General features: G+C 43.6%; 1 protein-coding gene across 2 annotated transcripts; it reads left to right on the forward strand.

Annotated features, from left to right (window-relative positions):
• Nucleotides 1-26,377: 26,377 nt before the first annotated feature.
• Nucleotides 26,378-58,310, forward strand: LOC133283350 (E3 ubiquitin-protein ligase SIAH1). 2 transcript variants are annotated; one of them, XM_061480041.1, is made up of 2 exons: nucleotides 26,378-26,618; nucleotides 56,918-58,310. In XM_061480041.1, the coding sequence occupies exon 2, from the start codon at nucleotides 56,920-56,922 to the stop codon at nucleotides 57,766-57,768; it is 849 nt and encodes a 282-aa protein (XP_061336025.1). In that variant the 5' UTR covers nucleotides 26,378-26,618; nucleotides 56,918-56,919; the 3' UTR covers nucleotides 57,769-58,310. The 2 variants fall into 2 exon arrangements, with proteins under 2 accessions (XP_061336025.1, XP_061336024.1); XM_061480040.1 differs by lacking the exon at nucleotides 26,378-26,618 and adding an exon at nucleotides 41,650-41,701.
• Nucleotides 58,311-72,089: the final 13,779 nt, after the last annotated feature.

Genomic DNA, 72,089 nt, shown 5'->3' on the forward strand with positions numbered 1-72,089 from the left:
GCCTTGAGAAACAAAGTTTCTGGCAACACGGCACCCCAGAGAGAACTGAGTCAGACAATGGGACTCATTTCCGGAATGACCTTATTTCAGTCAGACAGATTGTTCACTCTCTCCCAGTGAGTGGTGGCGGGCTGAGAGCAATTGAGGAGCCCCCCCAGGGCTCTCCCCTTCCCTGCTCCTGGAGGAACAGGGAGGAGGATCAAAAGAGTGCAACTCCCACGGGTTGAGACAAGAACAGTCCAGCAACCAATGTACAACACAAATCACCACCGCTACCACCAACGACAACAATGATAAGAGAAAATAACAAGGGAAGAGAACATAATACCACCGGCCAAGAAACGAGTCCCACCCAGAAGCCTGTGTCCTTCCGGGTAACTCCCAGTTACCCCCCACCCCGGGCATGATGTGCTGTGGTATGGAATACCTCCTTGGCTAGCCTGGGTCAGACGCCCCATCTCTGCTTCCTCACGGCTTCCCCTCCTCCCTGGCAGAGCATGAGCCTCACAAAGTCCTTGGTTAGGATAAACATCACTTAGCAACAACCGAAAACATCAGTACCACTGTTCCCAGGCTGGAAGTCAAAACACAGCACTGCACCAGCTACCACGAAGGAGAAACATGACTGCTACTGCTGAACCCAGGACACCTACCATGAACAAGCCTGTGGAAAAATCAAATGGTACAATGAGCTCTTAAAAACTACACTGAGAGCAATAGGTGGTGGGACTTTCAAACATTGGGATACACATTTACCAAAAGCCACCTGGTTGTTCAACACCAGAGGATCTGCCAACAGGGATGGCCCAGCCCAGTCAGAACTTTTACATAACGTAGAAGGGGATAAAGTTCCTATGGTGCACATAAAGAATTTGCTGGGCAAGACAGTCTGGGTTATTCCTGCTTCAGGTAAAGGCAAACACACTCGTGGGATTGCTTTTGCTCAGGGACCAGGATATATGTACCTCGAGGGGATTTGATTTTAGGGGAAAACAGCCAGTGAACTCAATTATATGCTTTTGCCTGTTATGTAGCACTTCTATAGTAAAGCTACTAGATGTCTTCAGGTCACCAGTGACTGGCCCTGAATTCCCTCTGACCATCATCCCAACAAAGAATGAACTTTGATGAAACCAGATGTGCACAGCAGTGACCAGATGAGTTCTGCAGTGTCATCAGCAGGCAATCATCCAACACTGCACAGTCTCTCCTGCTCTGAGATGCTGTTACAAGAGATGGAGCCCGACATTATGGACCGGATGAACTCAGCAGCTTTATAGAGATTGGTGCATGCACTAAGGAATGATATCTCTGTGTGTGTGTATGTATATATATATATGACAAAGAGTGTTGGTATATTGAAAACTGTGTGATCTGAGCATGATGTGAATGGTATGGAATAAGGGGTGGATACTGTCCTGGGTTCAGCAGTGGCAGTCATTTTTCTCCTTTTTAATAGCTGGTGCAGTGCTGTGGTTTTGACTTTCAACCTGAGAACAATGCTGGTAGCACCGGATGTTTTTAGTTGTTGCTAAGTGATGTCTCTGACCAAAGACTTTTCTGAATCTCATGCTCTGCCAGGGAGGAGGGGAAGCCAGGAAGAAGCAGAGACAGGACACCTGACCCAAACTAACCTGAGAGGTATTCCATACCACAGCATGTCATGCCCAATATATAAACTGGGAGCAGTTTACCCAGAAGAGCTATATCACTGCTCGGGTCGGGCTGGGTATCCGTCGGTGGGTGTTGAGCGGTTGTATTCTCTTCCCTTATTTCCCTTATCATTATCATTATTGGTGGTAGCAGTAGCGTTTTTGTGTTATAACTTCGTTATTGGACTGTTCTTATCTCAACCCCTGGGAGTTACATTCTTTTGATTCTCCTCCCCATCCCTCTGGGAGCAGTGGGAGGAACGAGGGGGGAGTGAGCAAACAGCTGCATGGTTCGACTTTGATTCGATTTTGGAGCAGGAGGATGGATTAGATGACCTCTTAATGTGTCTTTGAAACCTTATAACTCTCATTTCCTACAGTAATGAAAATTGTCCCAGCCAGCCTCCTCTACTAACTTTTGAATCCATGGGCTAATTTCTCCCCATTTTGAGGAGGAATAAGTCTCAGTGACACTTAAGTTTATGTAGCTTTCTCAGAAAGTGTGATGATGGGTAGTGGAAGAAAACTGAATAAGTGGCCCTACTGAGGGAAGGAGGGAAATGTGAACTCTTTGGTCTGTCAGCTGGAGAGTGCACACTGAAGATGTGAACTGGTTCATGGTGCAGTGTGTGTGTGCCCACAGTTGGGAAGCAGCTGCACTGGGTGCTCCCTCTGGGGCAGCGGCTACAGGCCAGGAGCACATTGGGGTGCTACAAAGGGTTAAGGCATGTGGGCAAGCTGGAGGCATTTCAAGAGGTGAGGCTGGCAGGAGCACAGGAGTGATCTGGGAGTTTCCTGTGGTGAGAAGAGAGAGAAAAATCCATTAGAAACTAGGCTTAATTACTTTCACTGCTCAAGAAACTAGTTTCTATTCACGGAAAGGCAAATAAGTAGTAATACTGACCATCTAGCAATGGGCTGATCTGAATAGGATTGTGAGAATCCAGCAGCTTGCACCTTTTTTTTTTATAGCTAAAAGTTAGTGCATGTTTGCAGGATCAAGGCCTTAACCACAGAGATACTCTGCATGAAACCATAGACACTACTGTATCCGATAATCAATCTGGTTCTTGTATCTAAAAATATTAACTGCTACTTATAGAAGTTTTTTCCTTCTTGTCTATAGGAGACTGCCTTTTTTGAAGTCATTACTGACCAGACTTCCATATGTTTAAAAACACATCAAATGATTTGCCCTACTCTGTACTAAAATCACAGGTGGCAAAAAAAAACACCCCTCTTAATATTGATAACTATCCAGGATGAAAATAATACATCATCATAATGTATTTCTTTAAGTATTCAATAAGTCAACCCAGCTATGGGTTGGGAGTCATTGCCAACAAGGAGCATGTACTGCTCCTCATGAATAGTTTAAGTTCAATAGCCACTGCATAGCTACAAGGTGTGTAGTGAGACAAGGAGGCACAAAAGTACAAAATGTAATCACTTCTAAGTAATGTTAAGTTTGACGGCTTTGTAATGGAAAATAACTGCGGTGCTTGAAGGTAGTTGACATAGTTTCAGGCCCTCAGGACCTCAGTACAAAAGGTGTGAGAAAAGCAGAATAGAAGGACAGGACCTGGGGATGGGGAGTATCTGGGACGAGCAGATGTCCAGGATGAGAGCAGTTAAACTAACTGATAAGTAGAAGGCCAGGATGATTGCTATGTCTGTAATGTTAATTAAGCTTGTTGGGAAAAGTAAACGACCCTTAAAAGACCACCACATTTTTGTATGCATGCTGGAAACTTTTTGGAAAATGATGTAATATGCTCAGTGACCATATAAGGATGACCTGTATAGCAATTCAGGGACACACGTTAGGAGGAGCTATCCCCCGTGTCTCCCGGCGCCGCAATAAAGAATACCTGCTTGTCAACTTGAAACTGTTGGCGAGATTGTTCCTGGAATTTTCTCTGAATCAATTTGGCACCCCAGATGGGACCCTCTCTGCTCGGCTGCAGGACCCGCTGAGGACAGGGCTCCCTAGGGCCCGCAGGAGTTTTTCCCGGAGGGACCCCTCGACTCATTCAGATCACTGCGGGAGCAGAAAAGGACCATCTCATAAAAGGTATTCTTTTATATAGTCTGTAAGATGCAGGGGGCATCTCGGTTTGGTAAATTCGTTTGGTAAGCATACGCATGGTGTGGAAGCCTTCCGTAAATCGAGATAGGAAATCTCGTGGGTAAAGGCGTATACCCGGCTGCTAGCGTCCGTTTGGTATACACCCACAAGAAGCAGGGGGCATCTTGTGGTTTGGGTCCAACAAGACGCAGTGGGCATCTTGCACTAATGGTTTTACGTTTTATTGGTATATACGCACAAAAAGCAGAGGGCATCTTGTGGTTTGGCTCCGACAAGATGCAGTGGGCGTCTTGCACTAAAGGTTTTACATTTTATTGGTATATACGCACAAGAAGCAGAGGGCATCTTGTGGTTTGGGTCCCACAAGACGCAGTGGGCGTCTTGCACTAAAGGTTTTACGATTTATTGGTATATACGCACAAGAAGCAGAGGGCATCTTGTGGTTTGAGTCCTGCAAGACGCAGTGGGTGTCTTGTAGAAAAGGTTTTGGATTTTACTGGTATATGACTTATGATGTGGCTTGTTATACTTATGATTTTGGCCTTGTGATTTTCGTATTGGTGACAGACTTTTATGTTCTTGTGATTTTGGTGTTGGTGACAGACTTTTATAACTGTTGTTAGTTTGATACAGTGTTAGTCTCTGTCTCGAGTTGATGCACAGATTAACTCCACAAATCGTTAAAATTGTAAAGTAGGTATGCTTTTTATTCAGCGCTGAGACACATGGGGATAATTCCTCAAAGCCATGCGTACTTCAGTGTTGTTTCCCTCTACATTTATTCTCTAAAGTTATATATATTCATAAGGTTGCACAATACGCCTATACATATTCATGTCCTATCCCCGCTTCGTATTATAATGAGTTAGAAAGTCCTTTGCACCTGCGCAGTGCCCCCTCTGGTCATTGGCAGGGGTCTCAAGATGAAGTAACTGAGTCTTCCTCCTGTGGGTAGGGGTCTTCAAGATGAAGTAAATGAGTCTTTCTCTTCTTGAACTTTTCACCTTTTAGTCTTCACATATGGCCTTAGGGTTTGGTCGGTGTCCCAGCCATAAACCATCTGCTTCTCTCCCTTATCAGTAGATTCAGGGGTCTGCTTTTCCTTATCAATAGCTGCTTATCAGTAGAATCAGGCATCTGCTTTTCCTTGTCAATAGAACCGGGTGTCTGCTTTTCCTTATCAATGCTTAGAGCCTTTGTTCTGCTTAGTAGGCATGATAGGTACAGACAATACTTTTGTTTAAGCAACCGAATTCCTCTAACCCCCTTGTACAACCCCCCTGTACAACCCCCTGTACATTGGTTAACCCTGTATCAATCCCCCCTTTTTCTATAAAATGAGTAAATTCTTTTACTATATTATTTATGACGGAGCTATCCATGTTCCTTCTATCGATTTATGAAGTGATTTTGATATACATTGTATTATGCCAGGTACAATCATTAAAATGAGCAGTCCTATAGCTAAGATTAGAAGGTCTTGTTTAAGTGTTTCCTTGAACCCTCCAGTAACTCCTAGGTTATTTAGCCATTCATCCATTCCACCTCCAAGAATTCTAAGCTCCTGCATATTTTCCTGCAATTTTCGCAGCTTAGCATTGTCGTGATTTAAACCCAGTCAGGTAACTCGTTCGCTCACTTCCAGTGAGTGGTGCCGAGCTGACAACAATCGAGGTCCGTGTCCGTCTCCCCCCCCCCCCGCACCGGGGCTCTCCCCTTCCCCGCTCCCGGAGGAACGGGGAGGAGGATCGAGAGAGTGCAACTCCTACGGGTTGAGACAAGAACAGTCCAGCAACAAATCACCACCGCTACTATCAGCTAAAACAAAGATAAGGGAAAATAACAAGGGAAGAGAATACGATACCACCGGCCAAGAAAGCGAGTTCCACCAGGAAGGCCCTGTCCTTCCGGGTAACTCCCAGTTACCCCCCACCCCGGGCATGACGTGCTGTGGTATGGAATACCTCCCCGGCTAGCCCGGGTCAGGCGCCTCGTCTCTGCTTCCTCACAGCTTCCCCTCCTCCCTGGCAGAGCATGAGCCTCACAGAGTCCTTGGTCAGGGTAAACATCACTTAGCAACAACCGACAACATCGGCTTCACCAACACTGTTCTCAAACTAGAAGTCAAAACACAGCACTGCACCAGTTAACACAAAGGAAAAAACATGACTGCTACTGCTGAACCCAGGACATTATCCACCCCTTATTCCATACCATTCACGTCGTGCTCAGATCCCACATTTTCAATACACCATTGCTCTCCCACATATATACATCCATATACATACAGACCAAGAGGAAAAAATCATTTTCTTAGTGCATGGACCAATCCCTATAATGCTGCCGAGTCCATTCGGTCCATGATGTTCCAAGTTCATTCTCTGTTGGGATGATGGCTGGAGGGAAGTCAGGGCCAGTCGCTGGTGACCTGGAGACATCTAGTTGATGGGCTATAAAAGCATTACACAGCAGGCAACAGCATACAATTGAGTTCACTGGCTGTTTTCCCCTAAAATCAAATCCCCTTGAGGTATACATCGGACTTCCCCATCTTCCCGCATTACCCACCAAGTATATCCAGGTCCCTGAGCAAAAGCAATCCCACGAGTGGGGTTGCCTTTACCTGAAGCAGGAATAACCCAGACTGTCTTCCCCAGCAAATTCTTCATATGCACCACGGGAACTTTGTCCCCCTCTACAATATGTAAAAGTTCTGACTGGGCTGGGCCAGACCTGTTGGCAGATCCTCTGGTGTTGACCAACCAGGTGGCCTTTGGTAAATGTGTATCCCAATGCTTGAAAGTTCCCCCACCCATCGCTCTCAGTGTAGTTTTTAACAGCCCATTGTACCGTTCGATTTTCCCAGAGGCTGGTGCATGGTAGGGGATGTGATATACCCACTCAATGCCATGCTCTTTGGCCCAAATATCTATAAGGTTATTCCGGAAATGAGTCCCATTGTCTGACTCAATTCTCTCTGGGGTGCCGTGTCGCCACAAAATCTGTTTCTCAAGGCCCAGGATAGTGTTCCGGGCAGTGGCATGGGGCACAGCGTATGTTTCCAGCCACCCGGTGGTTGCTTCCACCATGGTAAGCACATGGCGCTTGCCTTGGCGGGTTGGTGGCAGTGTGATATAGTCAATCTGCCAGGCCTCCCCATATTTATACTTCAACCATCGTCCTCCATACCAAAGAGGCTTTAACCGCTTGGCTTGTTTAATTGCAGCACATGTTTCACACTCATGAATAACCTGGGCAATAGTGTCCATTGTTAAGTCCACCCCTCGGTCACGGGCCCATCTATATGTTGCATCTCTGCCCTGATGGCCTGAAGTGTCATGGGCCCACCAGGCCAAAAATAATTCACCTTTATGTTGCCAATCTAAGTCCATCTGAGCCACTTCAATCTTAGCCGCTTTATCCACTTGTTGGTTGTTCTGGTGTTCCTCAGTGGCCCGACTCTTGGGTACATGGGCATCTACATGACGTACCTTCACCACCAGGTTCTGCACCCTGGCAGCAATATCTTTCCACAGTGCAGCAGCCCAGATGGGTTTACCTCTGCGTTGCCAGTTGCTCTGCTTCCATTGCTTCAACCACCCCCACAGGGCATTTGCCACCATCCATGAGTCAGTATAGAGATAAAGTACTGGCCACTTTTCTCGTTCAGCAATGTCCAGGGCCAGCTGGATGGCTTTCACCTCGGCAAACTGACTCGATTCACCCTCTCCTTCAGCAGTTTCTGCAACTTGTCGTCCAGGACTCCATACAGCTGCCTTCCATCTCCGATGCTTTCCCACAATACGGCAAGAGCCATCAGTAAACAAGGCATACTGCTTTTCACTTTCTGACAGTTTATTATATGGTGGGGCCTCTTCAGCGCGCACCACCTCCTCCTCCTTTGGTGACATTCCGAAATCTTTGCCCTCTGGCCAGTCCATGATGACTTCTAGAATGCCTGGACGACTGGGATTTCCTATTCGAGTTCGTTGTGTAATTAGTGCAGCCCATTTACTCCATGTAGCATCAGTTGCATGATGTGTAGAGGAGACCCTGCCTTTGAACATCCAGCCCAGCACGGGCACCCGGGGTGCCAGGAGGAGCTGTGCTTCAGTGCCAATCACTTTCGAAGCAGCTCGAACCCCTTCATAGGCTGCCAGTATCTCTTTCTCAGTTGGGGTATAGCTGGCCTCAGATCCTTTGTATCCCCGACTCCAAAAGCCGAGGGGTAGACCTCGAGTCTCCCCTGGAGCTTTCTGCCAGAGGCTCCAGGTAGGACCGTTCTCCCCAGCTTCAGTGTACAGCACATTTTTTACATCTGGCCCGGTCCGGACTGGTCCAAGGGCTACTGCATGAACTGTCTCGCGTTTAATTTGCTCAAAAGCTTGTTGCTGCTCAGGGCCCCATTTAAAATCATTCTTCTTCCGGGTCACATGATAGAGAGGGCTTACAATCGAATTGTAATTTGGGATGTGCATTCTCCAGAACCCCACTGCACCCAAGAAAGCTTGCGTTTCTTTCTTATTAGTTGGTGGAGACATTGCTGTTATCTTGTTGATCACATCTGTGGGGATCTGTCTACGTCCATCTTGCCATTTTATTCCCAAAAATTGAATCTCCTGTGCAGGTCCCTTGACCTTACTCCGTTTTATGGCAAAACCGGCTTTCAGCAGGATTTGGATTATTTTCCTCCCTTTCTCAAAGACTTCTTCCGCTGTATCGCCCCACACAATAATGTCATCAATGTATTGCAGGTGTTCTGGAGCTTGCCCCTGTTCCAGGGCAGTCTGGATCAGTCCATGGCAAATGGTAGGGCTGTGTTTCCACCCCTGGGGCAGTCGGTTCCAAGTGAACTGGACACCCCTCCAAGTAAAAGCAAACTGGGGCCTGCACTCTGCTGCCAAAGGAATTGAGAAAAATGCATTGGCAATATCAATCGTGGCATACCACTTGGCTGCCTTTGACTCTAGTTCATACTGAAGTTCTAGCATGTCCGGTACGGCAGCACTCAATGGTGGTGTGACTTCATTCAGGCCACGATAGTCTACTGTTAGTCTCCATTCTCCATTAGACTTTCGCACTGGCCATATGGGGCTATTGAAGGGTGAGCGGGTCCTGCTGATCACCCCCTGACTCTCCAGTCTACGGATCAGCTGATGGATGGGAATCAGGGAGTCTCGGTTGGTGCGATATTGCCGCCGGTGCACTGTTGTGGTCGCGATTGGCACTTGTTGTTCTTCAATTTTCAGCAACCCCACAGCAGAGGGATCTTCTGAGAGACCAGGCAAGGTGGACAGCTGCTCAATTTCCTCAGTCTCCAAAGCAGCAATACCAAAAGCCCACCGGTACCCTTTTGGGTCTTTGAAGTACCCTCTCTTGAGGTAGTCTATGCCGAGAATGCATGGAGCCTCTGGACCAGTCACAATAGGGTGCTTTTGCCATTCCCTCCCAGTCAGGCTTATTTCAGCCTCCAGCACAGTCAACTCTTGGGATCCTCCTGTTACTCCAGAAATATAGATGGCTTCCACCCCTTGACAGCTTGATGACATCAGGGTACACTGTGCACCGGTATCTACTAGAGCCTTATACTTCTGTGGGACTGATGTGCCAGGCCATCTGATCCACACAGTCCAGTAAATCCGATTATCCCCTACCTCCACCTGGCTGGAGGCAGGGCCCCTCTAATGGTCGTCACAGCATTGGACACTTAAGTCGTGTTGAAAGGGATTATTCTTCATTATCACAGGAGCTGGAGTAAAATCAGCTCTTCCACTCCATCTGGGAAACTGCTCACCAGAGACTGAAGCCGTAGCTCTCATGGGACGATCAGTCTTGGCCCTTGCTCCCCTCTTCAGTTCACTCACCCGTTCCTCCAAAGCTGAAGTAGGTTTTCCATCCCACTTTGTCATGTCTTCTCCGTGATCCAGCAGGTAAAACCATAGGGTACCCCGTGGCGTATACCTTCTGTATCTCCTCTCTTGAACAATAGGACGCCTTTTGTTAATAGCTGAGACGTGTGTTGGTACACGTGAGGAGCTGGATAAATCAGATACATTGTCCCTCAATTTTTCGAGGTCCTGGGACAGTTTTTTCACAGCTGAGATGATGGAAGGGGTGAGGTTGTCTTCGAACTCTCGGAGTTTATGAACCATTTCATCCACTGTTAGTGGTACTATGTCATTCCAGGTCACTGTTGCCAATGAATGGGCATATGATGACGGTGCATTCCGTGTAAGTTTTCGCCACATGGGTCGTGTACATTCAACTTCATCTGGATCTATAGGTGTATCCCCGTTATTCGGCTTGATGTGATAGAGCATCTCTACGATGGCCAATTCCATCATGCGTGTTAGCATGGTGATTCCCATCACCATCAGCAAACAAGTCTCAACAGCATTAAAAGGCCATTCAAAAAATTCAAAACTCTCAAATGTAAATGGTCTGGGGGGACGACTAGGAGGGTAAAAGGATGTCTCCTTCACAGGTTGAGCACCTGAGAAGGAGAAAAAAGATGTGTAATTGCTAAGCACCTCCATCATATACCTCCCAAAGTATAAAGGTGGTGACCACACTGGGAACATAAGCCAGATCAGTTTCATGATCAATGATTCTATTGTATTACAAGTCATTACCATAAAGTACAATGGGATAAAAACCTTAGCCCAAGCCCCACACTTAATAAACACTAACACAGTGAATACCGGCTCTACGTAAGATATGATATACTGAAACTGTGAGATCAAGAGGAAAAACCTTGAGAGCCAATAAATCAGCATTGTGACGAGTGACTATCAATCCAGTCAGATCTGTTCTTATCTCAACCCCTCGAGCCCCACGTTGGGCGCCAAAAAGAACTGTCGTGGTTTAAACCCAGTCAGGTAACTCGTTCGCTCACTTCCAGTGAGTGGTGCCGAGCTGACAACAATCGAGGTCCGTGTCCGTCTCCCCCCCCCCCCCGCACCGGGGCTCTCCCCTTCCCCGCTCCTGGAGGAACGGGGAGGAAGATCGAGAGAGTGCAACTCCTACGGGTTGAGACAAGAACAGTCCAGCAACAAATCACCACCGCTACTATCAGCTAAAACAATGATAAGGGAAAATAACAAGGGAAGAGAATACGATACCACCGGCCAAGAAAGCGAGTTCCACCAGGAAGCCCCTGTCCTTCCGGGTAACTCCCAGTTACCCCCCACCCCGGGCATGACGTGCTGTGGTATGGAATACCTCCCCAGCTAGCCCGGGTCAGGCGCCCCGTCTCTGCTTCCTCACAGCTTCCCCTCCTCCCTGGCAGAGCATGAGCCTCACAGAGTCCTTGGTCAGGGTAAACATCACTTAGCAACAACTGAAAACATCGGCTTCACCAACACTGTTCTCAAACTAGAAGTCAAAACACAGCACTGCACCAGTTAACACAAAGGAAAAAACATGACTGCTACTGCTGAACCCAGGACAAGCATGAATTTGATTCAGAATGGTCAGATAAGTTCATGCAGCACATACTTTTGAAATCCCCACAACCATCCTATAACAATCTTTGTTACCTCCCGGGCTTGTGCGCTTCTAGTTGGAAAGGCTTCTGGGCAACCTGAAAAGGTGTCTGTTAGTATTAACAAATGTCTATACTTCCTTTTTCTGTCCTTTTGCAAATTCTTTTGCAACATATTTTCATCCAGAGTCTTTTTTGAAATAGTTTCTTGTTTCTATTTGATATTTAAATTTCTTTTCTTTTTTTTCAATTTTCGTCATTTATCATAGATCGTTTACAATTCCAGGAAGAAAATTTTGTTATACCACGAGTAATCAATATTAAAACAATTAATAGTAATATTCCTGCAACCAGTTGCCTTAACCAGGAGAGATCAGGTAACCATGAAGTTAACTTCTATGGTTCAGGAAGGCCCTGATCTTCTCCTGATTTAGGCAACTGTGCACACACACAACAGTCACTACAATTAACAACTTTAGTAACATTCTGCATTAATTTCAGGTATAAGTATTAGTCCTAAGCTGGTATGTCAGTCATCACATCCTGAAGGTTCAATCCGCCGCGTCTTCTCTGGTTCTTTCTTTATTCTTGCAAGCAGGTTGTTCCTTCATCTTCACTGCTGTAAAGGTGGCCAATATTGTCTGATACAGTCCTCCTGTAGAGGATCTCCTGAAAAATTCTTAACATAAACCCAGTCCCTGGATCTAAAAGGGTGAGTCGGGTAATCCATGCCTGTCACTCTTGTCCTCAGTATTCTCTTTTCTAATTGTTTTCCCAGATTGACCAGAAATTTTAGGAGATAAACTTCTTCCACTTCCAGAAGACTTTCTCCTTTAAACTGGGACTGATATGGTCTTCCATATAAAATTTTACATGGGATAGCCTCTTTTATCGACCAAGGTTTAGTTCAAATTCTCAATAGAGCCAGTAGTCAAGCTTTGTATCAATATCTTGCCATATTTTACTAATCTGTTGTTTGATCACCTTTTCTACTTGCCCACTGGCCTGAGGCCTGTAAGGAACATCTAGTTGCCAATCAATTTCTAATTTTGGCTAATTTCTTGTAACTATTTTGCACTAAAGGGCGAGCCTCAGTCAGAAGAAAGAGCCTCTGGTACTCCAAAACCTACAAGGGAATGCTTCTGGCCACCCTAAAAAAGTATTCATTAACACCAACAAATATTGGTAAAAATTTATTTGCCTAATTGAACTATGATATATAGATTCCTTCCTTCAATTTGTTCATCTAAGTATTTATACAAAGACTTTCTACCCCAATGAGTTTTGTTATGTTTCTCCTGAACTAGCTTCCAGAGTTGGTTATAGGGGATTATAATTCGCCCATCAAGTATCTGAACCCAATCTTCTTTATTTTCCTCTCCTCCTTTGAGATCTTCAATAAATTTTCTATCCTCCTTTGAATATCTAGATTTAGATTTCTCAATTTTTAGTTTGCTGTCAGGGATTAAGGGAATGAGTTTAGATTGTTAAAATCAGCCAAATTTCACCTTGTTGATATCTCTGACAATGCATAAGAGCAACTTCCTCAGGTAGCTGAACAGCTTTCAGTAGTCGTAGTATGTTTATACTGTTTCTCCTGTGTGTTCAAAGGTTCTCGTTCTTTCCAGATGGCACCATGTGCATGGACCGCACCAAATGAATATTTAGAATCAGTCCAAATATTTATCCTTTTGTCTTTAGCCAATTCCAGGGCACGTTCCAGGTTTCTTTCAAATCTGGTCGGCTTGAATAAACAGTTTCATGACCACAATTTCTATATTATCGTGTTGCACAAGGGTGGCTTGGTATTTTAAAAACAAAACATTAAGGAGATAACCAGTGGGCTTTGTTGCAGAATGACTCTAAGAGCAGGACCATAGAGCCCTGGAGAACTGTGCGAGCAAGGCAGGGAGTGGCCCCCACAGGTAACCGGACACTGAACGTGGGAGGAGAATGTGGAGGAAGCTGTGTGGGGCTAACCAATACTGTTGTGCCAAGGAGGAGTGGCTGAATACCACTCCTATATATATGTTTCAATTTTAGGATTATTCTTGAGACAGAGCTGACATTGTCACTAATTGAACTATGGTATATAGATTCCTTCCTGCAATTTGTTCATCTAAGTATTTATACAAGGAGTTGCTACCCCAATGAGTTTTGTTATGTTTCTCCTGAACTAGCTTCCAGAGTTGGTTATAGGGGATTACAATTCACCCATCAGGTATCTGAACCCAATCTTCTTTGTTTTCCTCTCCTTTGAGATCTCCAATCAATTTTCTATCTCCTTTGAATATCTAGTTTTAGATTTCTCAACTGTTAATTTGCCGTCAGGGATTAAGGGAATGAGTTTAGATTGTTCAGCTTCTCCTTTGGCTTCAGAATCGGCCAAATTTCACCTTGTTGATGCCCTTGACAACACATAATAGCTACTTCCTCAGGTAGCTGAACAGCTTTCAGTAGTCATAGAATTTCTGTAGCATGTTTAATCTGTTTCTCCTGTGTGTTCAATGGTCCTCATTCTTTCCAGATGGCACCATGTGCATGGACCACACCAAATGCATATTTAGATCAGTCCAAATATTTATCCTTCTTTCTTTAGCAAATTCCAGGGCACGTTCCAGAGGTTTCTTTCAATTCCGGATGACTTGAATTTACAGTTTCATATAGTGGCCAAGCAGTCATGTGTTAATAGTTCTGTTGGTTGTTCCTGCAAAAGGATGCTGGATTGGCAACATTAGTGACCACAATTTCTATATCATCTTGTTCCACAAGGGTGGTCTGGTATTTTAAAAAACATTAAGGAGATAACCAGTGGGCTTCTTTCCTTTCCAGGAATGCTGATACAAGATGGGACACTACTACAGTAATTTTTGTCCCAAGGTAAATATGAGGGCCTCTTCAATATTCATGACAACTGCTGCCACAGCCCTGAGGCATCTGGGCCATCCTTTGCTCGCTTCATTCAGCTGTTTTGAAAAATACACCACTGCCCTCTTATAGGGTCCTAGTTTCTGAGTAAGGACCACCAAAGATATTCCCTATTCTTCATAGGAATACAGCCAAAAGGATTTAGTTACATCCAGAAGTCAGAGCTGCAGCTCTCATTAGCTCTGCTTTTAAATTTTTAAAGCCCTCCTCTGCTGAATCAGTCCATTCCAAAGAGAGAGGGGTTTCTTTTAACAGTTCATATAGGGGTCTTACCAGAACACCATAATCATGCATCCAAAGTCTGCATCATCCAGTCATTCCCAGGAACGTCTGGACCTCTCTGATGGTTGACAGTCGAGGAGTTTGACAAATGGCTTCTTTTCTAGCTGTTCCTAGGTAGGAAACTCGGGTTTGGATTAGTTGGGCCTTTTGTCTGGTTACCCAATAACCATTCAGTCCCAGAAAATTCAATAATTCCACCATTCACTGGACACATTCTTCCTTTGTTTCTGTGTCCATTAATAGGTCATCCACATATTGTAACAGAGTCCCCGTCTGAGTGGGTGGTTTCCATGATCCTCGTTCCAGTGATAACTGGTTTCCAAAAATTGTTGGACTGTTTTAAACCCTTAGGTAATACTGTCCAAGTTAATTGAGTTTTCCTTACTGTGTCAGGATGTTCCCATTCAAAAGCAAATAAATTCTGGTTTTCTTTGGACAATGGTAAGCAAGAGTCCTTTAAATCCAAGACGGCAAACCATTTCTGATTCAATTTAGTCAATAAGGTATACGGATTAGCTATTACTGAATATCCTCTATAAATTTGTTGATTCCTGAGATCTTGAACTAATCTGTAACTTTTCTTTAATGGCAAGATAGGAGTATTATATTCTAATTCACATTCAATTAAAAATTTATATTTGAAAATTTATCAATGATTTTTTAATTCCCTTTTCCGCCCCCCCCCCCCCCCCTTTTTCTTTCTACTTTAACAGGCAAAGCATTTTTTGCCTTACCTGGAACTTCAGATGCCCATACTCCCAGATATACCTGGATTAAGGATTTCTTTTATTTCAGGGAGGTCCTCCTGTTCGCTTTTCTGTTGAATTAAAGATAAAGTCAAAACTGCAATTAATTGATTTTGAATTCTTAATTCCATTTTGCCTTCTTTAAATGCTGATTCTTGCCCTAAGAAAGATTTCGGAGAATTTAGCATGCATAAAAATTTTATGCATTCCTATTTGTTTTTCCAATTTGTACTTTAAGGATTTCAGAAAGAATGCCTCTTTGTTCCTTTTTCCTTTTTTTTTTTTTTCTTTTCTGTTCCTTGGTGGCCAGTAGCTCCCACATCTGTAACAAATTCTTTTCCCTCTGAATTAACGCCGAATAAGTTGCTCCTGTATCCACTAAAATTCCACTTTATTCCCTCTAGTCCCTATTTTCAATTTAACCAGTGGATCTGCTAGGGTAGATTCCCCAGGTCCCTTGTCAGTCTAGTTCCAATTCAGCCACCGGAGCCATCCCATGGCATTCTCCCCGCCAGGGCAGTCTCACTTCCAATGTCCAAAACTCCCCACAGCAGACACACACCGATTCGGTCCTATAGGAGAACCCACTCCCCCTCCGCCCGACATCCCTCCACCTCTGCCTCCCCAGCACTCATCCCGTGCTCAAACACAGGAGCTGCGTGAGCTCCCCTCCTTTCCCCCTTGATTTTCCTTAACTTTAAGCATTTTTCCGCAGTTTCACAATCTGAGCATCTCTCCAGCTCAGCTTTCAAGTTTTTTTTCTGTCCTTTTCCAAAGACAAAATTAAGGGATCTGTTGGAGCTATTTTAATTTCGCATTCCGTCTATCACTTGGGGCGGTTTCTTAAAGTGAAAAACATATCTGCATACATTACTTCATCCCATTTTCCTTGCCCCCTCAAAACCAACAATAATTGTAACAATGTATCATAGTTTAAAGTTTCATTTTTAGGCTATTTTTCCTGTTCTTCCGAAGTGTACAAAGGCCATCATTGGTTACAATATTTTACCAACGTTTTCTTATTTACCGAGCCCCCAGGAAACCCAGTTCTTTCCAATGTGCAAAAATGCACTCTAAAGGACTCTTTCAAGATCTCTCCACTCTGCTGATTTCCCAGTATCAGTCTCGCATTCATACACACACTTGGGATCCCACAGACACACTCCACACAGCTACAGCACTCTGATACAGGGTTAACCAATGTACGGGGGGTTGTACAGGGGGGTTGTACAAGGGGGTTAGAGGAATTCTTCCCTTGCTTAAACAAAAGTATTGTCTGTACCTATCATGCCTACTAAGCAGAACAAAGGCACTAACCATTGATAAGGAAAAGCAGACACCTGGTTCGATTGACAAGGAAAAGCAGAGGCCTTATTCTACTGATAAGCAGCTATTGATAAGGAAAAGCAGACGCCTGAAGGGGGAGAAGCAGATGGTTTATGGCTGGGACACCGACCAAACCCTAAGGCCATATGTGAAGACTAAAAGGTGAAAAGTTCAAGAAGAGAAAGACTCATTTACTTCATCTTGAAGACCCCTACCCACAGGAGGAAGACTCAGTTACTTCATCTTGAGACCCCTGCCCATGACCAGAGGGGGCACTATGCAGGCGCAAAGGACTTTCTAACTCATTATAATACGAAGCGGGGATAGGACATGAATATGTATAGGCGTATTGTGCAACCTTATGAATATATATAACTTTAGAGAATAAATGTAGAGGGAAACAACACTGAGGTACGCATGACTTTGAGGAATTATCCCCGTGCGTCTCAGCGCTGAATTAAAAGCATACCTACTTTACAATTTTAACGAGTTGTGGAGTTAATCCGCGCATCAATTTGGCGAGCCAGGCAGGAGATCTCTGTTCGGCTGCAGGATTGGGTGAGGGGCGGACATCCTAGGCGCCCCAGGCCGCTTGCCTGGAGAAGCTCTGCTCCTTGTCCGCTCACTGCGAGGACAGACAACAACCTGTGCCGGCTGCGGAGAAACGGTATGCTTGAAACTTAGGGGTCCTGTAAGGCATACGCGTGGCCCGGGGCTGCTGGTAAGGTGCGCAGAGACGTCTGGCGCACAGCGTAGTTCCCTTGGCAGGTAGGGCTTGCAAGCAGGGGACTCGCTGACCGGTAGAGCGGCCGCTAGCGATCCTGAGGGTGGATCGGGTGAGTTTGGGTTTTCGCTGCATCCCAGGTTTTGGGAGCCAGGAAGGATCTGCTAAGGACCGTAGTGGAAGCAGGTGAAGGGGTAGGCGAACCCACCAGGTCTCCGCTGCATCTCAAATTCTGGGAATCAGGACAGACCTGCTACCATAAGAAGCAGGAGAAGGGTAAGGTGGAACCATAGTGTGAGTGTGTGGGATCCCATGTGTGTTTGTGTTTCTGTGTGACTGAGACGTAGCATAGCTACGAAGCGAGTGTGGAGTCCTGATCCGCGGTTCCGTGTTCTCCGCGAGGAGAGCAGCCGGAGACGGACTTCGTTTTGTGTTGTGCCTAAGTGCTTTGTGTGTGTATATGTCTGTCATTAGTGTTAAAGATTAGTGTTTAAGCAGTGGGGGAGGAGTAGACAAAAGTAAACTGTGGCTAATGGAGGGTTAAGAAGAGTTCCCTCTCTGCGCCCCAGTGGCTGTATAAGAGAAGTATAACCTCTAATATCTGTAGTCCTATTCTTGAGATCTGGACTTTACACTCAGTACCAGAGGCTTGTAGCCTCCCATATGGGTGCATAGTCACTTTTGAACAGTGGAACCTGCCGTGGATACTAGGACAGTGTAAATTTTGCTGGAACCAAAACTATGATCTAACAACAGGGGAACTGATCTGCAGAACCCAGAGATATTATTTTACTGAACCCGAGAATATCATAAAACTTGTGTGTAGGTGCTCTCATATTTTTAAGTGCATCTGCAGAGCACTAGGAAAGAGAAGCTATAGATTTGTAAAAGATTGTTTGAAATGGGAGCCGGTCAAAATAAGGGAATTCTGAAGAAAAGCCCATTGGGTTACATTTTGGCACATTGGAAAGAACTGGGAGGGTCTTCAGGGGGTTCGGTAAACAAGAAAACGTTGATAAAATATTGTAACCAATGTCTGTTTTTAGTTAGACTGTTGCCAACTTAAAAGTTAAAATTCTCCACTACTGTAATTTTGCATGATGTACACCCCTGTTATTTTTAACTTGTAAAATTTGATAGGAAACTTCTCTGGATAAAGTTGAGTACTTGATGCATATGTATGGAATATCAGGTCTTGTGTCCAGGTATATCTTTTTATGAAGACTGTGATGTTCCTATCTGTAAAAATATTGTGAGTGTAAAAAGCTTACTTTTGAAAAATTCATTGCCAAGCTTGTGATTGTTTATGAGATTGGGGAAAGTATTAATTGGGATTTTGGTGTGAAGTGTCTGAAGTTGAGTAGCAGAGGACAGGTATTAGCCCCCTATTTATTATATGCTCATCCGTAAAAAAAAACATAAGACATTCAGGAATGATATGGAAAGAGAACAGTGTGTCAATGAAATGACTCTTTCCCATGGTCATCATCTATATGTGTTTGATTTGCCTTTCCAGACTTGGATTGCTCTGGAGACTGCTAAGCATTTTTCCAATTTGATATGGAATTTTCCCTGGCTTGGATTCCTCCTTCTGTCTGTCGTGTGTTAGGGTTTGATAGCAGTTCTTTAAAGATGTTTGATGCCTAAGGCAGAGGATCCTTTATGGCAGTGTGTACATGTATAATTTATTTATTTTTAATTTAATTATATAAAGTAATGAAAATGGTTGAATTGTAGGAGAGAGATTTAAAAAAAAAAAAAATCACCATATTTTAATCTCATGTCTCAAGCTGGGCATGGGGAGGCTTAGTCTGGGTATTAGGAAAAATTTCTTCACCAAAAGGTGACCAAGCATTGGAACAGGTGGCCCAGGGAAGTGGTGGAATCAGTGTCCCTGGAAGTGTTCAAAAAATATTGAGATGAGGCCTTTAATGACATGGTTTAGTGGTGGTTTTGGCAGTCCTGGGGTAATGGTTGGACTTGATGGTCTTAAAGGTCTTTTCCAACCGGGTTAATTCTACAATTCTGTGATCAGGATAAATGGCCTAAAAATGGAACTTTGAATTATAATACATTGTTACAATTAATTTTGGTTTTTAGGTGGCCAGGAAAATGGGATGAAGTACTATATACAGATAGGGATCTGGCAGAGCTATGTTAATTTCACATTCTGTCTGCCACTCTGGGTGGTTTCTTAAAGTGAAAAACCTAATTTTGGCTTTGGAAAAGGACAGAGAAAACCAGAAAGCTAAGCTGGAGAGATGTTGTTCAGCCTGTGATATTGGGGGAATGATGTTTAAAAGTTGAAAAACCAATAATAAGGAAAATAAATAGAAAAATTCTATATCACAGATACCTCTGAGAGGAGCATCCTCTATCTTTGTCCTATCAGATATTGATAAGGAGGAGGAGATTCTGTCACTGGCAACAAGCAGCACATTCACATTAAACCAGAAGTGCTGTTGCAGAGGCAGGCATCTGTAACACCTGCAGAGCAGGGTGAGCAGCTGTGAGAAGTAAAAAAAAAAAAGGGAAAAACAAGGGGGAAAGGAGGGGAGCTCACGCAGCTCCTGTGTTTGAGCACGGAATGAGTGCTGGGACAGGCAAACAAGTAGGAACAGACATGTTGATAGACGGGACTGAGGGGGTGTTGAATGTTTTGAAATTGGTGGAGGAGGAATGTCGGACAAAGGTGTGGGAAGTGAGTTCTTCTCCTATGGGACCGAATCGGTGTGTGTCTGCTGTGGGGAGTTTTGGACATTGGAAGTGAGACTGCCCTGGCGGGGAGAATGCCATGGGGTGGCTCCGGTGGCTGAATTGGAGCTAGACTGACAAGGGACCTGGGGAATCTACCCTAGCAGATCCACTGGTTAAATTAAAAATAGGGACTAGAGGGAATAAAGTGGAATTTTAGTGGATACAGGAGCAACTTATTCGGCGTTAATTCAGAGGGAAAAGAATTTGTTACAGATGTGGGAGCTACTGGCCACCAAGGAACAGAAAAGAAAAAAAAAAAAAAGGAAAAAGGAACAAAGAGGCATTCTTTCTGAAATCCTTAAAGTACAAATTGGAAAAACAAATAGGAATGCATAAAATTTTTATGCATGCTAAATTCTCCGAAATCTTTCTTAGGGCAAGAATCAGCATTTAAAGAAGGCAAAATGGAATTAAGAATTCAAAATCAATTAATTGCAGTTTTGACTTTATCTTTAATTCAACAGAAAAGCGAACAGGAGGACCTCCCTGAAATAAAAGAAATCCTTAATCCAGGTATATCTGGGAGTATGGGCATCTGAAGTTCCAGGTAAGGCAAAAAATGCTTTGCCTGTTAAAGTAGAAAGAAAAAGGGGGGGGGGGGGGGGCGGAAAAGGGAATTAAAAAATCATTGATAAATTTTCAAATATAAATTTTTAATTGAATGTGAATTAGAATATAATACTCCTATCTTGCCATTAAAGAAAAGTTACAGATTAGTTCAAGATCTCAGGAATCAACAAATTTATAGAGGATATTCAGTAATAGCTAATCCGTATACCTTATTGACTAAATTGAATCAGAAATGGTTTGCCGTCTTGGATTTAAAGGACTCTTGCTTACCATTGTCCAAAGAAAACCAGAATTTATTTGCTTTTGAATGGGAACATCCTGACACAGTAAGGAAAACTCAATTAACTTGGACAGTATTACCTAAGGGTTTAAAACAGTCCAACAATTTTTGGAAACCAGTTATCACTGGAACGAGGATCATGGAAACCACCCACTCAGACGGGGACTCTGTTACAATATGTGGATGACCTATTAATGGACACAGAAACAAAGGAAGAATGTGTCCAGTGAATGGTGGAATTATTGAATTTTCTGGGACTGAATGGTTATTGGGTAACCAGACAAAAGGCCCAACTAATCCAAACCCGAGTTTCCTACCTAGGAACAGCTAGAAAAGAAGCCATTTGTCAAACTCCTCGACTGTCAACCATCAGAGAGGTCCAGACGTTCCTGGGAATGACTGGATGATGCAGACTTTGGATGCATGATTATGGTGTTCTGGTAAGACCCCTATATGAACTGTTAAAAGAAACCCCTCTCTCTTTGGAATGGACTGATTCAGCAGAGGAGGGCTTTAAAAATTTAAAAGCAGAGCTAATGAGAGCTGCAGCTCTGACTTCTGGATGTAACTAAATCCTTTTGGCTGTATTCCTATGAAGAATAGGGAATATCTTTGGTGGTCCTTACTCAGAAACTAGGACCCTATAAGAGGGCAGTGGTGTATTTTTCAAAACAGCTGAATGAAGCGAGCAAAGGATGGCCCAGATGCCTCAGGGCTGTGGCAGCAGTTGTCATGAATATTGAAGAGGCCCTCATATTTACCTTGGGACAAAAATTACTGTAGTAGTGTCCCATCTTGTATCAGCATTCCTGGAAAGGAAAGAAGCCCACTGGTTATCTCCTTAATGTTTTTTAAAATACCAGACCACCCTTGTGGAACAAGATGATATAGAAATTGTGGTCACTAATGTTGCCAATCCAGCATCCTTTTGCAGGAACAACCAACAGAACTATTAACACATGACTGCTTGGCCACTATATGAAACTGTAAATTCAAGTCATCCGGAATTGAAAGAAACCTCTGGAACGTGCCCTGGAATTTGCTAAAGAAAGAAGGATAAATATTTGGACTGATTCTAAATATGCATTTGGTGTGGTCCATGCACATGGTGCCATCTGGAAAGAATGAGGACCATTGAACACACAGGAGAAACAGATTAAACATGCTACAGAAATTCTATGACTACTGAAAGCTGTTCAGCTACCTGAGGAAGTAGCTATTATGTGTTGTCAAGGGCATCAACAAGGTGAAATTTGGCCGATTCTGAAGCCAAAGGAGAAGCTGAACAATCTAAACTCATTCCCTTAATCCCTGACGGCAAATTAACAGTTGAGAAATCTAAAACTAGATATTCAAAGGAGATAGAAAATTGATTGGAGATCTCAAAGGAGAGGAAAACAAAGAAGATTGGGTTCAGATACCTGATGGGTGAATTGTAATCCCCTATAACCAACTCTGGAAGCTAGTTCAGGAGAAACATAACAAAACTCATTGGGGTAGCAACTCCTTGTATAAATACTTAGATGAACAAATTGCAGGAAGGAATCTATATACCATAGTTCAATTAGTGACAATGTCAGCTCTGTCTCAAGAATAATCCTAAAATTGAAAATAGAAATCAAATTGGTACAACTGGGGAGGAAGTTACCTGGGACAACACTGGCAAATAAATTTTTGTGAATTACTGAGACCAATATTTATTGGTGTTAATGAATACTTTTTCAGAGTGGCCAGAAGCATTCCCTTGTAGAATAAATAATGCAAGACAAGTAACTGGAACACTGTTAAACAGTATAACACCTTGCTTTGGAGTACCAGAGGCAATTTCTTCTGACTGAGGCTCGCCCTTTAGTGCAAAATAGTTACAAGAAATTAGGCAAAATTAGAAATTGATTGGCAACTAGATGTTCCTTACAGGCCTCAGGCCAGTGGGCAAGTAGAAAAGGTGATCAAACAACAGATTAGTAAAATATGGCAAGATATTGATACAAAGCTTGACTACTGGCTCTATTGAGAATTTGAACTAAACCTTGGTCGATAAAAGAGGCTATCCCATGTAAAATTTTATATGGAAGACCATATCAGTCCCAGTTTAAAGGAGAAAGTCTTATGGAAGTGGAAGAAGTTTATCTCCTAGAGTTTCTGATCAATCTGGGAAAGCAATTAGAAGAAATAAGAGAATACTGGGGACAAGAGCGAGAGGCATGGATTATCCGACTCACCCTTTTAGATCCAGGGACTGGGTTTATGTCAAGAATTTTTCAGGAGATCCTCTACAGGAGAAGTGGAGCGGACCATACCAGATAATATTGACCACCTTTACAGCACTGAAGATAAAGGAACAACCTTCAAAAATGAAGAAAGCACCAGAACTAGAGAAGACATGGTGGATCGAACCTTCAGGACCTTCACATATAAAATTGTATCAGTTGTAATTTGGATTTATGTGGTAACTGACATACCAGCTTGGGACCAATACTTACCTGAAATTAATGCAGAATGTTACTAAAGTTGTTAATTGTAGTGACTGTTGTGTGTGTGCACAGTTGCCTAAATCAGGAGAAGAGAATGTGGAGAAAATGCTTATAAGACCCTACCCCCAACTGGAAGGGGGCACGCACCTTGGGTGCTGTGATACCCCATCACGGAACCTGGGTTAGAAATTTGGCTAATTTCATAGTTTTGTGAGATGGCTAATTCCATCTTTGGGAGTAAGTAAATTAGAGAACGCAATCGTAAAATATCTCAGCAACCGTAGAGGAAATAGAAAGTAAAACCATTGATATAATCCAAGTGGAACAAGAATCAATGAAAGTTGCTGTTCCTGAAACAGGTCTGGAGGAAATCTGGAAACAAACTAAAATATTTCAAGGATGATACCTCCTGGGGGTTTGAAGAAATATGGAAAAAGTTAACCTCATGGTTACCTAATCTCTCCTGGTTAAGGCAACTGGTTGCAGAAATATTAGTATTAATTGTTTTAATATTGATTACTTGTGGTATAACAAAATTTTCTTTCTGGAATTGTAAAGGAACTGTGATAAATTATGAAGATTGGAAAAAGAAATAAAATTTAAGCAAGTAGAAACAGGAAACCTTTTCAAGAAGACTCTAGATGATAATAGTAGTATATAAAATGTTGCAAAAAAATTTGCAAAAGGACAAAAAAGGGAGGATTTGAGACAAGGAGGCACAAAAGTACAAAATGTAATCAGTTCTAAGTAATGTTAAGTTTGATGGAAAATAACTGCGGTGCTTGAAGGTAGTTGACATAGTTTCAGGCCCTCAGGACCTCAATACAAAAGGTGTGAGAAAAGCAGAATAGAAGGACAGGACCTGGGGATGGGGAGTATCTGGGACTAGCAGATGTCCAGGGTGGGCACAGATAAACTAACTGATAAGTAAAAGGACAGGATGATTGCTATGTTTGGGGTGTTAATAAACTCATTAAACTGGTGTAAGCATCTACTAGGGAGTATCCTGGACTAGCAGATGTCCAGGATGAGAGCAGTTAAACTAACTGATAAGTAGAAGGGCAGGATGGTTGCTATGTCTGTAATGTTAATTAAGCTTGTTGGGAAAAGTAAACGACCCTTAAGGAAAAGTTAAAGGACCACCACATTTTTGTATGCATGCCGGAAACTTTTTGGAAAATGATGTAATATGCTCAGTGACCATATAAGGATGACCTATATAGCAATTCGGGGACACACGTTAGGAGGAGCTATCCCCCGTGTCTCCCGGCGCCGCAATAAAGAATACCTGCTTGTCAACTTGAAACTCTGTTGGCAAGTTTGTTCCTGGAGTTTTCTCCGAATCAGTAGGGAAAAAATAAATGCAGTGAAGTTACTCCCATAGCCATCATCCTTTGACAACAAATAATATTATCTATACTTAGGAGGATTCTTAAATAGTGGGTTTGGTACATATTGTATGGCATCAGTACACAGATGTATTTTTGAGAAGCTGCCTTAAAACTAATCCGCAAAATCTCTGAATAAGAGCAAACTTGGTAGGTTCAACATAAGAATGTCATGCAAAAAGAAGTGCTTTCTGGTCATCAAAAGGAATGAGAAGGATATTGAGAACCATCTGGATAACCAGTTAAAGTAGCCAAGAAAATGCTTCAGTCATTCAAAAATTGAATTAAGATAGCAAAACGTATTTTAAAATATTTTACTGAAAATAAACTGTGGCTCTCTTCCCCCAAACCTGAATAGTTTGAGTAGATGCTCAGGGTCCTCACCCCACAAAGCATATGTAAACACACTAGTTACTACACTAATTTCATTCAGTTTATGTGCTGAAAGTTACATGTGTATTTAGGGCATTGCTAGACAGGGCCTTGATACAGGGTTAACCAATGTACAGGGGGGTTGTACAGGGGGGTTAGAGGAATTCACTTGCTTAAACAAAAGTATTGTCTGTACCTATCATGACTACTAAGCAGAACAAAGGCACTAACCATTGATAAGGAAAAGCAGACACCTGGTTCGATTGACAAGGAAAAGCAGACTGATTCTACTGAAGCAGCTATTGATAAGAAAAAGCAGACCCCTGAAGGGGGAGAAGCAGATGGTTTATGGCTGGGACACCGACCAAACCCTAAGGCCATATGTGAAGACTAAAAGGTGAAAAGTTCAAGAAGAGGAAGACTCATTTACTTCATCTTGAAGACCCCTACCCAAAGGAGGAAGACTCAGTTACTTCATCTTGAAACCCCTGCCCATGACCAGAGGGGGCACTACGCAGGCGCAAAGGACCTTCTAACTCATTATAATAGGAAGCGGGGATAGGACATGAATATGTATAGGCGTATTGTGCAACCTTATGAATATATATAACTTTAGAGAATAAATGTAGAGGGAAACAACACTGAGGCATGCATGACTTTGAGGGATTATCCCCGTGTGTCTCAGAGCTGAATAAAAGCATACCTACTTTACAACTTTAACGAGTTGTGGAGTCTATCCATGCATCAGCCTAACCCAAATTATGCAAAGTCTAAAGAGGAAGAGACTGGAGGAGGGGTTTCTTGTTAGCAGTCCCTTAGAACTACCCCAATACCCCCGTACTGGATGCTACTGGTCCCTGTAACACCGCTTTTGGGGGCTTTTACACTTTTTAAAACAGACTTAACAGCCCTCGTGTCAGGGAGCACCCAATCGTCTCTCTTAGGCCTTGACTCCCAATACTGCTCTGCCACACATCTGCTCTTGGTGCAGGACTACTCCCGCTACCGCGGCCCACCGGGCGCAGGGAAACGAGAGCCGGGCTTACGGCCTCTCCCGTTCTCCAGCTTTACTGTTGAGGCCGCGGGGAAGTCGGGTGACCCTGGCGGGGCTGGGCAGCGACGCGAGTTAATAAACAACCTCTCCTCGAACCTAGCAAACGAGTGGAAGTACGGCAGGGCCCGAAAGCTCCTAGCAGCTATACAGCAACCGCACTGCTGCCAAGCGGAGCCGAACTTCCTTTGTTCACCGATCCGCGCCGCTACAGGAACGGGGCAACTAGACCCGCGTGCCGCTGCGGGGTGCGCGTGCGCGTTGGCGTCCGCCCGCGTCGGGAGCGCGCCCGGCAGGCAGGCTTGCTACGCCGCAGCTGGCGCGCTCCTGTGGTGGTGTGTTCTGGGCCGACAACGAGCAGCAGGCAACGTGCGTTGAGTTTGAGCGGTTGGCCCGGGCACCGAGCGTTTCGGCGAAAGCGGAGCAGCCAGTCGCCCCGCACGATCGGGGGAGCCAGGCTGCCTCAGCGGGGTCCCGCCCAGCCCAACGTTCACAGGTGAGCGCGCCGCGGAGGGGAGGCTACAGAGAGTCAGGACAAGGCCTTGCTGCGGCCTAAGCCCAACCTGAGCGTTCGGTTTCCTGCTCGCTGCCGGGCACCGTGTCGCCGCCAGCGATGTGGGTCTGAGGCAGCGTGACCCGGGGGAACGAAGCGCGGCGGGACCTTCTCCCTCGGTTGGTCTTGCGGGTCCCGAGGGGTGGAAGGAAGCGACTCCGCGGCGGCTGCGAGCCTTTCTGCTGGGCTACTGTGTGCTAGGCTGAGGCGGCTACCCGGCCCGGGTGCTGCGGAGGGCCTGGGCCGTGAGGCTGCCCCTTTGTGGGCTTGGCTTTGATCTCGCTGCGCGGTGCGCTTTGTGCTCGCGGAGTGGGGCCTAGCGTGGCCAAGGGAGGAAGACGGGGGCGGCCCTCTGCCTGCGACCCGGTGAACTCTGCTGCCGCAGGAAACAGGTTGCAGGAGTAAATGGGCCGCTGGGTCCTCCTCGGTGAAGGCTGCTGTTTTCCTCCACTCTAATACAGTGAGAGGAAAAATGGGGGAAGATTCTTGCTGATCCTTGCGAAATTAAAAAACTGGAGTTCTCTTCCCTTCTCCATGGATTTACAAGAATGTGAAAAAAATAGCGTTTGTAGTGAAAGGCAAAGCATCCTAAGTATTTCTTCAGGAGAAGAACTAAGTTTCTTTTCCAGTAGTGAACTGGTGGTGCTTTTATTATAAGTTCACGTTTTGCTTGTAACTGTAAACATGCAATATTTCTACAATATTTTCTCTTCAGTCTCTATTTCAACCAGTCTGGGTGAATATTGCCTTTCCTTTATAATAAATGGTTTACTCATATGCTAAATAAATAAAGTGACTTAATTTGTTTAACGTGGCAGATGAGTGGATGTCAGGAAGCTCGTAGCTAATTGGACTAGGTCATGAAGGACATGGGATATTCTATGCATGGGACATAGTTTCACTTGTCAATTTAACTCTGAGGCTAGCACAGTGCATTCCAGAGGGGGAGGAAAAATGGGAGTGATTCTTTTCAAGCCCAAGTTATTCAAGCTGGTCTTCAAGAAGATTTGAGGTATTGGAATATAGGTGGGCTATTATAGAGGCTTTTAGGATAAAACATGTATCTCTGGACTAGTAATCTGTTGTAGAAAATGATCAAGGACTTTCTCAGTCTCATGCTCTGCCAGGGACAAAGGGAGGTCAGGAGGAAGCAGAGACGGGACACCTGACTCAAACTAGCCAAAGGGGTATTCCATACCACAGCACATCATGCCCAGTATCTAAACTGGGGGGAGTTACCTGGAAGGCCCCGATCACTGCTCAGGTTGGGCTGAGTATCGGTCAGTGGGCGGTGAGCAATTGTATTCTCTCCCCTTGTTATTTCCCTTATCGTTATTATTATTGGTGATAGTAGTAGTAGTTTTGTATTATACTTTAGTTACTGGATTGTTTTTATCTCAGCCTGTGGGAGTTACATTCTTTTGATTCTCCTCCCCATCCCTCTGGGAATGGGGGGAGGAAGAAGGGGGGGAGTGAGTGAGCAGCTGTGTGGTTCTGAGTTACTGTCTGGGCTTAAACCATGACAATGAGAAACATGATCTTTTAAGTTACAATCAATTTGCACTTTTTTTTTTCCCCTCCTGCTTGTGTTTGTGGTCTTGTAACTATCAGCTTTAAAAGTTAGACTGAGTTTTGCCAAATAGACTATTGGTGTGTGTTTTGCTTTAATGGTTGTCTCATTTTCAGGAGCTAATCTGAACTAGATGAGTTATGGTAAATCAATGGTGTCTGAAATTCTGGACACATACAAGGAACTCAGTTCTGCAGTTGTGATGCATATATTCAGTATGCAAAAAGCCAAAGTGAAAACTCTGTTTCCAGCTGCAGACTGTAGTTACCTGAATCCCGGTTAGTGCTGTTAATGCCACCTGCTGCAGAGAGCAGTAGCAGTGAAATAAGGACATTGGCAGGCTCTAGTTCATGTCAGCCATCAACTTGGGACCTAAAGCTTAAGATCTCTGAAGTTAACATCATGAACATTGTAGATGCAGGAGATGATTTTTACTGTATTTGTTCTTTTTTTGTTGCTTTGTTTTTTGAAAGAAAATCAGTATTAGGAAAAGTGACAACTAGTTGTGATTCTCTCTTCATTGTGAGGGTGGTGAGACACTGGCACAGGTTGTCCTGAGAAGCTGTGGCTGCCCCATCCCTGGCAGTGTTCAAGGCCGAGTTGGGTGGGGCTTGGAGCAACCTGGTCTAGTGGAAGGTGTCCCTGCCCATGGCAGGGGGTCTTGGAACTGGGTGATCTTTAAGGTCTTTTCCAACCCAAACCAGTCTGTGATTAAAAAGAATAGTAAGAGATACCCCTTTTGATTCTAACATAAATACACAACGGGTAGAGACATTCTGTTGTCTTAATATATATGTTTTGTTTCATTAATAAGAGAATTTGTTGTAAGCAATTTACTCTTTTTCAAAGTCTAGGTACTGTTCATGTCTTAAATGTGCAACGTCATGATAAAAATGCAATTTGGGTTTATGTCTTCTGTGTACAGTATCACATCATGGACTAGAAATGGAGAGATATGCATAAATACTGTGTTGTTACTGTGAGATGTTACTGCAGGTTTGCCTGAGATTCCCCTATTAGTACTTAATTGCATGTAACAAAAATATTCTGAAATCATTGCCTGGGGTTGTTTTATGCCATGCTATAGTGTATTTAGCTGTTAACTATACTAAGTAAAGAAAGAAAACAAACCCTAGATTAATGCCCCGTTGATACTCCTAAATTTTATGCCACACTTCATATACATATATATTTTCTAGTTTTAATACAGACTATGTTTCTGTAATGCCCAGGACAACTCTTTTAAATATATGCCTGTTTGTGTTAATCTATAAAATGGTGGTGTTATCACAGGAATAATGAGAGATTGGGTTACTAATTCCACAATACTTTAATCAGCTAAAGTGCTAGATAATTACAGTTAACCAAATGGTGCACTTCTGATTTTGATTTGTTTCTCTTTGTAGAAGCTGAATAGGGAAGCTGAGGTTGCCTTTGTTTTCAGTTGGGAAGTAAAATATTATTTGAATTGTAAAGACTGTATTTGTTCTTTTGCATCTGGAAATGCCTTTTTAAAAATTATTGTGGATATATTCCTACAGGGAAATGGATTTAAAGAGAGCAGCAAATTAATCTATAGACAGTTGTTGACCATTTCCTTTTTTTGTTTGCCTTATTTAGGAACAGTATTGTATCTTTTCTTGTAACAATTGATGACCTTGCTGAGACATGAAGAAAAACAAGGAGTGTAGTGATAACTTCTGCTGCTTAAAGAATTAGTCATCAGCTCCTTTAAAGTGAAAAAGCACTTCTTTGAACTTTGGTTTGAAGTCTTTAAGTTAATATTTTTAAATTCTTGCATATAGTACTAAATGGAGAAAAAAAATCATTTAGTCTTTCATGCAAGACCACAGTGACTTTTCAGTGTTTGGTTTTTTTGAATGCTGTCAAGGAGGAGCATTTAAAATGCCACACTTCTTAAAGAGTTATTTTCAAGTACGTGTTCAGATGAAATATGTCAAAGGAAAACTATATATGAAGTAAAATTGTGTGCTAAATTTTGCTAACATACAAATTGTCAAAAGGTTGAAAATTTTTTAACTGGGGTAGGAGTATTTTAAAACAATTTAGTGTTAAATTGGTGGAGGGAAAGCTTGAAAATCATTTCCTTTATGTAAAAATTGCTACAGCTGGTGTCTAATTTAGAAATATAAGTGTATTAAAAGGCTTGTCTTTGTTTTTTCCATTTAGTCTATTACAGGTCTTTCATAAGGGAAGATTCTGTATCCTCTATATTTTGCAAGAGGATGACAACTGAAATACAAGGTTTCCAAGTTCAATTTTGTACGCTTGGTATGTTACTGTAAAAGTCAGAGAAACTCTCTAAGACTCAATTTGGTGTTTTAGAAAGCAGGCATTCTTTATTGCAGCCCTGGGAGCACCCGTTACTTGCTGACAGCAGCTATACATTTAGCATACTCATGCATATTCATAGATTTTATCCTGATATCTGTTGGAGGGATGGTACAGCCCAGCACAAACAGTCTGGGTGGTTCCTTGCTTGTGTAGAAGACATCTTCCACTTGCAAGTAGTAGAGGAGCCGACAAGGAGAGGTGCCCTGTTTGACCTCGTGCTCACCAACAGGGAGGGGCTGGTTGGAAATGTGATGACCCAGGGCAGCCTGGGCTGTAGCAATCATGAGATGATTGAGTTTGAGATCCTCAGGACAGTGAGAAGAGCATGCAGCAAGCTCACTGCCCTGGACTTCAAGAGAGCAAACTTTGGCCTCTTCAGGAACCTGCTTAGTAAGGTTCCATGGGATACAGCCCTAGAGGGCAGGGGGGACCAAGACTGTTGTTTGATATTCAAGGATCACCTGCTACAAGCTCAGGAGTGTTGCATCCCGACTAGAAGGAAATGCAGCAGGAAGAACAGGAGACCTCCATAGATGGATAAGGAGGTGCTGAGGAAAATTCAAAGGAAGAAAGAGGCTTATAAAAGGTGGAAGCAAGGACAGACAGCCTGGGAAGAGTACAGGGATATTGTTCAGGAAGCTAGGGACCAGGTTAGGAAAGCTAAGGCCCAGTTAGAATTAAACTTGGCTAGGGATGTTAAGGATAACAGGAGGGGATTCTATAGGCATGTAGCGAATAAAAGACAGACTCGGGACAACGTGAGCCCTCTCTGGAAGCTATCAGGAGAACTGGCTACCTTGGATCTGGAGAAGGCTGAGGTTCTTAATGACTTCTTTGCCTCAGTCTTTACTGAAAATACTCCAACCACACCGCCCAAGTCTTGGAAGGCAGACGCAGGGACTGCAAAAATGAAGACCTTAGGCACATTATAGGAGAGGGTATGGTTCGAGACCATCTTAAGAACCTGAATGTACATAAGTCCATGGGACCTGGTGAAATCCATCTGCAGGTCCTGAAGGAGCTGGCGAATGAAGTTGCTAAGCCACTGCCCATCATATTTGAAAGATCATGGCAGTCGGGTAAAGTTCCCGACAACTGGCAAAAGGGAAATATAACCCCCATTTTCAAGAGGGGAAAATGGATGACCCAGGAAACTACAGAGCAGTCAGTCTCACCTCTGTGCCTGGCAAAATCTTGGAGCAGGTTCTCCTGGAAGGCATGCTAAGGCACATGAAAAACATCAAGGTGCTTGGTGACAGCCAGCATGGCTTCACTGAGGGGAAATCCTGCCTGACCAAGGTGGTGGCCTTTTATGATGGGGCTATGGAACTGATGGTCAGGGGCAGAACAGTTGATGTCATCTGCCTGGACTTGTGCAAAGCGTTCAACACTGTCCCGCATGACTTTCTTGTCTCTAAATTGGAGAGACATCAGTTTGATAGATGGACCACTCGGATAAAGAACTGGCTGGCTGGCCGCATGCAAGGAGTTGTGGTCAACGACTCACTGTCCAGCTGGAGACTAATAACGTGTGGTGTCCCTTAGGGGTTGATGTTGGGACTGGTCAGTTATCAGTTAAGTGTGCTATTAAGGCATTTAAGAAACTTTAAACATGTGATGTTGCTACTTTCTCTTTGCAAGATAATGACTACAACTTTGTGTATCACCGTAGAACCAAGATCTTAATTCTGTTCTCAGATCTGTGAAAATGGACTTTAATTTTTTGTGTTTTGAAACCTCGCTACCTCCTGGCATTTTTTTGACCAGGTGTAGGACTCAGAATTGGCTACAGTCTTCTGATCAGATATTTTAATCTTCTTAAATTACCTAATGTTGGTTTGGAAGTCATGTTTGAAACATGCTTTGTGTCCTGGTTTCAGCTGTAACAGTTATTTTTCTATTTCCTAGTAGCTGGTGCAGTACTGTGTTTCTGCTTTAGTCCGAGAACAATGCTGATAACACACCAATGCTTTTAGTTGTTGCTAAGTAGTGTTTACTGTGATCAAGGACTTTTCAGTCTCTTGCTCTGCCAGTGTGGAGGGGCACAGGAAGCCAGGAGGAAGCAGAGACAGGACACCTGACCCAAACTAGCCAAAGGGGTATTCCATACCTCAGCACATCGTGCCCAGTATCTAAACTGGGGGGAGTCACCTGGAAGGCCCAGGTTGCTGCTTGGTTTGGGCTGGGTGTTAGTTGGTGGGTGGTGAGCAATTGTATTGTGCATCACTTCTGTTTATTGTTTGGGTTTTTTTTCCCTTCCCTTTTTATTTTTATGTTCTTTCCCCTTGTTATTTATTTCTCTTATCATTATTATTATTTTTAGTAGTAGTTTATTATTATACTTTAGTTATTGGACTGTTCTTATCTCAACCCGTGGGGTTTACATTCTTCAGTTCTCCTCCCTATCCTGCCTGGAGAGGGGGGGAAGTAGGACGGTATTGAGTGAGTGGCTGTGTGGTTCTGAGTTACTGTCTGGACTTATGCATTTGTGTGTCGGTACATATATAACCCCACTTTAAGGTGTAGAAGTTAAGCTTCTCATGTTTAACTAAAGTTAGCTTTGAAATTTATGTTAAGTTGTTCACTTTTGCCTATATGTGTGCCTCAAGTCGTGTTTCTTTCTTCTTCCTTATGTGTATGTGTAGTTGCTTTCCTGCAAAAGCTATGAAAATTCTCTGCTTATCTTTTGGCTTCTGAATGACTATTTGTTTTGAAATATATATGCACATATATGTATGATGTATATTAAAAAAATCATTAGTCACAAAATTACTTTGATTCACAGGAATTTTTTCCCCTTTTTTGTGCATTAAGGTGTCGATGTATTTGAGTTAATTTGTGTAGGGTTCATCTCTACATGGCCCATATCAGTATGATTATGCAAGTACAGTAAGGATGTAATTTGAAGCCTGATTGCACAGGTGTGACTGGGGAATAATTTGGCTTGCAGATGTTGATGGTGTACTATAAAATTTTAGTCTGGCTTTGTGCTAGGTCAAGTAGAAAGGAAATTTTACCAATAAAAAGTATGCTTTCCATAATAGGAGTTGAGAAGGACATTCTTCTAAAAGAGCCCCTGTAAAGTAGTAATTTTAAGAGCACTTTTATGCATATTAAAACCAGCTGCTGCGCATAACAGCTTTATTTTAAAATCCAGTGTTCCATTTAAGGAAAAGTTGTTCCTTGTACAATCACAATTCTTCCATGGATGTACAGGTGCTCATCTACTAAAGGAGTTGAGTTTTGGGAAAGAAGATTATTTAATTAAAGCTGTTCCTTAATAGGTATATGAGAAAGTAGTCTTACGGTTGCCTGTGAAACTTGGAATATTTATTTCCTAATTTTTGAATGCTTCATCTTCCAACTCAATATGTTTTTGTAAACCTCCTGTAAAAGAAGGTGGCTAAAAAATACTGAAGTTTACAGTTGCCCTCTGGATAGCAAGTCATTGTTAGTAGTTGCTGTTTGAAATTCAGCAATGCAACGTAGGCTCAAGTTTTGATTTAACTACATAACAGAAGAGAGGACAATATTTTGCGGAGAAGGATGTAGTCGTAGGTGTTGAATTTAGAAAGTGCTGATAAAGAGAGCATGAAGCAGCAGAAAGATACATCTACTCCTGTCACTTCAAAACCATTTGTAATGTCTTGTGTTTTCTGATGCATGCTCAGGGCACACTTCAGAGTGGTTATGGTTGAATTTTAATTTTGTATGCCATGAACCATTTCCCAGGCAATACAATTAAGTGAAATAGTAAGTGCATCTTACTTAGCATTTGAGGGATACCTAGTCAGAATTCATTGGCCATTAGAGAACATAGAATGCTCTTGCCTGAGAGCTGCTCTTCTGCTGAATTTGAATCACTTGTTTCAAAAGTTGGATTTTCACAAAGGAACATTTTTTAATCCCCCCCCCCCTTTTTTTTTTAGTACAAGGATCCCGCTAAACAAAGGTTACTTTGCTTTCCGAAAATGTCAAAATGGAGTTGATGTCGCAGAAGGAGGCCTTCAGATTGGATACAGTAGAATTAGTGAGAAGGGAGTTGCCATGTCTCCCTAATTTGTTTCTTTGATGTACAAAATACTGGAATAACTAGAGGACAGTTATCCATATGTGAGGAGTTGGAAAGTAAACAGTTTGACTACTGCTGACTGTAAAAACTGAGATGTTAAATTATTTAACATGGTGTCCTTTAGTGTATAATGATATTTAGTTATTACTAAACTTAAGTAAATTTTAATGGGGTCTATAGAGTTAATTTAGTATCCTTATCAAGTTAATTCATTCTCTGTTCCATTAATGCCCGAGACTTGCAGCTACTTAGGATATTTTAAAACCTGTAAAAGGCAGGGAAGTACCTGCCTGTGGTGACTCAGAAAGTTGTGACAGCAGGAGCTAAACCCAGGTTGCCCATGCTACACACTACTGCTCAAGTACCACTAATCCTTTTTTTTTTTTAATATATATATTTTTTAAGGTTTCAAGGAATGCTCAATCTTCCCATGTGATGTGGTCATCTGTGGAGTCAGCAGTTCAACCCATTTCTGTTTGCTTTGCCTCAGGTTGATAATGCTTGCTGGAAGAGTGCTCTTCTGAGATAAAGCCACATTCTAAAACATTCTAAAACATTTTTATGAGAAAAGTAGTAGAGCTGTTGTTGAGTCTGACCATGATAGAGTTGTCAGTAGCCAAGTTTAGGAATTTGAGTAACATTGTAGTAATAATTTTTAGAAGGATTTTTAATGGTGATAAGTGAATCCTTGTGCAACAGTATTACAGAAACAGTTGATTCAGAACTGAGGCGTGGGGAAGACAAGTCACTTCAGTAAACTAGATTGGGTTTAACAGAAGCACATGTAATTCAAAGAATGGATGCTAGAAACACAAGACATGCAGCAGATGAGAGTTTAAATGAAGTACTGAAAAGTTTGGGACCATCAGAAAATTGAAAGAGCTACTCTGCTTTTGCGTTTATTTTACTAAGGTCTTATATTTGTAACACTGTAAGTAATTTCAGTGTTCTTTATTTTCTACCCAGAGTATATCAACAAAATACAAAAACCTGTGTCCCATCTTAGATTTCCATAGCTTTTCCTTTTGAGTTAGGTATCTGTGGTAGGAAAATCTTACTTCCAAAATGTAGAAATGTCCATTTTAAAAATATGCACTTGATCCTTTACATCCAAAATCTTGTGTCGATTCATAAAACTCCCTGAGAACTCTCCCAACAGTTTCTTTATTGCAGCACTGGGAAACACGGGGGATAGCTCCTCCTAGCGTGTTTCTGCCGAGCCTCAAGCAGACTGTGGTTATATTGTTGCTTAATATACGTATTCATTAAACGTCATACATATTCATTAACCATCCAAGAACCGCTTTACATAATTCCACGCCCATTTCTGCATGCGCACAACAACGTGGTAGTGGTCTTTTGGGGGTCGTTTACTTCTTCCAACAGTCTTCATCGCTTCTGGCAATCTTTGAAGCATGCGAAGTAGATAAATGCTTACACCAGCTTAATTGGTTCGGTAACACTGCAAACATAATCATCCCGTTCTTCTACTTATCAGTTAGCTTAGCTGCAGTGCATCCTGGACATATGCTAGTTTCAGATACTCTTTTATCTACACATCCTATTTTTCTATCCTGTTTTTTTTACAATTATTTTTGTATTAAGGTCATGAGGACCTAAACCTACGCCAACTACAATGATTTATCTTATACAAGGATTCTCATTATGTTCTTTGGCTGCATTCTGACTAGTTTTTTGTGAAACATTTACCTCAGTTATTTTCCATTGCTATTGTTACAAAGTCTTCAAACTTAATGTTACTTAGAACTGAATTTACTTACTTACAAAGGATTATATTTCATTTTGTACTTCCTTGCGTCAGTGTTTCACTGTGTTGTGTGTGTGATAAACATACTATCTTTATCTGACATTCTTCTAAATGTTTTTGCCTCTGAAGATTAAATATCTGGATTTAAAAAAAACAACAACCCCATCCCTCAAAATTACTAGAGATTCTGTGTAGGTTAGTACTAGAAGGTCTGAGAAAATAGTAATTTCTGATAAGTTAAAAGCTAGGCTTCCAGTATCACTACTCTGTGCTGATGGAGGTGTGTGTGTGTAGATTTCATGTTTGGGGCATCCAGATCTGTACTCTGGAATCAGTATCTCAGTTCTCCATGCCCTCCCCTACAGGTTTGCCCTCCACAGGTCAGATTGCCATTCTTCACAGGGCTCCACTGTCCCCAGGACTGCTTACAGGAATACAGAACAAATTAATGATGGCAAGAATAAATTATTATTTAAGATGGAAATATGTATGGACCTAAACAATGCACAAGATGGGGAGATTTTTATAAAAATAGTCAACATACATAAACCTGTCCTGAATCCTCCTACAGAGTGACTTACTTTCTGTGTCATGATCATTCCCTTTTATAGACCAGGTCCTCCTTGATCAGGTCTGGTTATTTTGATGGTCTGCTCTCTGACTGTTTAGTTATGCAGGAAAAATATTGAGCATATAAATAGCTCTTGAATTTGAATAATTATTGCAGAAAGATTTTGTATGTGGAGACACATCAAAGTACAGGTTCTCCCTTAAGTTCAGCCTTACTGAATTAAGGTAGATGCTTCCATGCCACACCCTCCTCCCCTTGTCTGCAACAGACACAGGAATGGTGATGCAATATTGCATGTTGTTTCAGTATGCAGTGGAGAATATAGTTTTTACAAAATCAGACCAAGGAAAGAACCACAGCCTCCAAATTGTCACACTTGGTAGGATTTGCTGTGACAGAGTTTTGGTTGGGTTCCCCCCCCCCCCCCTTTTTTTGGTGTTTTTTCTTTGTTGTTTTTTTTTTTTTTTTTCTTGAACTGTTGTGTATACAGAGCCCATCTATGATATCTTGTAGAACAGAATTAAATGCTTCCTGCTTTAGTTACTTCTGGATGGTAGTGTATGTTACAGCATGAAAAATAACTTGGTTTTGTTTTGGTTTTCTGGTGCTGTTACTAATTCACTTTGTAGCTGATCCTCCTGTATGCCTGCCTGTCTTTTTATTACAACATGCTATGTCTGGAAATTTTAAAGAGGTAACTGACTACCTGTGTTTATGGAAATTACTGGGCTGAACTATTGTTGGAAGATGGTTGTGATACAGTTCAGTTCAGTGTTTCTCTGTGCACAGTGAAAGGAAATTAGATATTACTAAAATATAAAATCCAATTTTCTCTGGTATTTATTTGCATAGAGTTGTCTATTTTCATATGAAATTGTTCTTATTTTGGTAGATTCAGTGGTTTCTGCAATCTATTTTGAAACCTTAACTTCTGCTTTATCTCGATTAGCTTTTCTGTTCTCAAACTATGTCAGACTGCCAAAAGGCACATTCAGTTTGGTATCTGAGAAGGCTAGTGTGGGACAGCTACTGGTTTGAGTTCATACCGTGCTATAGGTTCCATGTGCGGGCATGCTAGAGGTTCAGGTGTCCTATGTCAAGGAAGGCTCTGGCCATTGACTCTGACTCCTGGCACTAAGGATACAGAGCTAGTGAATGGAGAGAAGATATTACCAAATATCAATTTTTGCTTTTGTTGCTTATACCAGTTTGTTTAATGTATTGCTGCATTTTCTTTTCCTAGTGGTGGCATTATCACTGCAGAGGTAGCCATGAAGAGGATGACTGATTCCATGATTATATAAATCCACTGGGATTTCTTTCCTGATGGTTGGTAAGACAGGTTGGCAGGGAGTGTCTTGAGGTGCAAGAAAAAAACTACCTGCACTTTCAGGCAGTCTGGGTCACTACAAGGTGGTGGAAATTGTTGTAATTTTGTATGAAAAGAGATGAACTGGACAGGTAACGTTTTGGAAAAGGAAATCATCATGCAACTTGCCTCAATTTTGTAAATTTTTTTGTGTGTATGTCTTGTTTTATAATATTCTGTCACATTGGATTGCTCTGGCTTTTGATTATTCTGCAGGAAATGAGAAGCCCTGAGGTGTCTGAAATAACAAATAGTATATAGTTAAGGGCACTGAAGAAAACAGTGCCTGGAAGGGTTGAAAAAATTCATGATTCAAAACCAATTCAAAATCAAAACCAGAGAGTGTATAGAGACTAAATTATTTTATGTAGTTGGTTAATAATTTATGTCATGAACTGTCTTCTGAAAGTTTTGAAGTAGGCCAGTAGGTACAGAGGCATTGGATAAGCTGGGATATACTTTTTTGTGTCCTGTGTTGTCACATTTGTGGGAGCAGGCATGTGTTTGATAATAACCATGCCAGGCCTTTGTGCTCTGACATCATCCGAGAGCTCTGAGAGAGAAATTGATACATTTCAAAATGGAAAAGCTTTGGCCTTCAAATGTCTTAAAATTTAAATAGAAATTAGAAATATTAATTAAAAAATATTCACAAGCTATTCTCTGGGACAGTTGTGCATAATGCACTTAATGTTACGTGTGCTTGATTGCTGATGTGCGGGTTTGGTGGTGGTGAGTGCAGTACATAATATTTTGACTAGAGCCTGCTAAAACCTTTTTCCCTTCTGTTTTGCTGTACATTGATGATTCTGAGTGCAGGACGGGACAAGGAAAGGTAGATTCCTTGGAAGATGACTTTCAGAAATAGTAAGTACACATAGTTGAAAAGCTGGCTTTTCTGTGGAACCTCAGCTATTTAAGACTTTCCATTAACTGAGCAGCAGTGGTACAAAAATTATGGTATCCTAACAATTTTGCAAGCTCAGGAGTGTTGCATCCCAACTAGAAGGAAATGCAGCAGGAGGACTAGAAGACCTCCTTGTATGGATAAGGAGCTGCTGAGGAAAATTTGAAGGAAAAAAAGAGGCTTATAAAAGGTGGAAGCAAGGACAGGCAGCCTGGGAAGAATACAGGGATGTTATCCGGGAAGCTAGGGACCAGGTTAGGAAAGCTAAGGCCCAGTTAGAATTAAACTTAGCTAGGGATGTTAAGGATAACAGGAAGGGATTCTATAGGTACGTAGCGAATAAAAGACAGACTTGGGACAATGTAGGCCCCCTCTGGAAGCTATCAGGAGAACTGGCTGCCCTGGATTTGGAGAAGGCCGAGGTACTCAATGACTTCTTTGCCTTGGTCTTCACTGGCAAAGGCTCTGACCACACCACAAAAGTCATGGAAGGCAGACGCAGGGACTGCAAAAATGAAGACCTTAGGCACATTATAGGAGAGGGTATGGTTCGAAACCATCTTAAGAACCTGAAAGTACACAAGTCCATGGGACCTGGTGAAATCCATCTGCAGGTCCTGAAGGAGCTGGCGAATGAAGTTGCTAAGCCACTGCCCATCATATTTGAAAGATCATGGCAGTCAGGTAAAGTTCTCGACAACTGGCAAAAGGGAAATATAACCCCCATTTTCAAGAAGGGGAAAATGGATGACCCGGGGAATTACAGAGCAGTCAGTCTCACCTCTGTGCCTGGCAAAATCTTGGAGCAGATTCTCCTGGAAGGCATGCTAAAGCACATGAAAATCAACAAGGTGCTTGGTGACAGCCAGCATGGCTTCACTAAGGGGAAATCCTGCCTAAGTTGGTGGCCTTCTATGACAGGGCTATGGAACTGATGGACAGGGTCAGAGCAGTTGATGTCATCTGCCTGGACTTGTGCAAAGCATTCGACACTGTCCCGCATGACTTTCTTGTCTCTAAATTGTAGAGACATCAGTTTGATAGTTTGGACCGCTCAGTGGATAAAGAACTGGCTGGCTGGCCGGCCGCAGGCATAGAGTTGTGGTCAGTGGCTCAGTGTCCAGCTGGAGACCAGTAACGAGTGGTGTCCCTTGGGGATCGGTGTTGGGACCAGTCTTGTTCAACATCTTTGTCGGTGACATGGACAGTGGAATTGAGTTGAAAAAATTGACAGATTTTGTATTACTTTGTTGATGGCTGTAATGCATTAAGAATGCGTTCTGAACGTAAGTCTCTGAATTCAATTAGTTCTGAAATGTGATTGAAGATTTTATTGCACCACATAGACATATCACATATCTGTGATAGGGCAAATCCTGTCCTTGCACCACTCTTCAGCATTACAGGATGAGGGTTTTTTTCCCTTCCAGCCATTTAGGTGACTACAGGAGTTTTGTGTTTTGTTTTCTTTTTTTTTGTTTTGTTTTGTTTTTTTTTTTCCCCAATACTAATATTCAGTTACTCCCTCAAAAGCAGATTAAAATGTTAAGCCCAAGTCTATCCGATGAGGGCAAAGATTTTGGAGAAGCAGGTGGTGTCTGAAGCCAACACCTTTGAAAGATGAGCAGCTATCCTTGAAATAGCAGGAATGGGAAGATAAAGTAATGTTTTGAATGGAATCTATAGCTTTTTAGAAAGTTATTGGGGAAAGATGATCAGATCCGCCTATTTGAAGACAAATGGTGAGAAGCACGTACCGATGTAGAGGGGACACGGGAAGGGATCTCTGTGTACGGGCGCGAGCTGAGGAGGCGGTGTGCCGTGATGTGCTGCGGGGCCTTCGGAGGTATCCGCTCTGGGGCGAGGCGCTACCCGCCTTTAGGGGTCAGCTCCGCGGTCCCGGGGCCCCGTTCTATGAGGCCGGGCCCTCCGCTCCGCTGGGTGCGAACAGCCGCCCGCGCCGCGCCCGAGCGGGACCGCCGCGCCCTCCCCTTTGCGACCCAGCAGCGGTGGGGCGGGGCCGCCGGGTTTGGGGCAACGCCGGCGGGAGTAGCTAGCCCGGCCCGGTAGGCCCGCCCATGGCGGGGAGGGTGGGGAACCATTTTGGGGCGCCGGGCTGGAGCTTGGATGCAACCGGTGGATGCGGAGAGTGCGCGGCGTAAATGGGGGGATCGTGCCCGAAGCGGTGACAACAACGCTTGGAGCCGCGAGGGGTCCCGCTGGCGATTGCGGGCGCGTTCGCTGCGGGCAGTGCCCGGTTTGTGCACCCCAGGCAGCCCCGAGCCCGCCTGTCCGCGCAGGAACGCGATGACCTCTGCTCCCCATGACTGGGAGATATGCCTCCAACTCCTCGCATTCGTGGAAGGGAGTGCTGTGTGCCTGCTTGCCGGGAAGTAACGCCAGCAAGGGGAAAGGTAGCGACATGTGACTCGGGTTGTGCGCAGGACTTTAAGCTGTTTTGTAGGAGCTGTGAAATCGTGTCCTTCAGGAGGCCTCGGTAGCATGTGCATCTCTCACCCCTCCCCAGAACGGTGCTGAGAACAGTTTCACCAACAGCTTGGTGCGTTCTGGTGTCATCAAGGACAGAGTTTTTCTTGATCTAGAGCTAGGAAATCTTAAAATGCCTTTTCCCCTTTTCACTCTTCCTCTTGGTTATTTTTTTTTTTAATTTGTACAATATCTTGATTAATTTGTGTTGTAGGAACTAATACTTTGACAGTGACACCTAGTGAGCCTTAGTTTGTCACTGTTGCTTAGAGACTTGGTCTCAGTGTGTGTGAACAAAGATAGTAACAGATATTGCATATTGGGGGGTTTACCTGTAGTAAAGCTTCTGAAACTAAAAATATATTTAAATTTTATTTCCAGTTCTTTAGTTGGTTTTACTTGGTTTGTAATTGTATGTTGTTGTATGTTGGTGGGTTAAATATATTGCACTGTTAATGCTTATGCTTGTGATTAACTTGTAGTTTTCAAGATAGCTATAAGAAATTAACTTCTAACTTTTCCATCATAATGTATTATTCATCCTTATGTTAACAAGAGTGATGAAAATGTAGGCTTTGGGCAGGTTTAGTCTTGGTGAATTACAGTTTATAGCTTTATCCAGTTTCTTCCTTGCTTGCTGATCTCAATGGCCTGGTTTACAGATTCCTGCTCACTTTTATTCCCTGCTTGTTTGCATGGTTCTCGGTTGTAGAAGGTGTGTGTTGTGAGAAATAGTCTCTAGATAAAAACTTAAGCTCAGGGTAGACACAGCAGTGAAGCAGCTGTTTATTAACATTTGTGCAAAAACAGGTGTCCTGGCAAGTAGGCACACACAGCAAAAGCAGAACTGTGATTTATATTTCCTACACCCCCCACCCCCCACCACAAGTTCCCTCCCTTGTTTCCCCATTGGTTGGGTACTCCAAGGTTTACAGCCTATCCGATGCGTATAATCTACATGCTAACTGTCCTGCCTCTGGTTAAATTTCCCCTTACTGGATTTTGTATGCCCCTTCCTCTTACTTATTTATCTCCTTTTATGTTTCAGTTTCATAACTCTTTGGCAGACTTGTGGTACCCCAACTTACTGTTTAACCAGCCTGCACCTGCTTAGTTTCAGAGGTTATACAAAGATAGTATTCTTTTTAACCACAGTGTATCTTTTGTCCAGAGATGATACTATCTTTAACTACAGTGTCTTTCATCTAAAAGATTATATTGTCTTTAACCACAATGTGCCTTTCTGATTATGGTATCTCAAAAACTTTGTTTTGTTTCCTTAGTAACTTAGCCCCAGCTCCACTATTGAAAAATCTTAATATTGCAAAGCCTTAATATTGATCTTAAAGCTCTAATATTGTAAAGCCCTAATATTAAAAGCCCCATCCCCAATTATGTGAAAACAGCACTGTTTCTTTCACATATGTGAAGGCTGGTCACATGCAGAAACAGTGATAAAACAGGGCTGTATGGTTCTCTCTAGTACTTGGTTCTTTTCTCTAGTGCTTTGAGGCTTTTAGAACGTTTAAGTACCTCTGTGCATAAGGTCTCCTGCAAAGTTTGTAGGTTGTTTAATTTAACTTTTGAATGGGCCCTGAGAGGTGTAATTAAAGAAAGCAGCCTGTCAGACTGCCCAGGGAAATGGTCTAATGCAGTGGGTTTAACCAAAGTTATCTGCGGGTTACTGGGGATCCCCTGCATCAAGACCCATAGGTTCAAGGAAGATGAAACACAAACATTTCTGAAGTGTGTGTTTAAAATATTTGAAGGGAAACACATTTAGAATTTGACATACAAATATGCATGTGGTGGGGTGTTGAGCAACCTGCTGTAGTGGAAGGTGTCCCTGCCCATGGCAGGGGGTTGGAACTGGATGAGCTTTAAGCTCCCTTCCAACCCAAACCATTCTATGGTTCTGAACTTTTTCCAAGTGAACACTGTGATCACAATTTGATCTCCTGTGTTCAATTAATCTCTGTGTACAGTTTGTTCTAGACCGTAGAATTGCAGTGTGTCATCATGAGTCTTCCACCCATGGGAGGTGGGGAAAAAATTACAACAGTACTCAGTTCTCACAGAGGCCTTACTATCCGAATCCCCTTGTAACAAGCTCATGTGGTGACACTTCCCCAGAACCTCTATTTGATTTGTCACAGTATAGTGGTTTAAGCACAGCCAGTAACTAAGAACCACGCAGCCGCTCGCTCAGTCCTGGAGGGATGGGGAGGAGAATCGAAAGAATGTAACTCCCACGGGTTGAGATAAGAACAGTCCAGTAACTAAGGTATAACACAAATCACTACTGCTGCCACCAATAATAATAATGAAAAGGGAAATAACAAGGAAATAGAATACAACTGCTCACCACCCGCTGACCAATACCCAGCCCAACTTGAGCAGCGATCTAGCCATCCTGGCTAACTGCCCCCAGTTTATATGCTGGACATGACATGCTGTGATATGGAATACCCCTTGGGCTAGTCTGGGTCATGTGTCCCGTCTCTGCTTCCTCCTGGCTTTCCCTCCTCCCTGGCAGAGCATGAGACTCAGAAAAGTCTTTGGTTGGAGTAAACATTACTTAGCAACAACTAAAAACATCAGTGTTGTTCCTAGGCTGAAAGTCAAAACCACAGCACTGCACCATCTACCAAAAAGGAGAAAAATGACTGCTGCTGCTGAACCCAGGACAGTATCCACCCCTTATTCTGTACCATTCACGTCATGCTCAAATCCCACATTTTCAATATACCATCACTTTTGTCTCATATATATATATATATATATATACACATGCATACACGCACACACACAAAGAGGGAGATATTCCTTAGTGCATGGACCAATCCCTATATGCTGAGTTCATCTGGTCCATGATGTTGCCTCCATCTACTGTAACAGTCTTTCAGAGCAGGAGAGGCTGTGTGCAGTATTGGATTGTTGCCTGCTAATGACACTGCGGAACTCATCTGGTCACTGCTAAGTTAGTCTGGTTTCGTCAAAGTTCATTCTTTGTTGGGATGATGGTTGGAGGGAAATCAGGGCCCGTTGCTGATGTCCTGAACACATTTAGTTCGTGGGCTATAAAAGTGCTACATAGCAGGCAAAATCATACAGTTGAGTTCATTGGCTGCTTTCCCCTAAAATCAAATCTTAAGGTACACATCAGACTTCCCCATCTACCCGCATTACCCACCAAGTATATCCAGGTCCCTGAGCAAAAGCAATCCCACAAGTGGGTTTGCCTTTACCTGAAGCAGGAAGAACCCAGACTGTCTTCCTCAGCAGATTCTTTATGTGCACCACAGGAACTTTATCCCCTTCTAATGTATGTAGAAGTTCTGACTGGGTTGGGCCAGCCCTGTTGGCAGATCCTCTGGTGTTGAACAACCAGGTGGCTTTTGGTAAATGTGTATCCCACTGTTCGAAAGTCTCACCACCCGTTGCTCTCAGTGTAGTTTTTAACAGCCCATTGTATCATTCTATTTTCCCACAGGCTGGTTCATGGTAGAGGATGTGATATACCCACTCTTTGGCCCAAGTGTCTCTAAGATTATTCCGGAAATGAGTCCCATTGTCTGACTCAGGTCTCTCTGGGGTGCAGTGTTGCCACAAAATCTGTTTCTCAAGGCCCAGGATAGTGTTCTGGGCAGTGGTGTGGGGTACAGCGTATGTTTCCAGACACCCAGTGGTTGCTACCACCATGGTCAGTGCATGACGCTTGCCTTGGCTTGGTTGGTGGGAGCGTGATATAATCAATCTGCCAGGCTTCCCCATATTTGTACTTCAGCCATCGTTCTCCATACCAAAGAGGCTTTAACCGCTTGGCTTGCTTAATTGCAACAGATGCTTCAGTCGTGAATAACCTCGGCAATAGTGTCCATTGTTAAGCCTACCCCTCCATCACGAGCCCATCTGTATGTTGCATCTCTGCCCTGATGACCTGAAGTGTCATGGGCCCACTGGGCCAAACCTATTTGACCCTTATGTTGCCAATCTAAGTCCATCTGAGGCACTTCAGTCTAAGCAGCTTTATCCACTTGTTGGTTGTTCTGGTGTTACTCAGTGGCCCGACTCTTGGGTGCATGAGCATCTATGTGTCATACCTTCACCACCAGGTTCTGCACCCAGGCAGCGATATCTTGCCACAGTGCAGCAGCCAGGTGGGTTTACTTCTGCGTTGCCAGTTGCTCTGCTTCCATCGCTGCAACGACTCACATAGGGCATTTGTCACCATCCATAAATTACTGGCCACTTTTCTCGTTCATCGATGTCCAAGGCCAGCTGGATGGCTTTCACCTCGGCAAACTGACTTGATTCACCCTCTCCTTCAGCAGTTTCTGCAACTTGTTGTTGGGGTCTTCATAAAGTTGCCTTCCATCTCCGATGCTTTCCCACAATATGGTAGGACCTATCAGGAAACAAAGCATATTGCTTCTGACTTTCTGAGTTACTATTATGTGGTGGGGCCTCTTAATCACACATCACCTCCTCCTCTGGTGGCATTCCAAAATCTTTGCCCTCTGGTGATTCCATGATTACTTCTAGAATTCCTGGACGACTGGGATTTCACATTCAAGCTCATTGTGTAAGTGCAGCCGACTTATTCCATGTAGCATCGGTTGCATGATGTGTAGAGAAGACTGCCTTTGAACATCCAGCCCAGCATCAGCAACTGGAGTGCCAGGAGGAGCTGTGCTTCAGTGCCAATCACTTCTGAAGCAGCTTGACCCCCTTCATAGTCTGACAGTATCTATTTTTTTTAGTGGGAGTGTAGCTGTCCTCAGATCCTCTGTATCCTCAACTTCAAAAGTCAAGGGGTAAACCTCGAGTCTCCCCTGGAGCTTTCTGCCAGAGGCTCCAGGTAGTACCATTCTCCCCGGCTGTGGTGTAGAGTACGTTTTTTACATCTGGCCTTGTCTGGACTGGTCCACGGTCCTACTGCATGAACTATCTCTTGTTTAATTTGCTCAAAGGCTTGTTGTTGCTCAGGGCCCCATTTGAAATCGTTCTTCTTCCAGGTCACATAATAGAGAGGGCTTACAATCACACTGTAATTTGGGAAGTGCATTATCCCAAACCCCACAACATCCAAGAAAGCTTGTGTTTCTTTCTTATTAGTTGGTGGAGACGTTGTTATCTTGTTGATCACGTCTGTGGGGATCTGGTGACGTCCATCTTGCCATTTTATTCCCCCAAATTGAATCTCTTGTGCAGGTCCAGTGACTTTAATATACCTCTTATATCTTCTCTCTCGAGCAGTAGGACATCTTTTGTTAATATCTGAGACATGGGTTGGTACATGTGGGGAGCTGGATAGATCAGATAGATCGTCTCTCAATTGTCTGAACTCCTGAGACAGTTTTTCCATAGCTGAAATGATGGAAGGGGTAAGATTGTCTTCGAGCTCTTGGAGGTGATGAATCACTTAATCCAGTGCAGTCTGGATCAATCTATGGCAGATGGTAGGGCTGTGTTTCCACCCCTGTGGCAGTCGGTTCTGAGTTTACTGTGCGCCCCTCCTAGTAAAAGCTAACTGTGGCCTGCACTTTGCTGCCGAAAGAATTGAGAAAAAGACTTTCTCCCTGGTCATAGGTGGCTATTAAAGGGTGAGCGGGTCCTGCTGATCACTCATTGGCTTTCCAGTCTATGCATCAGCTTATGGATGGGAATCAGGGAGTCTCGGTTGGTGCGATATTGCTGCCGGTCCATTGTTGTGGTCGCGATTGGCACTTGGTATTTTTCGATCTTCAGCAACCCCACAACAGAAGGATCCTCTGAGAGACAAGTCAAGGTGGGCAGCTACTTAATTTCCTCTGTCTCCAAAGCAGCAATACCAGAAGCCTATTGGTTCCCTTTTGGGTCTTTGAAGTACCCTCTCTTGAGGTAGTCTATGCCAAGCATGCATGGAGCCTCTGGACCAGTCACAATGGGCTGCTTTTGCCACTTTCTCCCTGAGGCTGAATTCAGCCTCCAGTACAATCAACTTCTGGGATCCTTCTGTCACTCCAGAAATATAAATGGGTTCCACCCTTTGACGGCTTTATGGCATCAGGGTACACTGTGCACCAGTATCTACTAGAGCCTTATACTTCTGTGGGACTGATGTGCCAGGCCATCTGATCCACACAGTCCAGTAAATCCGATTGTCCCCTACGTCCACCTGGCTGGTGGCACGTCCCATCTAATACTCATCACAACATCGGGCACTTAGGTCTTGTAGACATGTGTTAGTCTTCTTTATAACAGGAGCTGGAGTAAAATCAGCTCTTCCCCTCCATCTGGGAACCTCCTCACCAAAGACTGAAGCTGCAGCTTTCATGGGATGATCATACTTGACCTTTGTTCTCCTCTTTAGTTCATGCACCCGTTCCCCCAGAGCTGAGGTAGGTTCATAGAATCATAGAATAGTTAGGGTTGGAAAGGACCTTAAGATCATCTAGTTCCAATGCCCCTGCCATGGGCAGGGACACCTCACACTAAACCATCTCACCCAAGGCTCTGTCCGACCTGGCCTTGAACACTGCCAGGGATGGAGCATTCACAGCTTCCTTGGGCGACCCATTCCAGTGCCTCACCACCCTTACAGTAAAGAACTTCCTCCTCATATCCAGTCTAAACTTCCCCTGTTTAAGTTTTAACCTGTTACCCCTTGTCCTGTCACTACAGTCTCTAATGAAGAGTCCCCCCCCAGCTTCCCTATAGGCCCCCTTCAGATACCAGAAGGCTGCTATGAGGTCTCCATGCAGCCTTCTCTTCTCCAGGCTGAACCGCCGCAACTTTCTCAGCCTGTCTTAGTATGGGAGGTGCTCCAGTCCCCTGATCGTCCTCGTGGCCCTTCTCTGGCCTTGTTCCAACAGTTCCATGTCCTTTTTATAAAAGATGCATGTAACAAATTTTCATGAGTTTTTTTCAATGGTTTTCAATAAAGTAACAGACCACCACCACTTTGTTTTCATAAGATAACTAAGTAAATATTGAAGTGACACATGTGTTCTCACTATTTACAATGGCCAAAGATTAATTATTTTTTTAACAAAGCAAGGAAATAGAAGGGAATAAAGGAATATTACAGGTGCTAGAAATGAATATAATTTTTATTCAAATTCACTTTCTCTGAGATTGTTTACTGTGTTTTTTATTTTTTTTAACGCTAGGAATTATATTTCAGACACATACACCTAAGCATATTATTGCTGAAGGTTTCTGGTTTTATCTTAATTATCACACAAATATTGTTGCTCTGTAGCTCAAATATGAAGTAATTGGTTTTCATTTAGATGACTAAATGGATAATATTTCTGTACAGTGGTGTTTAGAAGGAGTTATCAGAATAATTGGCAGCTTAAAACTGGATCAGAGCTCGATGATGTAACGGCAGGCTTGATTTTTTGTTTTTCTAGGTAGTATTGAGTTTTGTAATGATTAAATTGTATTTCTTTCATTATGTTAATAGGACATGGTTAGAATGAGCTTAGAATCATAGAATCATAGAATAGTTAGGGTTGGAAAGGATCTTAAGATCATCTAGTTCCAACGCCCCTGCCATGGGCAGGGACACCTCACACTAAACCGTATCACCCAAGGCTCTGTTCAACCTGGCCTTGAACACTGCCAGGGATGGAGCATTCACAGCTTCCTTGGGCAACCCATTCCAGTGCCTCACCACCCTTACAGTAAAGAACTTCCTCCTTATATCCAATCTGAACTTCTCCTGTTTAAGAATTAACCCGTTACCCCTTGTCCTGTCACTACAGTCCTAATGAAGAGTCCCTCCCCAGCATCCCTATAGGCCCCCTTCAGATACCAGAAGGCTGCTATGAGGTCTCCACACAGCCTTCTCTTCTCCAGGCTGAACAGCCTCAACATTCTCAGCCTGTCTTCGTATGGGAGGTGCTCCATTCCCCTGATCGTCCTCGTGGCCCTCCTCTGGACTTGTTCCAACAGTTCCATGTCCTTTTTATGTTGAGGACACCAGAACTGCACACAATACTCCAGGTGAGGTCCCACAGAGGCAGAGTAGAGGGGCAGGATCATCTCCTTCGACCTCCTGGTCGCGCTCCTTTTGATGCAGCCCAGGATAATGGTTGGCTTTCTGGGCTGCAAGCGCACGCTGCTGGCTCATGTTCACCAGCACCCCCAAGTCCTTCTCCGCAGGGTTGCTCTGAATCTCTTCTCTGCCCAACCTGTAGCTGTGCCTGGGATTGCCCCGACCCAGGTGTAGGATCTTGCACTTGTCATAGTTAAATTTCATGAGGTTGGCATCAGCCCACCTCACAAGCGTGTCGAGGTCCCTCTGGATGGCATTCCTTCCCTCTAGCGTATCAACCAAACCACACAGCTTGGTGTCATCAGCAAACTTGCTGAGGGTATGCTCAATCCCACTGTCCATGACACCAAATAAATGTTGAACAAGACCAGTCCCAACACCGATCCCTGAGGGACACCACTCGTTACTGCTCTCCAGCTGGACATTGAACCATTGACCACAACTCTTTGCGTGCGGCCATCCAGCCTGTTCTTTATCCACTGAGTGGTCCGCCTATCAAATTTATGTCTCTCCAATTTAGAGACAAAGATGTCATGTGGGACAGCGTTGAACACTTTGCACAAGTCCAGGCAGATGACATCAACTGCTCTGACCCTGTCCATCAGTTCCATAGCCCCATCGTAGAAGGCCACCAAATTGGTCAGGCAGGATTTCCCCTTAGTGAAGCCATGTTGGCTGTCACCAAGCACCTTGTTGTTTTTCATGTGCCTTAGCATGCCTTCCAGGAGAATCTGTTCCAAGATTTTGCCAGGCACAGAGGTGAGACTAACTGGTCTGTAATTCCCTGGGTCATCCGTTTTCCCCTTCTTGAAAATGGGAGTTAAATTTATCTTTTTTGAGTTGTCGGATATTTCACCTGTCTGCCATGATTTCTCAAATATGTTGGGCAGTGGCTTAACATCTTCCTTTGCCAGCTCCTTCAGGACCCACGGGTGGATTTCATCAGGTCCCATGGACTTGTGCATGTTCAGGTTTTTAAGATGCTCTTGAACCAGATTCTCTCCTGCAGTGGGCCCAAGCTCTTCATTCTCACAGACCCTGCATCTGCCTTCCAAGTCTAGGGTGGTGTGGTCAGAGCCTTTGCCAGTGAAGACCGAGGCAAAGAAGTCATTCAGGACCTCAGCCTTCTCCAAATCCTCTGTAGCTAGTTCTCCCCAGAGCTTCCAGAGCGGGCCTACGTTGTCCCTAGTCTGTTTTTTATTTGCTACTTACCTGTAGAATCCCTTCCTGTTATTCTTAACATCCCTAGCCAAGTTTAATTCTAACTGGGCCTTAGCTTTCCTAACCTGGTCCCTAGCTTCCCGGACAACATCCCTGTACTCTTCCCAGGCCGCCTGTCTTTGCTTCCACCTTTTATAAGCCTTTTTTCATTTGAATTTTCCTCAGCAGCTCCTTATCCATCTATGCAGGTCTCCTGGCCCTCCTGCTGCGCTTCCTTCTAGTTGGGATGCAACACTCCTGAGCCTGTAGCAGGTGATCCTTGAATATCAACCAAGAGTCTTGGTCCCCCCTGCCCTCTAGGGCTATATCCCATGGAACCTTCCGAAGCAGGTTCCTGAAGAGGTGAAAGTCTGCTCTTTTGAAGTCCAGGGCAGTGAGCTTGCTTCATGCTCTTCTCACTGTCCTGAGGATCTCGATTTCGACCATCTCGTGATCGCTGCATCCAAGGCTGCCCTGGGTCATCACATTTCCAACGAGCCCTTCCCTGTTGGTGAACACGAGGTCAAGTATGGCGCCTCTCCTTGTCGGCTCCTCTATAACTTGCAGAAGGAAGTTGTTTTCCACACAATTGGGGAACCTCCTGGATTGCTTGTGCCTGGCTGTACCATCCCTCCAACAGATGTCAGGGTGGTTGAAGTCCCCCACGAGAACAAGTGCCTGTGAGCGTGAGGCTTTTCCTATGTGTCTATAGCGTGCTTCATCTGCAGGTTCTCCTTGATCAGCTGGTCTGTAACAGATCCCCACAGTAGTGTTTCCCATAGCTGTTTTCCCTTTAACCCTGACCCACAAACTCTCTGTCGACTGATCACTTGTCCCCAGACAGAGTTCCATACTCTCCATCCAATCCCTAGCATAAAGGGCAACTCCCCCTCCCCACCTGCCCGGCCTGTCTTTTCTAAAGAGCCTGTAATCTTCCATTCCAACACTCCAGTCATAGGAGCCATCCCACCATGTTTCTGTGAAGCCTATTATATCATACCCCCGTAGATGTGCACACATCTCTAATTCCTCTTGTTTGTTCCCCATGCCACAGGTGTTTGTATAGAGGCATCTGAGCCAAGCTCCAAATGAAGCCGTCTCATTGGCTGGAGTGGCTGGAATATCTCTACGTTGTTCCAAACATTTATTTTAGGTGCTGGCAACTGACTGGGTGTGTTGGGATGGAATGATGCTCCCCTCCCCCAACACTTCTAGCTTAAAGCCTCCTTGACCTGTCTGGCAAGACTTCTACCAAAATTGCTCTTCCCCTTCCTTATCAGACCAGCTCCACCAGCCCCCAGTAGACCTGGCCTACAAACTTGGGTCCCGTGTTCAAGACACAGAAACCCCTGACTATGACACCCCCCTTTTAGCCATTTATTAACCTGGCTAATCCTCCTAGCTTTTTTTAGGTCCTCCCCTGTATCCTGGAGAATTGACGAAAAGACAGTCTGTGCTCCAGAACCCCTAACCACCTCTCCCAGGGCTCTGTAGTCTTTCTTTATGTTCCCCAGGCTAAAACTGTCTGTATCCCTAGCACCCACATGTATCACTAGAAGTGGGTAATAGTCTGTGGGACTTACTAGAGCAGGCAGCCTCTCTGCAGCATCCCTGATCTGTGCCCCCAGTAGGCAACACACCTCCCTGAGACTGGGTCAGGCCAACAGATGAGTGCTTCTGTCCCTTTCAGTGTAGATTCCCCTACTACTATGACCCTCCGCTTTTTCCTGGCAGCACCAGTAGAGATCTTCTTTACCAGTACTCGCACTCCCTGGGGCAGGTTTTTAACCACTCAGGGATGGTGCTGCTGCCAGGTCCTGGGCAGGTCCTTTCGAGGACTTGAGGCTCCCTCGATGGCTCTTGCCTCTCTGAGTTGAGGCTCCTTGACGCTGATCTCCCCCTGCTCCGGTGTTGAAGGCGTCCTCTCGAGCTACTCACCTCAGCAATCGACCAACCCACTTTCTCATGACTTCTCCATGATCCCGCAGGTAAAACCATAGGGTGTCCTATGGCGTATACCTCCTATATCTTCTCTATAGAACAGTAGGATGCCTTTCGTTAATAGCTGAGACATGGGTTGGTACATGTGGGGAGCTGGATATATCAGATAGATCATCTCTCAATTGTTTGAACTCCTGAGACAGTTTTTTGACAGCTGAAATGATGGAAGGGGTAAGATTGTCTTCGAGCTCTCGGAGTTGAAGAATCATTTCATCCACTGTTGGTGGTGCTATGTCATTTCAGGTTATTGTTTCGAATGAGTGGGCATATGATGACGGTGTACTCTGTGTAAATTTCTGCCTTATGGGCTGCGTACATTCAACTTCATCTGGATCTGTGGGTCCACTTCCCGCGTCTGGCCTGTGATAGATGATCTCTACAGTGGCTGATTCCCTCAGAGACTGGATGCCTTTCTCTAGAGTAGTCCACTTGGCTGAACTACTCATAAAATCATCCTTGTATGGAAACCTTTCTTTCACAGCTGCCAAGAGCTGCCTCCAAAGGCTGAGGTACTGTTTCTCTTTTGAAATTGCTTTGTCAATTCCCCCTTCTCTAGCAAGTGATCCCAGCTGCTTAGCTTCCCTACTTTCTTGATCATGATCGTCAGCCCCATTGTCCCAGCATCAGAGCAACCAGGTGATGATGTGCTCCCCTGGTTGATGGTTAAAAGCTTTATTCATATTCTGTAGCTCAGTTTAGGTCCTGGGTTGAGAAGTCTTTTTCTTCCTCTCCCTCTGATTCACATATTAATAACTCTTGTTCAGATGGTGCCCCTCTAGTGTGCACATTGGGTCTTCATCTTTCTTCACTGTACGGGTTGTTCTTTGTGCCTCTTGTTTGCTTTTCCCCTTGCATACAGGGGCAACCAGTACTGGCACAAATTGGTCCTCTGGTTTAGCTGCAGTGATTATCACTGTGGTTCGAGTGGCTGTAGTATCTGTTGTTGGGGCTGGTGTAGCCGCTGTGCTTGGGGTTTGAGTAGCACCAGCAGCTGCGCTGTCTGTTGCTGTTGGGCTTTGGATAGCTGCTGTACTTGTCGCTGGGGTTGGTGTTGTTGCTGTGCTTGGAGCTGGAGTAGCTGCGCTGTCTGTTGCTGTCAGAGTTTGAGCAGCTGCTGTACTTGTCACTAGGGTTGGTGTAGCTTTTGTATTTGGAATTGGAGTAGCTGAGTTTTCTGTTACTTTACCATCAGATCCAGAGACATTTTTTTCCCTTTCAAGGTGCTGGACAGTGTTGAGCAGGGCTCTGTAGGAGTAGGCCAAGACCCAGCACATTGCCATGATTTGATTTGTCCCTCTCTGGTATGACCAGCGTGACAACACACCTCATTTAAGTGTTTTACTAATTTTTCTGGATTTTGCACTTGTTCAATGGTCAAGTTCCAAAGCACTGGAGGGGCCCACTGGCCTAGATACTTGCCCATACTATCCCACACACCCTGCCACTCATAACTGTCCAGCCTCAGGGAAAAACTCTTGCTCCTCCTTTATCTTCGTCTAACCCTAGACAAGACCTAAATCCGACTCTGTTTAACTTTTGAGATCAGACGAAATGGTTGTGGATAAAATACACTCTATGCGTGCCAACATGGTGATCCTCATCACAATCAGCAGGCAGGTCTCAAGGCTCCCCAAAGGCCATTCAAAACCTTCAGAACTCTCAAATGCTCCTGTAAATAGTCTGGTGGGGGACTGGGAAGGTAAGGGAATGTCTTCTTCATAGGTTGACCACCCGAGGTGGAAACAGAAGATGTGTAATTGCTAAACACTTCTTTTATATACCTCCCCAAGTATAGGGGTGGTGACCACACTGGGAATGCAAGCCAGATCAGTTTCATAATCAATGAGCGTTTTGTATTACAAGTCGTTACCATAAAGTACAGTGTAGCAAGAACCTTAGCCCAGGCTCCCCAGCCAATAAACACTGAAATAGCCAATACTGGCTATAAGTAAGGTACAACATGCTGAAACTTTCAGGTCTAGAGCAACAGCTTTGAGAGCCAATAAATCAGTATTGTGATGAGCAACTATTAATCCAAAATAATGAATGCTTATCACAAATACAATTAGACACACTCTGCTCAGATCTGTCATTATCTCAACCCTTTGTGCCCCACGTTTGGTGCCACAAAGAACTGTCAGGGTTTAAGCTCAGCCGGTAAGTCAGAACCACGCAGCTGCTTGCTCACTCCTCTCCCCTTCCTCCTCCCCCTCCCGGAGGGATGTGGAGGAGAATAGGAAGAATCTTGCTCCCATGGGTTGAGATAAGAACAGTCCAGTAACTAAGGTATAACACAAAAGCACTACTGCTACCACCAGTAATAATAATGATAAGGGAAATAACAAGGGAAGAGACTACAACTGCCCACCACCCACCGACCAATACCCAGCCCGACCCAAGCAGTTAGCTAGCTCTTCTGGGTAACTGCTCTCAGTTTATATACTGGGCATGACGTCCTGTGGTATGGAATAACCCTTTGGCTAGTCTGTGTCAGGTGTCCCGTCTCTGCTTCCTCCTGGCTTCCCCTCCTCCCTGGCAGAGCATGAGACTCAGAAAAGTCCTTTGTCAGAGTAAACATTACTTAACAACAAGTAAGAATATCAGTGTTATTGATATAAGGAAAGCAAGTGCCTGGAAATCATAGTGTTAAGATCCTTTTAACTTAACTTTCTATCTCTGAGATAGAGAACAATGTTTGTGTTGTAAGTCTGTGGTGTGATAACAGGATTTAGTAGTCTTGCTAACAAGAGTGAATTATTTCTTACCATCTTTCTAATTATCACTTAGTTTGGAGATAGTGCCTCCCAAATATCTCCTAGCTTAGGGTACTCCTTGTCTGGCCATCCTGTTCTGCTTGCAATAAATTTTGTATGAAGGTCACACTGTCCTAAATCTTTGCCAGCTATCAGAAACTTATAGATATGGCTGGTTTCAGCTAGTTTTGTGATTACTGGGGCATCCAACTGTTCCAAAGGTGAAAAGTACGCTTCTTACTTCATCTTGAAGACCCGTCCCCACAACCATCAGAGGGCAGTGCACAAGTGCCAAAAGGGAGGAGACTTAGGATAATGAGTACCTAAACTAATTGTAATATCCCCACTGCTCTCTCGGGAACCTAATGAATATGAATGTTTGTGTGTAATAAATATCTGCTCGCTTAACCCCTCGGTGTGCAAGTTAGGAGGCGCGATACCCCCTTGCACCTGGGCTGAACCACGGAATCACACTCTACACCTCGGAGAGAGTTATAAAGCAGGTATGTTTATTACCATGAAGAGTCACTATCCTGTCCTGGGGAACAAAGCAGTGCAGTGATCTCTGAGCTGTGGTTTTCTTTGGTACTGGTTTTCAGTTTTTTAAAATTATACAGTAAACATGATCACTTAGAATGTCATATCCAGAAGATTCTCCCCCCCCCTTTAAAAATTATTGGTTTCTTATCTCACTAAATACATAGCAATTTAAAATTCAGCCTTTAGACTTGTTCCATAGTGCTCATAGTTGTTACACCCAGTGATCTGGGTGGAGTGTTTTGTTAATGCAGTATTAAAAATAAACCCCAAACAACCACCACCAACAAACTTTGAGGATTTCAATCCCATTTTTAGTGTATCTTTATTCATCACCCTTGCAGTTTCCAGCAGGTAAATTCCAGTTCAGAATAATTACAGAACCTTTTCACTTGTTAAATCTCCATCTTGTAAAAGTGTCTATTGTATGCAGCACAACAGATATTCTCCATGTAAAATATCCACAGTTTGCATTACATAGGTTTTTTTTTCTGTCATTTGTATCTGGTTTCTTTTGAGGCTTCTTTGTAAATCAAGAAAATTTGTTTGCAAAAGGAAATAAAATGTGTCTGAGTACTCATTCTTTTTTTTCTGTTCTGTTGCAGAAATGAGCCGTCAGACTGCTACAGCTCTACCCACAGGTACTTCAAAGTGTACACCATCACAGAGGGTCCCTGCACTTACAGGCACTACAGCTTCCAATAATGACTTGGCTAGTCTCTTTGAGTGTCCTGTATGTTTTGACTATGTGCTGCCACCAATTCTTCAGTGTCAGAGTGGTCATCTTGTTTGTAGCAACTGTCGCCCCAAACTTACGTGCTGTCCGACTTGCCGAGGCCCACTGGGCTCCATTCGTAACCTGGCTATGGAGAAAGTTGCTAATTCTGTACTATTCCCATGTAAATATGCCTCTTCCGGATGTGAGATAACTTTGCCGCACACAGAAAAAGCAGACCATGAGGAGCTGTGTGAGTTTAGGCCTTATTCCTGTCCATGTCCCGGTGCTTCATGTAAATGGCAAGGTTCTCTAGATGCTGTAATGCCACACCTGATGCATCAACATAAGTCCATTACAACACTTCAGGGAGAAGATATAGTGTTTCTTGCTACAGACATTAATCTTCCTGGTGCTGTTGACTGGGTTATGATGCAGTCTTGTTTTGGCTTTCATTTCATGTTGGTACTGGAGAAACAGGAGAAGTATGATGGTCATCAGCAGTTCTTTGCGATTGTACAGCTGATAGGAACCCGCAAGCAAGCAGAAAACTTTGCTTATCGACTGGAGTTAAATGGTCATAGACGGCGATTGACTTGGGAAGCAACTCCTCGATCTATCCATGAAGGAATTGCAACAGCCATTATGAATAGTGACTGCCTAGTCTTTGACACCAGCATTGCACAGCTCTTTGCAGAAAATGGCAATTTAGGCATCAATGTAACTATATCCATGTGTTGAAATGGCAGTCCAACCTCTTGAGGCCAGTGTTTAAACCGTTGCATTTAATTTAGGTGAAACTAGGGTAACCATCTTTCTTTGACTGTCAAACAAATTAGTTGGTAGATGGAGGGTAGACATATGAAGGTAAATAAAAGGAAAGGCTGTTAATTTAGAGGAAGCAGTTGCATGTAGTAACACTACCATATTTAAAATATAGTCAGCAGTAAACCACTGAAAAAAAAATATATACACCCAAAATGGGCATCTTTTGTATTAAGAATTGATTTTACAGGAAATCTTGTTGTAAAATAATTCTAAAAGCTTGTTTGTAGATTGATTGTACTGTTGAGAAGGATACTGTTTCATGGTTTTGTTTGTGTTATTTTTCCTCCCCCCTTTGACTGACAAGCCATGTTGAATGATCTGGTCTCTGGCTACTGCCCCCTCTTTTGTAAGTCACTACATAGTATTGCTGCTGTTGATGTATATTTTCTGCGTATTTGCTAATTTTCATTAACTTCTAGTTTTTCATTAAATAAATATTACTTTCTTTTCTGTAATTCAGGTTTTTATCTTTTTTTTTTTTTTAAAATTAATTACCAGTGTCATCTTTTGCTATGCATAATTGCTATGGTAAAACTTCTATTTCTGTATGTTTGGTAAATTTTGTCTCTTTCCAGTAGTCAACTCATTGGTGATGCTGTTCTTAATTGAGCTATTTGTGAGTGTACTGAACTTGAAAGAAGCACTTCTATTGAAAGGTGTATCAGGGAAACAAAGCTCTTCTAAAAACAGGTCAAGATGATGTTGTACTTTGAGTTATCTTCTACCAAAAAAGGAACAATTACTAAGAATTTTATGAATTTAAACTAATTCATGCTTCAAATTTTAGAGATACTTAGAAACTTGATTGCATTCTTGTATTTGTTTTCAGTACAAAGAAGGTATTGTTTTATGCAGCATTTGTAATATTAAGCCCAGACCATTTGTTTAAAAAAAAATAAAAACAAAAGGCAGTCAGATTGAAATTTTTTCAGTCTTTTTATATTTGTCATTAAAAGAATACCTGGCAAATTAAAAACAAAACCCTAACCCAACTTTTGCTTTTTGCGTTAGCTCAGTTTGGCACATTCATGCTTGCCTTCATGGGTTTTGGTTGTTACTGAAGGAACTGTCTTGAATTGATTTCTGTATATTACTGACATGATGGATGTTACAATACAGTCTCTTACAGGTGTGACTCCCTAGCCAGAAAGGCTTTTGAAGGATACTGGGCTTTACACCGTCTGTATGTGAAAGACTGAACCATAAATGTATACAGTACTTGTGTTCCAAAGCATAGACACAGAGACTAAGGTGAAAAGCTGTTTGAAAGAGATCTTTGTCAAACCTGGTGGTAGTGGACATCTGGTTGGGGAGCTAGGCTGGCTAATAACTACTTTTGTAACCCATTAAAATACAGTTTATTTACTGTGCACTGTCTTAACTTTCTTGTCAGAGGTTGATTTGTTAAGACAACTCTTGTTCTTACTATTTTGCGTGATGAGGTAAGTAGTTCTAAGGGTAAGGAAGATAAATTCCATCCGGTTGGATTAATAAAATGCTACAGAAATAGTTGGCTTCATGTAGTAAGTTTCAAATCTGATATAAATATCTGTTGGATATTTATATTGTGTGCTGTTGGAACTGCACACAAATTTGATTTAAAAGATGTAGAATTAAACTTCGCTAGGGATGTGAAAGATAATAGGAAGGGATTCTATAGGTCCATTGCAAATAAAAGACTAGGGACAACATCTGCCCTCTCCAGAAGCTATCAGGAGAACTGGCTACCCTGGATATGGAGAAGGCCGAGGTTCTTAATGACTTCTTTGCCTCGGTCTTCACTGAAAAATGCTCTGACCACACCACCCAAGTCTTGGAAGGCAGTCACAGAAACTGTGAGAATGAAGACCTTGGGCCCATAATAGGAGAGGATATGGTTTGAGACCATCTTAAGAACCTGAACGTACAGAAGTCCATGGGACCTGATGAAATCCATCTGCGGGTCCTGAAGGAGCTGGCGAATGAAGTTGCTAAGCCACTGTACATCATATTTGAAAAATCATGGCAGTCAGGTGAAGTATCCGACAACTCAAAAAAGGGAAATATATCCCCATTTTCAAGAAGGGGAAAACGGATGACCCAGGGAATTACAGAGCAGTCAGTCTCACCTCTGTGCCTGGCAAAATCTTGGAGCAGATTCTCTTGGAAGGCATGCTAAGGCACATGAAAAACAACAAGGTGGTTGGTGACAGCCAGCATGGCTTCACTAAGGGAAGATCCTGCCTGACCAATTTGGTGGCCTTCTACGATGGGGCTATGGAACTGATGGACAGGGTCAGAGCAGTTGATGTCATCTGCCTGGACTTGTGCAAAGCGTTCAACACTGTCCCGCATGACTTTCCTGTCTCTAAATTGGAGAGAAATCAATTTGACAGGTGGACCACTCCGTGGATAAAGAACTGGCTGGATGGTCGCACACAGAGTTGTGGTCAATGGCTCAATGTCCAGCTGGAGACCAGTAACAAGTGGTGTCCCTCAGGGTTTGGTGTTGGGACCAGTCTTGTTCAACATCTTTGTCGGTGACATGGACAGTAGGATTGAGTGCGCCCTCAGCAAGTTGGCTGATGACACCAAGCTGTGTGGTTCAATTGATACGCTGGAGGGAAGGAGTGCCATCCAGAGGGTCCTGTACATGCTTGTGAGGTGGGCTGATGCCAACCTTATGAAGTTTAACCATGCCAAGTGCAAGATCCTACACCTTGGTTGGGGCAATCCCAGGCACAGCTACAGGCTGGCCAAAGAAGAGATTCAGAGCAGCCCTGTGGAGGAGGACTTGGGGGTGTTGGTCAATGAGAAAATGAACATGAGCCAGCAGTGTGTGCTTGCAGCCCAGAAAGCCAACTATTATCCTGGGCTGCATCAAGAGGAGCGTGACCAGGAGGTGGAAGGCGGTGAACCTGCCCCTCTACTCTGCTCTTGTGAGACCTCACTTGGAGTATTGTGTGCAGTTCTGGTGTCCTCAACATAAAAAGGACATGGAACTGTTGGAACAAGTCCAGAGGAGGGCCCCAAGGGTGATCAGGGGACTGAAGCACCTCCCATACGAAGACATAGGCAGATAAAGTTGGGGCTGTTCAGCTTGGACAAGAGAAGGCTGTGTGGAGACCTCATAGCCGCCTTCCAGTACATGAAGAGGGGCTATAGGGATGCTGGGGAAGGACTCTTCATTAGGGACTGTAGTTATAGGACAAGGCGCAATGGGTTAAAACTTAAGCAGGGGAAGTTTAGATTGGATATAAGGAATTTCTTTACTGTAAGGGTGGTGAGGCAGTTGAATGGGTTGTCCAGGTGTCATTGTTTAAGCCCAGTCAGACATGCAGCTGCTCACTCACTCCCCACCTGCTCCTGGAGGGATGGGGAGGAGAACCGAGAGACTGTCACTTCCACAGTTTGAAATAAGAACAGTGTATTAACTAACGTATAACACAAACTCACTACTGCTACCACCAATAATAATGAAATAACAAGGGAAGAGAATATAACCGCTCACCACCCGCTGACCGATACCCAGCCTGACCCAAGCAGTGATCTAACCCTTCTGGGTAACTGCCCCCAGTTTATGTACCGGGTATGACATGCTTTGGTATGGTATATCTCTTTGGCTAGTTTGTGTCAGGTGTCCTGTCTCTGCTTCCTCCCTGCTTTCCCTCCTCCATGGCAGCCTGAGACTCAGGAAGTCTTGGTCAGAGTAAACATTACTTAGCAACAACTAAAAACACTGGTGTTATCAGTGTTGTTCTCAGGCTGAGGGTCAAAAACACAGTACTGCACCAGCTGCTAAGAAGGACGAAAAATGACTGCTACTGCTGATCCCAGGACACCAGGGAAGTTGTGAATGTTCCATCTCTGGTGGTGTTCAAGGCCACATTGGACAGAGCCTTGGGTGACATGGTTTAGTGGGTGGTTTCCCTGCCCATGGCAGGGGGCTTGGAACTAGATGATCTTAAGGTCCTTTCCAACTCTGACTATTCTATGATTCTGTGATTCTACTTGTGCCTTGTTACAGTAGATAAATGCTTCAGAAATCCTGCAATCTAGCATCTTTTTCCTTATGAATATGCAACTAATTATTTGTAGTCTTCTAAATTCAGTAATTGCTCTCATCTAACTAAGCTTGTCTATATTTACCTCTGGTTTGTGTCCTGGTGTTTGACAGTAACTTGGCTAACTACTTTTTGATATTTTGAGGAATACACTGATTCATGTGTGAACAGCTGCCTACCACTGACATTTGCTTGCTGAGGTCAACTTGTTTCCAGCTCTCTGGTCTTGTTAAAAAATCTTCATAGAACAACGGATGTCTGTCAGATGGAATGATTAGAGATTATCCTTAGGCCCAGAACTTCAAAAGTATTAGAAACCTGTTGAGAGGAGATCCACTGAAAGAGTTTGAGGATATGGTGAGTTAACTACAGTTAGATATGGAAATGGAAAATGTACTAGAAGTCTGTACAGTTTACTACCTTATCTATAATGCACCATTTATTTATCTTAACATCAGCTATTTATTTTAGAAAGCATTGTTTTACATTGCTGTATTGGGAAGTGAATATTCATTTGTCTTTAGTAGACAAGATGAAATGCAGTAGATCTTTTGTTTGTCTGCTGGCCCTGCTACTGTTGTTTTTTGTTGCCTTTGGAGGAAAAAAAAAAAAAGCCTTAAAAGGAAAATGTTTGACAAATGTGGACATTAATGTTTGGGTTCTGTTTGACGTTTCTTGCTAGTTGTTTGCATTAGTGCTTTAAAATTGCAGCAGGTGAAGCAGTGCATTAGTGACGTACCCTTGTGGTTTTTCACTGATTGTCTAGTTTCTTTGCACATTCTGTGTTCAAGTATTTTGTAAGGCAGAAGGTATTCTGAGACTTGGTGGTTGTTACCTCTTACCCTTGGAATGTGGTAGTGAATGACTAAAGTAGAATTCTTAAAAACCCCTTTTGTTTCACTGTTTTATTTTTATCATTTTATTAGATCAAGTCTTTGATGACAGTTGTAAAATATTTTGTAATCACATACAGAAATACCTGTATTTCATTACTATGAATTACTAGAATTCATTATTGCTATTTTATGTATTACTATTACATATTACTATTACTAGAATTTATTACTATGGTGCTGTTATGTTTGAGGTAAATCAGCTTTCTGTCTACAGAAATTAAAGCAAAGCAAATGTTTACTTTTGATCTATAGGCTGTTTCTATAATAGCTTTTGTCAGTGACAAAGTATACATTTCCTGAGCACACTTGAGTTTGTTTCAGAATTAGTGAGCAGGAAGAGCATTTACACCCACATTTAAACTATCAAATTTAGCTCATAGTTCTACTTGATACGTTGATAGCTCTTGATCCCTGTGAAACTTGAAACAGACATCATCTTGGCCTGGCTCTTAAAAGTTTACTATTCAAGTACTCACTCTGGGTTTAACTGCAAAACCTCCATCAAAAGCGGTGTCAAGAACTTCATCCAGGCAGCTTGCCATAACAACAGTCAAATCTTGCTGTACATTCACCGCAATTTCTTCAGGATAATTTCTCTGAGGAATGATAACTTTTTCAGTCCAGCTCCGTATGCTGCCAGGACTTTGTCTTTAATTCTCTCCACGTAATATGGAGAAGAAATACATATATACAAGCATCCATGACATCGATCTAATGAGGTAATCATTGAAACAAATCACATCAGGAGTTAAATTTTAATGAAAGGTTCTCCCTCCCCCAATCATTTAGGAAAGCAATTAAAAATGCAGCTGTAGTTTCAGCTCATTATATGCTTAATGAGGGGAATTTGTTAATGATGTCCTACTGTATCCTTTCTGTAACAGTTAATAAAAAAATTAAAAACTAATCTGGGAATGCAGGTACAAGAACATCAATAGTGGAAGAGTCATTACTTTTCAGGATTTCTTTCTTAAGAAAAACTCACTTTTTCCACAGGGCATGCTGAAATCCTGTACCTACATTAGAACTGTTTTCAAGATAAAGGCAGTACCAGGTTTGGGAGAAAGCAGTCTCAAGGATGCAGTTCTATAAGATTCTAGATGACATTCAGAAGGGAGGTAAACCCAGTGTAGTATTTAGATACCTGATTTTTGCACCCACCATAAAGAGTAGGCAAAATTTGGTCACTGCTATAGTAAACGCAATTTATCTGCTAAGCTAAATAAACTGCACTAGAGCAGTGTCAAATGCAGTTCTTATTTTTCACTAGAGCCTTGACCAACAGGCAGTCTTGTCAGTCTGACTGCCTTCAGAATGCTGTTTCAGAGATCCTTCTAGTCTTGATACCTATCCATGTTATTTCTGTTTTTTTCCTAACTCCACACTTCCTTTGTCCATCATTTGGTATGAGAGGTAATGCTCTCCCATATCTGCTTAATCACTTATGCCAGGCTCATTTGATACCAAAAACTAAAACTATTGGTTTGAAAACTTGCCTTTGCCCTCATGCTTTGAAAAAGCTTCACAGGAACCATTCAGCTGAACTATATGCAAGTAACAAAATTTAAGAAGATTTCAAAAATACACATATGGAGATGGTTCCAAGAATAACCTACGTGCAGTTACTGTAAGAGCTTTAAGAAACAACTTTTCAGAGAAAATTGAGATAGTTCTGTAGTAACAGTTTAAGGGAGCACATTTAGAAATTGCAATAGGTATTCAGGAACTATCTTGAATTTTAAGATGTCCAGGTTTCCTTTCTAACTAGATATTTTACTGTGCTTTCCCCGAAAGCAGCATTAAGGGGAGCTTTAGCGTTCAACATAAGGTCATCAGGAGTGGTGCGGCACTGCAGCGTGCTGGCTTCCCTCAGCCTCTGACAGTGCACCAGAAGAGACTGGATCACTGTAAATGGCTATAACCAGATTTTATACCCAGAATAAGGAGAATTAATACAACTTAGCTCTTTTCTGAAATTATTCTTACGGGAAGAACAAGGCCTCTTAGTGTAATTTCTCCTGTCATGGCTACATCTGAACACACCAGCCACTCACTGAAGAGTGAAGCAAGACAAGTTACTATGGTAATGGCAGCAGAGGGTCCATCTTTTGTGACAGCTCCAGCTGGGAAGTGCAGATGGATGTTGGTGTTGTCAAGTAGATCAAAACTTCTAGAAGCTTAAGGAAAAAAAGAATGGTTTGAATGTGAAAAAATTTTGTTCCTGGTCTTTATTCTAAAAGAATATTCTAACAGTCCACCAGAGAACTAATAGGCCCTAGAAAAACAAACAAAAAGACAACCCAATGGGCTTTCTACATCAGATTCCCAGACAGAACTGGAACAAGTAAATCAATATGCTCAGCCTTTGCATATGTTGTAAAATTCTGAGTAGGAGGTAATGTAGAAACCAAGCAATTCCTACATAAAATTTTTAGGGGGTTTTATGTTCCCAACACTAAATGGCAATTTTCAGAGAACATCCCACAAAACCAGCACTCCGCAGAAACCCAGCATTAACCACTATTATAAAATAAATCTCCCATTTACATCTTTTCACCTTACTTAACCTGTAGGACATAACAGTGTAAACTAGAGAGATAAATGTATATGCGGTTAATGCCAGCAGCATTTCATGCATTAATTCCTTTTAGTTTTTTAACCTATCTGAAGCTTTATAAAGTAGTGACAAGTACTGGACAATTGACTATTCATCATATGATCCAACTAGAAAGCCCAGTTCCAGAACTCTTGGGAGGTTCAAAAGAGTTGGGTGTCTTGGCTGAAGTCCTACTGCACTCAATAGCTGCCACACAAACCCAACTAATTCTCAAGATATGAAAGCTTAGACTATGAAAATTGACTTTTAACAGAAACTGTCTTAAAATTTAGAGGAAAACTAGACTCATCTATCTAGCTGATGCATGCACACCATCTCCACAATGCACTTTTTTTTCCCCAACCTACCATATCTCAGTGTTTCTGCACAGCCAGCTGATTACAAGATGCATTGACTCCTTCATCACATTTCCAAGCTGACCAGTCAAAATGAGCTGACCTTCTCCATCCATGCAACTGGCTTTTACATATATGATCTCCCCCTGAGAGAGTCCAACCCAAGCCTATGGCTACTCCTGGCTGATTTAAGCATTCAGACACCTGAAGGAAAACAACACGGGAAACAGTTTAGGGAACAGTCATAACAAAACTATCGCAAAATCAATTTGATAGTTGCCTTCAAAACAACTGTACCCATTAAAACACAAAAGGTAAGCCCAAGTTTTCTGATTTTATTATTTTTAATGAAGTAGTGTTTCTGCCTAATGTGTAAACATCCATTACAGAATCAGAGCTGTATGTGGCTGCTTAGCCTAAGGCAATGGCAAACATCTGGGTATATCAGTCTTGAAACCTTCCCCACCACCAAAAGTTCAATGAGAATCTCACTTCAAAGGACTTCAAGTATTCTGCTAATGTTTATATGTCCTAGTCCATCTGCTAGAGGTCTGCTTGCCCTGACTCTGTTACTTAAATGTTTTGTTCCCAAATGCTACCTAAAAGCCACCTTCAAGGTGGCTGTATTACCCAAACTACCATCAGACAACACACTGATTTTGCTCATTGCAAAAATAATTTTGAATAATGGAAACGTGACTCTGCTAGCAGACTAGATACAAAAGAGGATGGGAAATCTGACTGACTACCATTAGTAATTACAAGGAGTTGAGCAAGCTCTACCCAGAACAGACTGATCTACTCATCTATAAGTCTGCCCAGGCCCAGTTACTGATGAGAGGGCTCTGAGTCCCAGTCTCCTGTTTTAAGGAAAGACAGGCAGGATGTTTTCCATACAAGTTCCAGGTTTTGATTTTTTTTTCCTCCTCTGAGAGATTAAGAACATACAGAAAGTCCTTTTGTTTTCCTGAGCTTCAAGATGAAGAAGCCCTGATGAAAGATCATACATCTATTCAGCATGCTGTGAGCTACAAAGTTATGTATTAAAAGGCAAAAAAGAAACAGAATTGTTTGGTTTTTTTTTTACTGTGTCAGGCAGTGACTAGAGTAAAAGACACATACTCCTTTGTAAAATAAAGCCATAGGCCTATTTTAAAATAATTTTGCCACTTACTGAAATGCAGAATTAAAAGTTAATTTGATTAATTACTGAAAGGGAATGTAAACTTCAGTAAACTGCTTAGAGAAATTAAATATTTAATTTCTCACATAGAAAACAAAGGAGCTTCACAACAGAACCACAGTAAAAGAATTCCAGTTCTTAACTCCACATATTTTTTGTCCCTTCTAAGCACATTTAACTTTCCATTTTATACTATTTGCAAATCCAGAACAATAGACTTTTTTTCTCTAGCATCAACTCATTCTGCACTGCACAACTCATTCTGCACTAAACAACTCACTGTAATGCTTTCATTTTGCTTCCTTCCCAGAGTTAGCAGAGAAGTGAGCTCACCAGATTTTGTACAGATAATGAAGAGGCAAAGCCCTGTATACACAAAGGTGACTTGCTGTCCTGGGTTCAGCTGTAGCAGTCATTTTTCTCTTAGTAGCTGGTGCAGCACTGGGTTTTTGACTTTAGTCTGAGAACAGTGCTGATAACATACCAATATTTTTAGTTGTTGCTAAGTAATGCTTACTCCAATCAAGGACTTTTCAGTCTCATGCTCTGCCAGTGAGGAGGGGCATGGGAAGCCAGGAGGAAGCAGAGACAGGACACCTGACCCAAACTAGCCAAAGGGGTATTGCATACCACAGCGCATCATGCCCAGTATATAAACTGAGGGGAGTTACCCAGAAGGCCCAGATAGCTGCTTGGGTCAGGCTGGTCAGCAGTTGGTGAGCAATTGTATTGTACATCACTCATGTTTATTGTTTTCTTTTCCTTTTCCCCTTTTAGTTTTATATTCTCTTCTCTTGTTATTTCCCTTATTATTATCATTTGTGGTAGTAGTAGTGGTTTTGTGTTATACCTTAGTTATTGGACTGTTCTTATCTCAACCCATGGGAATACATTCTTTTGATTCTCCTACCAATCCCTCCAGGAGTGGGGGGGAGGGGAAAGAAGTGGGGGAGAATGAGCAAGCAGCTGTGTGGTTCTGAGTTACTTGCTGGGCTGAAACCACAACACTTGCTTTAAACCATCAGCCCAGCTGCCAGAACAGAGACATTTGTATAGAAGCCTGCACAGCCCTGTACTTTGGGTCCAGAGGCAGAATAACTCGTAGAGCCCTGCTGTGAGCTGGCTGTTTTAGAAATACCAAAAAGCTCCAAAGATAGTAAGTTACTAAGTATTCTTGTCCCTTACTAAAATGCCTCTCTGTAAGCCCACTAGAAATGCTGCTGTAAGTCCCCAAGTACTACACAGGCCTGAAGTTCTGTAAGTCAAACAGTATCACAGTATGCTAGAGATTGGAAGGGACCTCAAAAGATCATCTAGTCCAATCCCCCTGCCGGAGCAGGAACACCTAGATAATGTTACACAGGAATGTGTCCAGGCGAGTTTTGAATGTCTCCAGGGAAGGAGACTCCACAACCTCCCTGGGCAGCTTGTTCCAGTGTTCTGTCACCCTCACTGAGAAGAAGATTCTTCTCAAGTTTAAGTGGAGCCTCTTGTGTTCCAGTTTGTACCCATTACCCCTTGTCCTGTCATTGTTTGCCACCGAGTAGAGCCTGGCTCCGTCCTCGTGACACTCCCCCTTTATATATTTATATACACTAATAAGGTCACCACTCAGTCTCCTCTTCTCTAAACTATAGAGACCCAGCTCCCTCAGTCTTTCCTCATAAGGGAAATGCTCCACTCCCTTAATCATCTTAGTTGCCCTGCGCTGGACTCTCTCCAGCAGGTCCCTGTCCTTCTTGAACTGAGGGGCCCAGAACTGGACATAATATTCCAGATGCGGTCTCACCAGGGCAGAGTAGAGGGGAAGGAGGACCTCTCTTGATCTACTAACCACCGCCCTTCTAATACACCCCAGGATGCCATTTGCCTTCTTGGGCACAGTGTTGGCTCATGGTCATCCTGTCGTCCACTAGGACCCCCAGGTCCCTCTCCCCTACACTGCTCTCTAACAGGTCGTTCCCCAACTTATACTGGAACCTGGGGTTGTTCCTGCCCAGATGCAGGACTCTATACTAGTCATGGAGGGCTATGTCCTCTTCATGCCATCTCTGTATCTTCTGTCAACCCATCCCGTTCATCAGTGGGCCTACATTGCCTCTGGTGTTAGTTTTATTTGCCATGTATTTGAAAAAGCTCTTTTTGCTGTCCTTGACCCTTCTCGCCAGGTTTAATTCTAAGGAGGCTTTCGTCATCCTAGCTGCCTTCCTACATCCTCTAGCAGCAGCCTTATATTCCTCCCAAGTGGCCAGCCCCTCCTTCCATGACCTGTAAGCTCTCCTCTTCCACTTGAGCATACCCAGCAATTCCCTATTTAGCCACGCAGGTCTCCTGACCCTCTTCCTTGACTTCCTACGTGTCGGGATGCTCCGATCTTGAGCTCGAAAAAAGCAATCCTTGAATGCCAACCAACTATCTTGGGCCCCTTTACCTTCAAACAGCCTTGCCCATGGGATTACCCCTAGCAATTGCTTGAAAAGGCCAAAGTTTGCCCTGCTAAAGTCCAGGGTTGCAATTCTACTTGCTATTCTACTGGTCCTACCACACAAGATCCTGAATTCCACCATCTCATGGTCGCTGCAACCAAGGCAGCCCTCAACCCTTACTGCTTCGACCAGACCCTCCTTGTTAGTGAGGATGAGATCCAGAAGCACTCCTCTCCTGGTTGGCTCATCCACCATTTGCAGGAGGAAGTTATCATCCATACACTGGAGGAACCTCCTGGACTGTGGCTGGGTTGCTGAGTGGTCCTTCCAGCAAACATCAGGGAAGTTAAAATCCCCCACAACGACCACGGCCTGTGACTCTGAGGCCACTCTCAGCTGCCTGTAGAAGGCCTCGTCAACTTCCTCACCCTGATCTGGTGGCCTGTAACAGACACCCACAACAGTATCCCCCCTGCCAGCCTGCCCCTTAATTCTCACCCACAGACTCTCAACTCGCTCGTCATCTGGCCCTGGAGAGAACTCAGTGCATTGTAGTTGCTCTCGCACATAAAGAGCAACCCCACCACCCCGCCTGGCTGGCCTGTCTTTCCTGAAGAGGACATAGCCCTCCATGACTATATTCCAGTCATGTGAGCTGTCCCACCACGTCTCTGTAATTGCCACCAGATCATAATCTCCTGACTTAACACAGGTTTCCAACTCCTCCTGCTTATTTCCCATGCTGCGTGCACTGGTGTACAGACATTCCAGGGAGCGAGCTGAGCACACCGATTTCACCCTAGGATTATAGGAGGCCTCCCAGTCTTCATCAATTCTGGAGTGCTGCCCCACTGGGGCAAGCCCAGCTACAACCCCATCCCCCTTCGAATCTAGTTTCAAGCTCTCCAAATGAGCCCTGCTAATTCGTGCCCCAGCATCCTTTTGCCTCTGTGAGATAAACCTTTCCCACTTGTCATTGTCCAGACTGGTGCCCTATAAAACCAGCTGTTATCAAAGAATCCAAAGCCCTGCCTGTAGCACCAGTCTCAAAGCCAATCATTTATGAACTGAATCTTCCCATTCCTTCCCACATCATCAGTGGAAGATGGAAGGAGTGAGGAGAAGATCACTTGAGCCCCAGACTCTTTCACCATCCGCCCCAAGGCCCTGTAGTCTTTCTTCATCCCCCTCAGACTGCGGGAAGCAGCTTCCCCCTCACCTGTCTGGAAGACCAGCAGCAGGTAGTAGTCTGTCGGGTGCACCAGGCTGGGGAGCGTCCTAGTGATATCCCGGATCCGGGCTCCAGGCAGACTACACACTTCCCTATGTTGAGGGTCAACTCTGCATATGGGGCCCTCTGTTCCTCTCAGAAGGGAATCGCCTACTACAATGACCCTTCTTTCTTTCTTATCAGAGGCAGTCTTGAGGTGCAAAGTCGACCACCTCTTCCTATGTGGCCTTGTAGGCTGGCCTTGCCCCACATTCTCACCTACCTCTCCTTCAAGATCCAGGGCCTTGAACCTATTACAGAGGGACACCTGGGGAAGCAGGGCAGGAAGGGAGGAGGGTTTCCCACGACACCAAACTGGAACTCGCTTCCAACCCTCGTCATCTTTTTGGTCCCCTACCTCTGCGCAACAGCTACAGGGCAGGCGCTGTCTCGGGCCATCCCCCTCTGTGTGAGGGGGCAGGGGGTCCTTCCCCTTTTGGGGGATATCTCCCTGGAACCGTTCCAACTGGCCTGCCAGGGAGTTACTCCACCAGTCGATCTCCCTTTCATACTCCCTGATGGTCCCCAGCGTCTCAACCTCCTCCTTAAGTTTTGCCACCAGACTAAGCAGATCTTCTACCTGCTCACACCTCACGCAGGTGGAATGCTGTCCTCCATCCCCCGGCAGCAGCAGGCTCCGGCACTCCCTGCATCCAGAGACCCGAACAGCCACAGTTTGGGACGGGGTCTCTGTCTGAGTTGCTACAGTCTTCTTACTGCAAGCTCTCTTTCTGGAGGCGACCATATTGGTCAGCAGTCTGGGACACCAGCAACAGGGTCACCAACACGAACTGCTTGTTCCTCCCTGCGCCTAATGGGCAGCAACGTCGCTGCCCTCTCAGAGGCTCTTTCAAGGCAAGGGGCAGGGGGGTGGTCACCGTCACCGTGGGAACGCCCCCTGCCACGTCAGCCGCTCTCTCGCAAGGGCTGCTGGGGCTTGGGGATCGGGAGATGTCGGGAATCGCGATGCCTCTGCGCTATCCCCTCTGATTTTTCTAATCTCCGTTGACCCTCGCGGTCGCTGAAGCGTGCCGGTTGCGGCGCTAGCTAGGCTAGCTCCGATCATCTGACTGAATGCTAGTATCGAGTTTAAGCCGCTTTTAAATCTCCCGCCGTCACCGTGGGAACGCCTCCCGCCACGTCAGCCGCTCTCTCGCAAGGGCTGCTGGGGCTTCGGGGATCGGGAGATCCAGTAGCATGGATTTGTTCTTATTAGCATCATTTAGATGGCTGTTTCTTTTCCTAGCATTTAAGAAAATGTTACATAATAGAGTATTTCACTTCTATAGTATCATAGAATCATAGAATAGTTAGGGCTGGAAAGGACCTTAAGATCATCTAGTTCCAAACCCCCTGCCATGGGCAGGGACACCTCACACTAAACAATGTCACCCAAGGCTCTGTCCAACCTGGTATTGAACACTACCAGGGATGGAGCATTCACACCTTCCTTGGGCAACCCAT

Source organism: Pezoporus flaviventris, unplaced genomic scaffold (assembly GCF_033815535.1).
Source record: "Pezoporus flaviventris isolate CSIRO_AGI_PZ_B2104156 unplaced genomic scaffold, CSIRO_AGI_Pfla_v1 ptg000166l, whole genome shotgun sequence".
NCBI lineage: Eukaryota > Metazoa > Chordata > Aves > Psittaciformes > Psittacidae > Pezoporus > Pezoporus flaviventris.

Bases quoted from the DNA above. Each gene is read 5' to 3' on its own strand.
- LOC133283350 (XM_061480041.1), top strand. From the start codon at position 56,920: ATGAGCCGTCAGACTGCTACAGCTCTACCCACAGGTACTTCAAAGTGT.